The sequence below is a fragment of the Cucumis melo genome, chromosome 12 (genome assembly GCF_025177605.1).
Source record: "Cucumis melo cultivar AY chromosome 12, USDA_Cmelo_AY_1.0, whole genome shotgun sequence".
NCBI lineage: Eukaryota > Viridiplantae > Streptophyta > Magnoliopsida > Cucurbitales > Cucurbitaceae > Cucumis > Cucumis melo.
In genome coordinates this window covers 20,563,500-20,635,588 of record NC_066868.1, presented here as the reverse complement: position 1 = coordinate 20,635,588, position 72,089 = coordinate 20,563,500, and the positions used below count along the sequence as shown (strand labels likewise).

General features: G+C 35.2%; 4 protein-coding genes and 1 long non-coding RNA gene across 5 annotated transcripts; 4 read left to right on the top strand and 1 right to left on the bottom strand.

The window, feature by feature from the left end:
* Positions 1–21,064: 21,064 nt before the first annotated feature.
* Positions 21,065–27,502, top strand: LOC127144265 (uncharacterized). Its single transcript, XM_051079972.1, has 5 exons — positions 21,065–21,071; positions 21,172–21,248; positions 21,333–21,384; positions 26,314–27,338; positions 27,430–27,502. Exon 4 carries the CDS (start codon positions 26,324–26,326, stop codon positions 26,999–27,001), a length of 678 nt encoding a protein of 225 aa, XP_050935929.1. The 5' UTR covers positions 21,065–21,071; positions 21,172–21,248; positions 21,333–21,384; positions 26,314–26,323; the 3' UTR covers positions 27,002–27,338; positions 27,430–27,502.
* An 82-nt stretch (positions 27,503–27,584) lies between these two features.
* LOC127144266 (uncharacterized) lies at positions 27,585–28,191 on the top strand. The gene is made up of 2 exons (XR_007815870.1): positions 27,585–27,685; positions 27,767–28,191. It is a non-coding gene; the product is annotated as an uncharacterized LOC127144266 (long non-coding RNA).
* A 6,424-nt stretch (positions 28,192–34,615) lies between these two features.
* On the top strand, positions 34,616–38,031 carry LOC127144174 (uncharacterized). Its single transcript, XM_051079744.1, has 5 exons — positions 34,616–36,055; positions 36,151–36,668; positions 36,841–37,125; positions 37,197–37,302; positions 37,399–38,031. The coding sequence occupies exons 1-5, from the start codon at positions 34,616–34,618 to the stop codon at positions 38,029–38,031; spliced, it is 2,982 nt and encodes a 993-aa protein (XP_050935701.1).
* Positions 38,032–39,406: 1,375 nt separating this feature from the next.
* Positions 39,407–44,527, top strand: LOC127144173 (uncharacterized). The gene is made up of 5 exons (XM_051079743.1): positions 39,407–39,523; positions 41,127–41,405; positions 41,494–41,574; positions 41,658–41,919; positions 44,247–44,527. Exons 2-5 carry the CDS (start codon positions 41,319–41,321, stop codon positions 44,525–44,527), a joined length of 711 nt encoding a protein of 236 aa, XP_050935700.1. The 5' UTR covers positions 39,407–39,523; positions 41,127–41,318.
* A 9,079-nt stretch (positions 44,528–53,606) lies between these two features.
* LOC103488622 (ervatamin-B-like) lies at positions 53,607–55,117 on the bottom strand. Its single transcript, XM_008447444.2, has 4 exons — positions 54,661–55,117; positions 54,341–54,573; positions 54,095–54,235; positions 53,607–53,985 (listed from the first exon to the last, which is right to left on the bottom strand). The coding sequence occupies exons 1-4, from the start codon at positions 55,103–55,105 to the stop codon at positions 53,767–53,769; spliced, it is 1,038 nt and encodes a 345-aa protein (XP_008445666.2). The 5' UTR covers positions 55,106–55,117; the 3' UTR covers positions 53,607–53,766.
* Positions 55,118–72,089: the final 16,972 nt, after the last annotated feature.

Below are 72,089 nucleotides of genomic sequence, written 5' to 3'. Positions count from 1 at the left end.
GAAAATTTATTATTTTGTTGAATTTGTGTTTGTATTTTGTAATTTACTAATTTATTTTGAATTTTCTTTAATTGAATCGAAAACGAATTCAAATATTTTAGGAAATAAATCTTACAGGAAAACATTTTAGGTAAATATTTTAGAAAGAAACTAAAAGATTACATATTTTAAATATATCCTGACGCAGTACATACATAAAAAATATGATGCAAACGTCACGTCGAGGATGGTTATTGCCGACGAATGGATGACATCGAATATACAAACGTCGGAAGTCGTTATTTCCAACACATAGCTGACGTCGAAACTGTGGACGTCGGGGATGACTTGTTGCTGACGCATCAAAGACGTCGATAAAGATGACATCAAGAGAAGATTATTCTCGACGCCTTGTTGGTGACGCATCGGGAATCTGTTTCCAAATGCGTTTCTTTTGACGGTTGTCCCAACGTCACTTTCTATGTTGGAAATTTGGTTCCTGACGTATTTACCATTTGTGCCGACGTATTTATGCGTCGGGAGTCTCCCCACTTCTAATAGTGATTTATAACCTTCCCTAACATTCCTTTCTGTGGCCCTACACTGCACGATCACCTTTTTAATTCATTCCCTCATCATTGCTTGCTTGTGTATTTACTTTCATACCCTTCCTTTTATAAGTGTGAATAATATGAGGTATTGCAATACCCTTTGGTTCTAAGTTCACCTTGTCCTCAATGTGGAATGTAGAGAACTACTGGTGCATTTGATATACAGATTGCCACGTAGCTTCACTTTCGGGTAGCCCTTTCCATTTGATCAACCACTCCTTTACTCCCAACTTCTTACTCCAACAAATGCCATACACTGTTTATGCCGATAATTGCAACTCAAACTCTTCGGTAAGAATGGGATGTTGGTGTTGTACCTCTTGTTGTTTACCCAGCTTCAGCTTCAATTGAGATATGTGAAAGATATTGTGTATGACATCAAGAGGTAGCTACAATCCATAGTCTACTGCACCGATTTCTTCTATTATTATGTAGGGTTCCATAATATCTAGGTGCAAGTTTTCAGACCTTTTCCTAGCTAAGGAACGCTGCCTATATGGTCTCAATTCAAGTACACCTCTTCTCCCACCTTAAATTTGAGTTCCCTTCTCTTGAGGTCAGCCATTTTCTTCATTTGATTATAAGCCACACATAAATTTTCCTTCAAAGCATTAATAGCCAAGTCTATTTCCTTCAACAATGACTCAACTTCGTTGTTAGTGGCCTTTTTGTGTCTATAGAATAGCGAAGGAGGTAGTGAGTGGTCTACCATAGACTGTTTGGAAGGGTGTGGTTTTTATAAAAGCATGAAAAGTGGTACTACACCACAACTCAGCCCAAGGAATGAACTTGTCCCATTTGTGTGGCTGCTCATTACAAAAGCATCTCAAGTAAGTCTCTAGGCATCGATTCCTTGTTTTGGTATACATATCCATTTAACGATGAAAAGTCATGCTTCTTTTTAGGATAGTACCCATGATTGCAAACAATTCATTCCAGAAATTACTAAGGAAAATTTTATCCCTATCATTAATGATACATTTTGGTATGTCATATTACCTCACAACTTTATCAATAAAGATTGTAGTCATTTGTTTAGCTGAAAAATGATGTTTCATAGTAATAAAGTAGGCATATTTACTCAATCGATCAACTACTACTACTACAATGACATTAACTCCTATAGCCATAGGTAGCCCCTCCATAAAGTCCATAGACCAATCTTCTAAGATTCTATCAAGAATGGGGATAGGTTGTAGCACTCCCGCCAGTTTGGGTTCTTCATACTTGTTCCTTTAACATGTGTCACACTGTTCCACATACTTTTTAACATCTGCCTTTATTCCCTTCTAATGCAACTCTCCACTTGTTCTCTTGTAAATTCTCAAGAATCTGGAATGGCCCCATAAGATTGAGTCATGAAAAGTATGTAACAAATTAGGTATGATTGGAGATATTTTTAACAACACCACTCTTCCTTTATATAGCAGTAGTCTTCCATTCTCTCATTTATATTTTTTCTCTTCCTCTAAATTTTTCTTCAAGTTGTCAATAATTTTCTGCAGTTCCTCATCCTTTTCTACTCCCTTCCACACTACTTCCATATCCACAGTTCCAGGGGGAGACATAGTGTTTAATTTTTGTGTTTTTTCCATCATAGAGAGAGCATCCACAACTTTATTTTGTAACCTAGGTTGATTAAGTATCTTGAAGTCATAACCAAGGAGCTTTATTAGACGTTTTTTAAACTATGGTTGGACCTTCCTTTGTTCCAATAAAAACTTCAAAACCTTCTGGTCTGAAATGATGGTGAATTTTCTTCCTAAGAGATAATGCCTCCACTTTTTGTACAAAAAGTACCACAACCATAAGGTCTCTTTCATATATTGACCTAGTTTAAGCTCTTGGAGAACGTTTTTGACTAAAGAATGCAATGGGGTGACAATTTGGGATAACACAACCTCTAAGCCAATTCCAAACACATCTGTCTCTATAATAAAGGAAAGGGACCAGTCAGGTAGGGCTAGTACCAGAATAATAGTCATTGCAAATTTTAAACTTTTAAAAGCTTTATTAGCTGGTTAACTCCACTTAAACGAATTCTTTTGTAAAAGCTTGGTTAGAGGGGCAGCAATATATTGATTACCTTTTATAAATCTTCCATAGTAACCGGTTAGCCGTAAAAACCCTTTCAGCCCTGTTACATCTTTAAGTTGATGCCAATTCACCATGATTTTAATCCTTTCCTCATCAACATCTACCTTTTTCTTTGATATTTGATGACGTAAGTACTGAATCTGAGAATGTTCAATCACACACTTCTTTCTATTTGCAAAGAGCTGGTTATCTCTCAATACCGTAAATACCATCTCAAGGTGTTTTTCATGCTTAGATATATCGACACTATATACTAAGATATCTTCAAAGAAAACTAACACACAACGTAGCAGGAGCATTAGTTGTCTTTGTTTTGATTGTCCACTAGTCGTGCACAGTGCGTCGGGAACGGCGTCGGGAATAGGGAGTTTTCTCGACGCACTGTGCGGTATCGGGAAACCATTTAATGAGCGTCGGGAATTTCATTTTTCCCTACTCCTTTTCGGGGATTTCCCGACGCCGTGACATTGCGTCGGAAAATTCCCTTTTTAATCATTTCAGTTCTGTATTTTACAGAACTGAAACCGAGAGGAAAAAAGAGAGGAAGATAGGGAAAAAGAGAGGAAGAGATCGTCCAAGCCGAGAGGAGATCGAACCGTTCCGCTGCCATTTCACCGCCTCCCTCACCGTCATTCCGCCGCCGTCTGTCACTTTAGGTAAGTGAAAAATTACAATTTGTTTAGTTAAAAGTTATGTTTTAGGTTTTTTTTTTAGGAAAATTGTTTTAGGATTTTCTTTTGGAATAGATTTTTGTTTGTTAAATGTATTTTTGTATAGAATGTGTGTAATTGGTGGTTGAATTTAAATTTGAAGGGTTTAGGGTTTATGATTTATCGTTAATTTCAAAATTGAATTAGGACGGTTAATATAGTTAAATTAAAATTTGAATGGTTTAGGGTTATTTATAGTTAAATCAAAAATTGAATTGAGGAGGGAGTTTATAGTTAAATTGAAAATTGAATTGGGGGGACAGGGTATAGTTAACTTGAAAATTGAATTAGGGGGATGGGGTTTATAGATAAGTTAAAAATTGAATTGAGAGGGGGGTTTGTAGTTGAATTGAAAATTGAAATTGGAAGGGAGGGAGGAGGTTAATAGTTAAATTGAAAATTGAAATTGGAAGGGAGGGAGGGGGTTAATAGTTAAATTGAATTGGGGGGGGGGGGGGGGAGGGTTATAGTTAAATTGAAAATTGAATTGTTTTAGGGGGAGTTATGGTTGCATTCAAATTTGTAGGGGTTATGGTTGAATTCAAATTTGAATGAGGGGGTTATGGTTACATTCAAATTTGAAGGGGGGTTTATGTTTTGAATTGAAAATGTAATATATGTGTTAAGATATTTGTTTTGGCTATCCTGCAGTTATAGTAGCCTGTTTGTGTTGAATATTTTTATTGTTGATTTGAGATGGCTATCTTGCAGTTATGGTAGCTTTTTTGTTTTGAATTTGTTTATGTTTGGGATGACTATCCTGCAGATATGGTAGCCTTTTTTGTTTTGAATTTGCTGGTTTCAAGGGGTGGTAGCTTCAAGTATTTTGTTGTTAATAATTAGGTATGCGATCAGGTGTTGGGTAGACGACCAGACACTAAAAAGGCCTTGGTTGGGGACCCAAGCCGAAGGCCCACAGAACGGCGAGTGCAAGCAGTTCGTCGACATTTTGTTCGTAGTCCACAGTAAAAGAGATTGAATTACAAGCTAAACTTCATGAAGCTTTGGAACAGATTGAAGTACAACATAGAAATCACCAAGCATTAGCTTCACAAGTGGAAAGCATGAAAAAGATAATAGAAGAATTAACTCGTGCACAACAAGGACCACCACATGATCCCTAGCTTTGCGGTACGTATATGTCTCTATTATTCTTAAGTTTTTGCAATATATGATTATGTACTAAACTTAGTTATTTGTATATCATTTTTAGGATCGAAGGTGTAGAATGACGCGCATACGCACCTCGTTGGGAGACTTTTTCTTATGTTTATGTTTTTTCTATTTTAAGAACTATATTTTTTGTAGTGAACTTATTCGTATTATTAATTTTAATTTTATTTTTTAATTTTTTTTGTATATTTCTTAATTTATTTTAATTTATATTCAAGTTGTTTTAATTTAATCCAAAACATCGGAAAAAATATTTGAGCAATCCGAACATCGTTGTGAAAGTTTGAGCAAAATATTTTAAGGAAAAAAATAGAAATAAAATATTACAAATATATATATAAGAAGGAATTCCCGACGTAATGAAACTTCGGGAAAAAACGTCGGAAAAGACGAATTTCCAACATCGCAAGGTGCGTCGGCATAAGGTGCGTCGGGAAAGAGGTATTCTCGACGTCATCTTTGCCGACGCGTATATTGGCGTCACGGCATCGGGAAAGCCTCTCCCGACGCTTTCTCCAGACGTTATTCCCGACGTCGTGTTGTACGTCGGGATATCCTTTTCCTACGTACTTTTCATTTTTGCCGACGTTTTTTGGCGTCGGGAGTACCCTCATCTCTTGTAGTGGTCTGTCTGTTTTTGCGGTATCATGAGTTGGGCTTTTTATTTGTAAAGGTTGAAACAAGACACTCTTTGGGTAAAATAAAATAATTTGATTCTTTAAGGAGGGAAAAGATACCTTTCTTTTCAATTTGAAAAAAATGCTAAGTTGATCGTCATTACAAACCATATTTCCTCTTTTCTTTTCCATCATCCTTCTTGTCACCCTACTGTCCTTCGGAGTCTGATAGTGACTACTATCACTGTCACCATCATAATTCAAATTCTTCATTCAATTAGTTTTCTGATTTCTTTTCTAACAAGCTAAAAATCTGGTGACTCAAATGTTCGTCTTATTCCATGTTCCGACTTCTTGCTTAATTCCTTTTGGAGTAACGATGATGTTTCCAATGAATGTATATTGTTCGAATCTTGGGTTGAATTCATTGAAAGCTATAGAAACTTGCCTGGAGAATGGGCCATGTATGTAAGGATTTCTTTAAGTTAATTATCTCCCTTCAACATGTACAATAGTTTGTACAAAGAATCTATTGTCATCTCTATCAATGATGTTAATGGTAGCTTGAATGAAACCTGTGTAAAGTAAATTGAGCTTTATATTTGCACCAATGATGTCAAGCTTGTCTCTGGTTTCTTTGGCCACATTAATGAATCATCTACAAGCATCACCTATTTGTTTGAAAGTATAGTGATTTTATGCATGAAGAAGAGAATACATCTAAATCTCATTCGGCAACCATAGCTAGGGAGGACCTTTGGAGCCGCATTGATTTTGATTCAACTTTTCAAATTTGATGTAGTACTTTTTAACTATGCTCCAACCCTTATTACTACATAAAAGTTTCACCTGTTCAACATCAAGATAAGGCATGAGTCCAGTTGTTCGCTAAGTTTGTCTGTGATCTTTTTCCAATTATCATGAAAGCATCTTCTACTATATTAATAAATATTAACAACCACAACCAACTGTGTATCTATATTAATAAATATTAGTCATATATTTATTAATAAATATTAACTCAACATAACAAAAAAATCTAAATAAATATTAACCATAAGGAATTTATGCTCAAATTTTTCTTTTAATAAATTAGATAATCCAACCAAAATCTGTAACAATTGGTTTATTTTAATTTTTTTTTTTGTCTTTTCTTATGATAGAAGTGAGATTTTTTCCGACACTTAGCCCAACCTAATTGTTAAGATAGCCCATTAAGTCAGGCCCATTTAATATTTGTTTGCTTGATTTCTTTTGTTTCTCTCGGCCCAATGTATTAAGGCCCATTTGTGTGTTCTAGAATGAGGTGGTTACAAGAGAAATTATTTGATGTGTGTGAGTGTAGTGCTACTATAAGAAGTAGAGGGTCTGCCGACGTAGAGATGCATCCGAATAAGTCAGAGTTACGTTGGGAGAGGTTGTCGCCGCAAAAACGAATGTCTACAAGGGTGTCATGAGTGACGCATCGTAAGAGGCATTCTCAATGCAGAAACGAGAAGACGTCGACAAAGGATTAATATCGATGCATGATTTGCCAAAAATGATCAACATGTTGGCATTGTGGAACTACCGGCGTTTGATCAGGGCATCACAAATAGAGTATTATCGATGTCTTACCAACACGTCAGCAATAATGTATTATTGACGTCGTTAAGTATGTTAGAGTAGATGAAGTACCGACTCGGTGTTGGCATAAATACCATTTGTGACGCATAAGTTACATATGGAAAACCTTTTTATAATATTTTTTAAATTTATTATTATTTAATTTTTTATTTTTTGCTATCGAAATTGAATTTGATTTAAATTCATTCAAGTAGTAAAAAAAATTAATGTAAATTTAATAAAATACCAAATGAAATTTATATAAAATTAGTTCAAATATACAAAAAAATACACATTCATAGTTTAAAAATTACATGAATATAAAAACTAAAAATAGAAAACTAAAAACATAATCTAAGTACCGGTCAGAAAGTTTTCCCATGCCTTTGAACCTACAATAAAACGAAATTAAGTTTATATATATATCATTAATAATAAGAAATTAAAGAACGTAAAAGTCAAAAATTTCGTACCTCGATGAAATCATTTTCGTCATTTCTTCCCATTCGCCGAGTCTGTGCTTCATCGTGCGAGCGGTTTCTTCGTGCTTCCAATAATTTTCTTCTTCTACTACCTCAAGATGAGCTTTTAGCTCGTTAATGTCCTTGGCGTGCACCAGATCTCGCTCGAGGGATGTAGACGAAGACCTACGAGCAGAGTGTCGGACTTTGGCCTTGGTCCCAACCAAGACCTTTTGAGTAGCCCGGTTGTCTACTTAAAACTGTCTCACATATCTCATTCCCAGAGAGTGGTTGAGAACCCTTTCGGATAGGCTGGGACTGGAGTTCCAGTATTTGATTATATAATAAATTTTTTACTTATTAAGTAAAACATTGTAAATTAAATGTTATGTGAATTAAGACAAAGGACAGCTTAGAAACTTACATGCGTACTCGTAGCAACCAGCGAAATGAACCGGACACCATAAGCGTGTGTTTCTTTGAATAACTCCTCACGGTTGATCAGATGATCACCATGTTGTTTAGCAAACTCGTGCTTTGATTGAAAAAGTGACTATTTCATGGTTCTATCTTATGTAAACCTTTTACATAAAATGCCCTCTCTTTCATGCCTCTACATGAACGATTCAAGATTACATCGTTTGTATTATTTACAATGTGGGCCGCATCCATAGTATCTCTAAATAAAGCGACCATCCTTTAATCATATACTATAGACTATTTAGACTATTTACTTGAACTTAATCCATGTTTATGTCTCTACATAAAGTTAAAGTTTACTAAATAGTCTTGGGATCTATGTTTATTGGATTTAAGAATATAGTAACCAATTTCTCAATAACAACTTTATTGAAAAGAATATGATTACAAAGTACGAGTTTTAGGACATTAATTCCAACAAAAATACTGTTTGAGCCGTCTCCTGTTCGCACCTAGGCCATCTATTCGAGTTTGTTCGAGCCGCTACCTATTACACAGCCAAGTTTGTGCCATTTTGTAACTCGTTTCCTTTCGCGAGCCACCAAACTTATATATTTTGCCTTTTTCTACCTATTTTGAGTAAGTTTTGGTGAGTATTTTGGTTGGGTTTTAGGTATGCCCAACAAATATTAATTTTGGTCCTAAATAAAGTTTATCTTGGATTTTAATTTGAAACGTTTCTAAAAGGATTGATAGATTAAATTGGAAGAATTAAGCTGTGAAATATTCCCAATCAAGATTGAACTGGAATTCAACCTCAACTTTGGGTATGTTGATTTGAGATAATTTGTTAGGGCCTTTAGCCAACTATTAAATTATTGAATTTAGTTATGTTTCTCCATTTTTGTTTAGGGCCTATTTGTTGGGAAGCTTGAGTGTGACTGTTAGGAATAATTTTGGTTAAGCTAATCTCGAGGTAAGAGATTTTCCTATTAGACCATCGAACTAAAGTTAAGAGCTTGCATGCAATTTCTCCATTATGCATTCATGGAGCTAAGATGCAAAATAGAATTATGTTGATGACTGATATTTATGATTGATATTATTTTGATGATGATGACTGATTTACATTGATGATGATGCATGATATATTCATCACATGATTAAAGAGGTATGATTAATATTCATGCCATGTTTATGATGTTTATGATATGCTACATGCTATGGATGGGTGTTCTGTGAACTTTTTCTATTAGGATCGTACTCATATGAGTGTCCCTCGGGACACCATCTTTTTATGACTGTGTGATTCGACGGAACCACAAGTCTGTCATGATGTTATGTATATGAGTGGTCCGACAAGGTTACTTACAACTCGATTTTCTTAGGTGTTTTTTCAGGTTTGCTGAAGACCAGTTTTGTCCTCGGTGTTCCTTTGGGTTCACCAAAGACTAGATGTATTCCTACGGAATCATTAGATTGGTGTGTTAGAAAGCACCCTTGTTTAGTGGTGTACTTCTTTACAAGATCTTAATAAGAAGTTAACAGAGACCTAAGGGACTAGTAGTGGGTCTCTTACTAAGTATATGTTTGTACTCACCCTATCTATATTTAATTTTTCAAGCAGAGATAGAGATAGAGGTAGAGGAAAGCTGGCGAATGGCAAGAAGTGACCTTGACTTGACATAGGGAAACTTTTGTTTCTTCCGCTTTTACTTTTATAGTTTTGATTTTAGTATATATTATTTCATTTTATCAAAGTCATGAGTTATTTGTATGATTATTTTTCTTTAAAAATTAGATAGGGCCAGAACTAGGATTTATTTCTAGATTTTATTTCTACATATTTTTATTTATGATTTATAAATAAGTATTTGAGGTTTTCAATACAAGTTCAGTGTTATCTTCCATTTTGTTAAGAAAGTCTTTTTAATAGTAATGACCTCAGCTTAGTATAAGAGTTGGGTCATTACAAAAACTATAACAATTTTACTATAAAATTTAAATTACAAAAACATTTACTTATTCATGCAACAAATTTAATAATAATGACAATATACAATCTACACATACAATATATGCATACAAAAAACCAATCTACAAATCACAATCACAATTACAATATACATATATTTTTTTAGAAACGAAAAAAAAGAACCAAATACAATATTTTACTGTAGAGATGACGAAATAAGTGGACAATGATAGGAGGACAGTTGACGACAAATGTGCAACAAACGACGATCACTCTTCTCTTTTCTCTTTTCTTCTTCGTTTGGATCTGTTTGCTGTGAACACAAATAAAATGAGAGATCTCTCGACGCATCTCGAAAATATTTGGAGAACCCCCCAATTGCGATGCGGTCACTTAGGTGTCGTCATTTCTCCACGAACTACCCCACGTCGTCACTTATGGTGTCGTAAAAACGTTTTCAAAAGCAGTCAAAACGTCACATATCTTGCGATGCTACCTACCTTATGTCTGCAAAGTTCGACCTCTCACGACACCATGCATTTCTGCATTGTGGAAAGGTTGTCAGAATTTTTTAAATGTGCAACTTTTGCCGATAAAGTCAAAGCAACATCGTCGTTGCCTAACAATTATCGACATCATGCATGCAATGTCAACAGTTGTTGCGACAACTACGACGTGTACATGCATGACGTCGCGAAAAATACATATTATTATTTAAATGAAATGTTTTTGCGACGTCTCCTTGCACATTGTCATGGAAGCCTCATGCTCTGTCGACGTCATCCGTTCGACGTTGGTAGAGCTCCTCAATGCCGATCCTTCTTAACGGCATCACGAAAGGAGTCTTTTTACGATGCCTTTATCCCAACTCTTATTTCCGCATCAGGATTACTCTGATGTGTAGAGTTTTTTCCCTCTACTTCTATTTAAATATTTGAAGATTTAAAGAATATCAAATATAAAATGAGAAGCCAAAGCTTTCTCCTGCACCAAAATCAATTCTCTCCGACCTTTCCATACTTTATCTCCAATCCTTATAATTTTAACGGGATAATTTACTTTATTCGAGTTTACATGTCATTTGAATAATACCCATGCGAAGTACCATATATGCACCTATGTGTGTGGGTGTAATCTAATTACATGATATACGGTACTCAAAACTTGTGCTACACACGTTTCAGCGCCTTTACAATAATACAAGTGAGAGAAAATAATGAGACAGAGACCAATTATATATACAAGTGAGTGAAATTAATGATACAAAACACCAATAATAATGTTAGTGTCTTATCATTTGCCGATGAAAGTCCAATTAAAGACAACATCTTTTCGGCTGTAATTTTGGACAATACACGTGTCAAATCTATTTGTGATTCTTAACTTTAATCATAAACAAAACTACAATAATAATAACCATAACAACAGTAATAGAAAGTAAGAAAAAAACTGTCACGTCACAAATTCTAATCATACAAATACAAATTATTTTGAACCTTTTGACTTTGCACCCATGTATCCTTAAAAAGTTCGTGGCCCTCACCCAATTATTTCCATTTCCTTTTGTTTATCTTTTCTTGATCCCCACTTCTAATATCTTCCACTTTCTCTCTCTGTTCTGTAATAAAAAACACAAGCCTCACTCCCCACTTGCTACACTCAAAAACTCTCTTTTTTTTTCCATTTACCGTCTTCATCAAGATGAAGTTAATTTCAAATTTGTTGGCTTTTACCATTGTTTTTTCTATACAAAGCTTTCGAATATGGGAATGTTCAGCCAACCATAATCCCCATAATTTTATCCAATGCCTTCTTCTTCATTCTCCTAAGGGAGTTGAGTACTCCATTTCCAACCTAATTTACACTCCAACCAACAATTCTTTCACTAATATTTTGAAGTTTTCCATTAGAAATGTAGGATTGGCAACACCCACCACTCCGAAACACCTTCTCATCGCCACCCCCGTCCCATATTCAAATTTTTAAAACGAAATCCATTATTATGTTATTATATTTGCTATTCTTCAAAACTAGACATATGAATATTCAACTAAGGCATTACAAAAGTTTAAGAATACAAAAAAAGAATAAAAAAATAAAAAATCTGGTGGGTGATAAAAGTAGGTATGTATAAACTTAAATTCCTATCAAAGGAGTCTAAGCATAAATAAATTAATTATAGAGGTTCTAAGCTGGATTCATTTTTTTTAACGGTCCGAATAACCCAAAACAGGGAGGAAGAAGAACGAGAACGAGAAGAAAAACAGTGAATGCCTCATTCTTTTCTTTATTTCTTGGCAAAGCCAATGATCTACTCTCCATCATGCAAAACTGCTTCCCAGAGCTAGGATCTTCAAGAGAAGATTGCATAGAAAAGAATTGGATAGAATCTGTTCTCGTTTTAGGAGGCTTTACAATTGGAGAGTCCTTAGAAAAAGCTTTACTCAATAGAAGCACAACACCATTCTACATTGAAGCCTACAAAGTTAAATTAGATTAATTATGTGAAGGAACCGATTTCACAAACTGGCTTAAAAGGGATTTGGCAAATGTTAAGAACTACTACAAAGAGTGAATCAACTTCAATTGTGTTGCTTCCTTATCGAGGAAAAATGAGTGAAATTTCTGAGTCAGAAATTCCATATCCACATAGAGATGGTTATGGGTTTTAAATTGGTTACTTTGTTGTGTGGAAAGCAAGAGGAGTTAAGGCAGCTAATAGGCACTTTATTTGGAGTCGAGAGGTTTATGATAACATGACTCCTTTTAGTTCGAAGTTGTCGAGATCTGCATACGTTGACTATAGAAACCTTGGTATAGGACTGAATGATAATGAGTTTTGGGAAGGCACTAGTTACAAGGAAGCAAGCATTTGGGGACTTAAATATTTTTGGAATAATTTCAAAAGATTAGTTCAAGTGAAAACTAAGTTTGATCCTTATGTGAGTTCTTTAAGCATGAATAGAGTATACCCTCCTTTGTTCTTTAGTTATCATTAAATTGTGGTTGATTAATCCTTGGCCTAATTTAATACTATCATTAACCGATGACACATTGAAATTAATACTAATGATTAGGATACTCTTCGAAATTAACTAGAATTGTAAGTTAACTCAACAATTTGCTTTCAGAAAAATATACAATCTAGTGTCACCATATTATATATGAATTCAAGTGATAAACATACATCCACTGTCGCCCGATAATATGTTTTACTAAAATTAAAAGTAAATCAAAACATACATCCACAAAATATAGGATAGTGTCGTAACCCTACAAAAAAACGAACTTTGCACTTCTTCTAGTGGCAGTTTCATAAGTTTTGGGTCTTTTGGTCTAAATATTTCGTTAGGACTTCAAATTGGTCAATTTAGCATAGTACATTAGATGGATATTAAGACTGTCTTCCTAAACGGTGATTTATAAGAAGAGATATGGAACAACCTGAAAGTTTCATAGTTCATGGTTAAGAATTTGAAGCCTACTAAAACAAGTTGGGTTATTCATGATGCATAAAAACGTCGAAATAGGCTTAAAATAGGCTGGGAACACATTTCCCGACGTAGAACGAAACATCAGGAAGAGAGTTGAAAGAATTGTGTCGGGAGACTTGTTCTCGACGTGTTACCAACAGGGCATCAGGAATGCTTGTCTCTCAATGTCTTCCTTCCCACGTTATCAGGACGTCGTCCCGACACTTTTTGAAGTGCATCACGAGAGATTCCAGATTCTCGACGTCTTTGGTGCATCAGAAAATCGTTTAAATACATATATTTTTTAATTAGTTTTTTCCTAAAATATTCTAATACGATTTGTTCAATAGTAAATTACATAAAATAAACATTAAATTAGTAAAATATTATATAAAATATTAAATTGAAGTTCAATTTCATATGTATACTGTTCGAAAAGGTAGTACATCGACTAAAAAATAGTAAATGTTAAAAAAATACATAAAATTCCAAAAACTACGTAAGTCTCCTAACAAGCCGTGAATGCCATTCTACACCGATGGGATCTACAATGATATGAAAGTGTTTAAGTTTAGTACATATGCATATCATCACTGAATAATGTAATTTTAAAAACTTAAGAATGGAAACACATATACGTCATACCGTAAGGGGTCATGGTCCTCTTTGTGCCCGACTCATGTCTTCTATGAGCTTTCACATTTGTTCCACTTGTGAAGCCAACATCTTGATTCTTTCTCTATTCTTCAATCACTCATTTAGCTCCATCAAGCTCGAAACGTAATTGGAGCTTTGCCATGGATTCCGAACACGAGGTCAAGGAACTGCTAGCACTGGTCGTCTTGTGGGACTTGGGCTTGGATCCCCAACCAAGACCTTTTAAGTAGCTCGTTCTTTTACCCAAAATAGTTTCACATACCTCGTCCCTAGAGAGTGGCTGAGAACAAATTTCACAATTAAGTTAGTAAGACACAAATAAAAAGGACATAATTATAAGGACAGAACTATTGCTTGAACTTACTTGTGCATCCTTAGTGGCCTGCGATACAAACATGCCATCTCGAACGTGTGTTTACCTGAATAACTCCACACGATCGACTGACTCACCTCGTTGCTCAACGAGCTCGTGCTGTCATTGTAGAAACAACTTCGACTCACTTCTATGATTGTAAGAGTGCTTTTTTTTAGCAGCCTTATTTCTTCGTAATTGCTCCTACGTGAAAACAACTGTTTATTTCTTATACATATAAAAATTTAAAATAAATAATCATTACAAAATATAAAGCTCACATGGAATGCACGACTCATGTAGTGATCGCAGAGAAAGTGTCAATCTTTCATACATCCCACCAATATGTGCGATGGGTTGGCACGTGCCTCTTCAAGGTCGTTGTACTTTTTGAAGTGTTTGTGACAGTTGCCCCTGAACCCTTTAAAAAAGTGAGCATTTGATGCTCAACAAACCTATTCATTGCTTGATCATTGAAATCAAACATGAAAAAGTGCTACACATTACAAAATCCCACACATTAGCATCGTTACCTTAAATATGTTTAAAATAAAAAGAGAATTGTGTATTGCACGTGCCTGTAGGTCTCCCTTTACGACCTTGATGTATTCTCTTCCGACGTCTGCTCATCTAAGGCAGCAGACTGGAAATGTTTTCCTTATACACCCGCCAATGGCCTGGCTGAATTGAACATTGTGTAGCAAAATGAGCTTCTCCATGTTAGGGGCTATAGACATGGAAATCCTGCCATTGGTGAAGACGTACCTCTCCAATTCTAAGAGTCGAGCCTATGCACATCTCCTAGGTATCGGAGATGGTTAAATAGTTTCTACTAAATAAAAAACAAATTCATATGAGAACACAAGTTAAAATAATTATGAGTTAACTTATCGAGAGATTCACCTGAATTGTTATTTAGATCCTCACTGAACTTGAGGAACATCGCATCTATCTCCTTGGAATCGCTCGTGAAAGATGACATAGTAACTGTGGACATAGAAAACAAAAATCCATTACGCAAATATGAATACCTACTCAGATTGGAAATATAAACTAATTAAATATATTGGTACGTGGTTAGTCACTATCATTCGTTGTCGCTTGATCCGCTTTGATTTAACAATTGTTCATCCCCATCGTCTATGAAGTCGTTAATGACATGACGCACAACGGTTTTTCAACGATTATACGATCAACGTCAATCCTACACAGGGTGTTATCATCAATGTGTTCATCAACTCGATGGCGACAACAGTTTCGAGTACATTCAGTTGCTCATTCTCAATATCATCCACTTTGGGTACGTCCCATATACGCTTATTCTGAACCACTTTAATAACTTTCCAATTACTACCATTTTGTGGGTCTTCTAAATAAAATACTTAATATGTCTGCGTCGCAAGAATAACCAGTTCCTCGACAAAAAGATGTGTTGATAGCTTTGTACCCTAATTCCACATGTGTTCTTTGACTTTTGTTGTTGTTGATGTCATACCACCGATGCTTAAATAGCAAAACACTTTTTCTCATCGAATATTGAATGTGTAACACTTCGTCCAGAACACCGTTGAAATTGTTGTCGCCACTTCCACTGGCATTACTTTCATCAATTACCATCACTCTATTGTTTTGTGTAGTGTGCCAGGAATCACGTTCCGATATGTGAAATCTCACCCACCCATAATGCATCCATTATAATATCGAATGTCAAGTGATGGTCATATTACAAGTGAGAAGAATTCATGAGATATATTTTTAGTCTAACACAATTCTATAGACTGGATCCATGTGACATTAATAATATACATTTCACGTTCAAATATGTTAGTGCATACATGTTAGCTATCAAATGTGTGTACGCCATATACCTAATTTCGGGACCATTCAGAAAATTCTCGTTGATGTCTTTTGTACAAATCAGTAGCATTTTGAGCCTTCGACATACTAACCTCAAATGTTTCCTGACAGGGATGATTATGAGTATAATTTGTGTAAAAATAATGTATAACAAATACTCAACAACTATATACCTAAGAAATACGAAGGTAAGAAATGTTTACTTGCGATACTTCGATATTTCGCCTACATTGTTGAGGATGTACCAACGGAAGAGACGTTTCTCTTCTTGTGGCGAGTTCGAATACTTGACGAACCTAATGGTATCATCATTTCGTTCATCTTTATTGAATCGAGTCTCAATACCACTTAGGTAACACAAATAAAAGGTGCCTAATTCAGTGATCACATATGCTTATGCAATAGAGTCTTCAGGACGTGCTTTGTTCCAAACATATTATTTCAAAGTTTGTAGATTTCTTTCAATAGGATACATCAAACTATAAGAAATCAGACCAACAACCTTGGTTTCATATGGTAAGTGAACGACAAGGTGTACCATAACGTTGAAGAAGGCAAGTGAAAATATTCTTTCCAACTTATGAAGTATGATTATTGTTGGTGCGGTATGGCAACTTTAGTGTCGAGTGAATAAGGTTTAATTAAAATTTTTAACAAATAAGCCTAAATTAAACAATTAGATAAATTTTAAATTAAACAAAAAAAATTAACTAAAATCTAGGATCATATGTACGCACCCCGAAATTTCATAACTCTTTCAATTCTCAATCAATAGTTGGAGATAAACATTGATTTCTCTACCAGAAGATCTAGGATCGGGTATGAGCAATGACATGAAGACATTTGTCTCTTTCATGCATTTCCAAGGTGACAAATTGTAAGGAATTCACATGTGTAAGAGGTACTTATATGACCAAATAGATTAAACCCGTTTACAACTAACCCTAAATGCACGTTTCGTGGATCAGAAGCAAAATCAAGAAATTCACAATCAAAGTGCTTCCATCCCTCTGCATCAGCTAGATGTCTCAACACGTCATTTGATTCAACACGTTTATCCTTATGCAATCTCATGTCAATCGACCCTTCTTGTGAGACAAATAAGTGCTGAAATCTTGATACCAATGAAAAGTGGCGCAATACCTTAAGTGGAATTTTTTCCATCTATTTTGATTAACCTTGTACTATCTCACCACATGTAGGACAATGTTGTAAATCAGCAAACTCTATTCAGTACAATACACAGTCGTACTTGATACCAAGTCACAAAGTTTTCGTTTAGCTTCAAAAAGTGAACTAGGGATATTACTAATACACCATGGAAATGTTGCTCTTAAGAGTTTTAACAACATGTCAAAGAACTTGTGTAACGACCCAACTTTTTATACTAAGCTGAGGTCATTACTAAAAAGAAAATAACAAGAGACACTTTTTTGAAAGGAGGGAAACTAAATTTTTAGTAAAAACATAATGCTGAAACACTGATATATACACGCGGAAACAAAACTGAGTCCCAATATGGCATGTCACGGATTCTTCTCTGTCGCTCGCCAGCTTTCCTCTACCTTTACCTTCGTATGAAATATTAAAAATAGAAAGAGTGAGTATAAACATATACTTAGTAAGGGACCTACTACTAGTCCCGCTAGGTGTATGTTATCTTCCTATTAGAGTCCTGAAAAGTGGTACCCCTGAACTGGCATGTTCCCAAACACGTGCAATCTGTGATCCCATAGGAACATATCTAGTCTTCAGTAAACCTAAAGGAACACCTAGGACAAACTGGTCTTTAGTGTACCCGAAGGAAACACTAAGACTCTAAGACAATCGAGCTGCGAGCGATCCCGTCGAATCACTCGAATCATGTCTATGTCAATGTCAATGCCAGACTGGTGGTCCCGTCGGACTACGCAGTCCTAAAAATGTGGTGATCCTGAAGGACACCCACGTGGGTACGACTCTAATAGACAAAGTTAAAAGAACACCCTATGCATAACATGTATCATAACATAACATCACTATGAACATGGCATAACATAACAATCTAGCATAACGCAGTCGTCTTCATCAACATACTACCAGTCATAACATGACATCAGTCATCAACATCAATCATCAATACAATGATAGTCATTATCAATAACATCAAGTTATGCATTTTATCTACCATCAATGCATAATCATAATTACATGCGGTCTCTTAAATTCAGTTTGAAGGTCTAGTAGGAAAATCTCTTACCGGGAGATTTTAGCCAAACAAAGTACTCCCTAGCTGATAGTAAAAATTCTCCAATTAACTTGATCTTAGTCATAAAAGGAAAAACTCAGTATCTTAATTAATAAAAATTAGCAATTGACTAACATCTAAGAATTCTCCCAAATTAATTAACTTTCTAAAAATTGGGGTTGAAACCAATTCAACCTTGATTGGAAAAAATCTAAGATTTAAATCGTCAAAAATTAGCCACTTGAACCTTTAAAGAAACCTCGAATAGATCCAAAATTAAATTAACAAAATATTAGTTTAATGTCATTGGCTTACCAAGGTTACTGAGATGGAGGTTGAAAAATTCTCTTATCCTTGATGGAAAAATTCATCACTTTAAATCTTCAAGCTTTGCCAAAGAGACCAATCACAACTAAAATTGGTGAAGCGACAAAAACAAGGTTATCTTAGAGAAGAAGATAAATAAATTTTTTCGTTTTCCTTTTCTTTTCAACTTAAACATTTCAATGCTATTTATAGACCCAAATAATAACAATAATATTTATTATTATTATTTTTTGCTCACCAAAATCTACAATAAACACATATATTTATTTAAACTATAATTCTCTCTTTTAAATAAATATATATCTTTTTCGTCCAAACAAATCAACTATCTTTCTCCTCATGGATTATCTAGACAAAACCAACTTTTCCAAACAAATATAATTATATTCCATCATATAATTAACTTCATTTTTTCATATTAATTATTTAGATAAAACCAAATAATTAATATCATAATCTACACAAAATCTAAATAATTAATTAAATATATATATACTCAATTAAATCCAATTCCACCAAAACCAACTTTTCCCTCCAAAATCTCAAATTAACTTAGATCCTAAATTAATTTAATCAATCAAATCTTTTCCAATAAATCACTTATAACTTCCAACATGAATTATCTTAACCCGACCATAGCAACCCGACTCCAGAATCAATATTTAACCTTATGTAGAATACTTAATTATTTTCCACAATAATTAATTATTATTTATCTTTCTCCAAAATAATTAATTATCTTCCACAATAATTAATTATTATTTATCTTTCTCCAAAGTAATTAATTATTTTTCGTAATAATTAATTATTATTTATCTTTTTACAAATAATTATATTTTCCCAAAATATAACTATTTTATTTTTTCTCCCTTACTAAATATTCTTTCTCCAAAATAGAATTATCTTTTCATTAGATAATTATATTTCAACAAATATAATTATTTTTTTTCTTTAACATAATAATTATATATATATTTTCATATATACATATAGTTATGAAATCTCCAACAAACTTTCCACCCCACAATTTAATTAAATAACATCCATAATTATTTAATTTAATTCAACTACAACAACACTAAAAATCCACAAATTTACTTAATTCTCTTAACCTACCATTTAATCAAAAACTCAACATATACCAATGCTAAAACCTCTAATTAATTAAATATTCATCCAACAAATACTTAATTAATTTCAATTCTCACAGAAATAAAATAATTCTCATTAAATGAATTCAAAATAACGTCAAATAAATTAAATCTAATTCAATAAAATTAAGATAATTAACTCTTAAATTATCTTAATTTTTGGGGCATTACAACTTGTTACACCAATTGTTAAGTACATTAATGTACATCAACTTAACCAAAAAATTAAAGAAGGAAAGTCCTAAACAACTGGGCTACATCTCATTACATGCTTCATTTAAAATATGTTTGTAGTATCTTTTTCTATATCTACCTCAATATTCCTTGGCATTTCATCATCCAAACGACCTTCCTCTGTTTCCTCTTCCTGTTCAATCGGAGCTTGTAAATCATTAAGCATACCAAACATATCACCTTCTTCATGAAAGTGGTTATTGCAAGTTCCTTTATCAAAAGGGTTACTACTAGTTTCTTCATCAAAGTTTTCTGTACAACCATTATGTGTAGTAGGGGGATATTCCAATAGTAAGTACATGTCGTTCCACACCCTCTAATGAGTTCCAATTGAAGTTCATATATCTCTTGCATGAGATACCTTATTCATCTGTAATCATCGATGAGAAACTTGAAAACAACTAAAAACTGGGTCACTTCCTCTTTATACTCAATAGAAAACTTATTCGTAAGTTTCATCTAACCCTTGTCTATCCTTAAAAAATATAAATAGGTTTGATTAGAAGTAGTATATTCCTCCACTCACACCCGAAACTTACTCCCCTTAATAAACAATAATAACAATCTCCCTAACTTTTCTCTAAAGCTAAGTTTAATTTATAACGCCCCAAGACTTCGAGGTAATTTTTTAACATTATTCATTTTATAATTTTAAGATTTTCTTTTGGTGGGGTGCACGTTATTTATTTTTGTGAGAAAGAGAGAATAGAAAGAAAGGATGATAATAATATAATAATAACATAATATAGTATAATTATATTTTATTATATATTTTTATTATTATAAATTTTTTTAAAAAAAGGAACCCTCTCACGCTTGCCCTTCCTATCTCTTTCGTCTACTTCTTCTTTGTAAACCTAGTCGCACACCCCCCGATTTTCGATGTTCTCCTTCTGAAGCCGAAGCCGTCATCCCGAGCTGCTCCTCCTTCCATCCGTCGTTTCCTCCACGTGCGATGTTGGATCTGAAACAAAGCAGACGGTGTTCGCTCTGATAGGTCTTGTTAATAAAAGCTCCAGCCACTGGTCGTCGTCCCCTTCTGCGCGCCCAGTTCGCCGCTGCCCATCAAATTTTAGAACTCACGACCTTATACTCATCATTAGATTCAGTTCATGCATAGATTTTCTCTCATTGTAAGTCTTGTGGTAAGGACAAATTGTGGATTATTTGATCGTTATGCTTCATATCTTTTTTCGAGTTACAAGTGTTGGATTAATTAGTTAGTTTGTTTATTGATTCTTGAAGGTGTCGTTGGGTTATACTGCTCGAATACCTTAAGTTCCAACCAGTTTGGTTAGAGTTCGATTCTCCATTTTGCTTCAGTAAGTTGTAAAAATTTAGAATTGGGTGTTTTGGTTAAGTGACTTTGCTTATCATAGTATTTGAACCCTTATATCTACATTTAGATGGATTATTCATTGGACTTCGATTTAAGCAAGGAGTTTTAGCTATCTCGAGGTAAGAGATTTCCTACTATTGGACTCAATTTGAGATTTGAAACGTAATGACTGATATGGAGCTATATTATAGTGACTGCACTGGGTTGATTGTTATATGTTCGTATAGAAAGCATTACTAGTATACACTTTTGACTGATTGCATACAATCTAACTGTTATGTATAGTTTACTTTTATATTGATGAGTTATGCTATTGAAGAAGTATGGAGGTCTGGACTGTATATGTGGGTTGTATATACTGATGAACTGTGGTGTTGGCTGAATTTAGATGATTTGATTGCCAAGTGTAGTTACATAGTGATGATTTGTACAATTGACTGGATTTAGATAGTGTGATTGTAATGTGTGGTCTAGATATGAGTATATTGACGACTGTTATTGTTGCCTAAACTCAGACTGTTTACTGAACTTAGATTGTTGACTAAACTTAAACTATTGACTGAACTTCGACATTTGATTGGTTATGCGTTGAAATGGAACTATTAGTTTGAAAGGTACCTCTTAGATGTGACTGTCATGGACTGTTTAGGATGGATCGAGGGGTAACTATTAACTTTATCTAAGCGGTAATGTACATTGTTGGCATGGTGTCCTATGGGATCACCAAGTGTTATATATCCTTTGGGATCATTAGACTGATATGTGTATTCTTAAGGATTACTAGACTAATATGTGTATTCGACAAGATCACTAGATTGATATATGTATTCGACAGGATCACAAGACTGATCGATGTGTGCATCATGTGGAGTCAGCAGACTGTTATGTTGCAGGGTACCCCTTAATAGGAAGCTAACTGTTATTACCCCTAACGGGACCAGTAGTGGGTTTCTTATTGAGTATATCTTAGTAAGAATGCCAAATGGCGATGCCTTTTTCTTTATGCTTCCCCTAAACATCTTTAATTTTAACTGTTTTTAAGGATTGAAAATGAGTCATGTTAAGGATATTTATTAGTTTGTTTTGTTTTTTATGATTTCCTAGACGATGGTATGAATGTCTGAATTTGTCTTGAAATAGAAGACAATTTTGTTTTATGTTTGGATGTTTGATGATTTTTAAACCGGTTTTATAAATTTTATGTTTGAATGAAGTGTTTTAATAGTAAAGTAATGACCTCAGCTTAGTTTGAAAAGTTGGGTCGTTACATAAACTACAGAGGCTACCATAGTTGCAGGATAGCCGTTCCAAATCAACAACAAATGATTTCAAAACTACTAAGAAATAAACAACTAAATTTGAAGTAAATGCTACCATAACTACGTGATAGCCAAATCAAAGCTCATCCATAAATAACATAATTTTTAAAACAATAATAGCCCTCACCCTTATAAATTTTTCAATACGACTTCCCCCTCAAATCTTCAATTTCACCCCTTCTTCCTCAAATTTTCAACCCAAACCCCTCAAATTTTCAATGCAAACCCCCACCCCTTCTAAATTTCAATTCAACCCCTCGTTTAAAATTTCAATTCAACCCCTCCCCCCTCAAATTTTCAACCCACACATTCAAATTGTCAATTCCCCAAATCAATTTCTCAAATAACCACCCTTTAAATTTTCAACCCACATTCAAAATTTCAACTTCAACAACTAAAATCTATTCCTAAACAATACCCTAAAACTAATTCACCATTAAAATCCTAAACTAATTTTAAAAAAAACTCTAAATTAATTAACCTAATCTAACCTATGTAAAACTAACATTTAAGGATTTGAAACTTACTAAAATAGGGATGAGCGACGGCAGACGGCGACAGAGGCACGACGACATGATGGCGAGGGGCATAGTGGTGACAGAAGCTTTACGGTAGTCTCCCTTTTGTACTCCGATAGTCTCCTTTCTCTTTGTTTCTTCTCTTCCCTTTTTTTCTTTCGTTTCGGTTATGTAAATTACATAATTGAAGCCAGTTTTATATAAGAGAACTCCTTACTCACCATGAAAACATCGAAAGATCCCTCTGTTTCTCGACGCCATTAGTGATTCGTCGAGAATAGCTATAAACATTCCTGATGAATCACTAATGGCATCAGGAAACCCTAAAACCATTCCCGACGTCTTACATGGGATGTCAAAAATTGTGATCTGGCATAATTAATGATCGAACATTTCTAACGGTCCATGCACGACGTCAGAAATGGTTTTAACTATTCCCGATACATGACGAGTGACATCCAAAATAGGGGCATCCATTCCAAACGTCGTGCATGAGGCATCGGGAGAAAATATATATTTTATTTAATTGCTAACTATTTCCGACGCCTTACACTCAGACGTCAGTAATAGATTCTTGTTTCCCAATGACTGATTTACAGCATTGAGAAAAGTTAACAATAAAATAATGTATTCACCTTTTCCTGCTGTGTGCAAAACGACGTTGGAGAAAGGTGTCTATCCTGACGTGTTTTCTTCTGATGCCATTTTGTGTGTCGGAAACACCAGGATTTCTTATTGTGGTCTCTAAGCAAGATAAATCCTTCTATAGCCTAAAACAAGCTCCTAAGCAATAACGTGAAAAGTTTGATAATCTAATCATGTCTAAAGGATTCAAAGTAAACGAGAGTGATAAATGCATCTACTATAAATATGAGAATGACTTATATATGCACTATCCTATGCTTACATGTAGATGACATATTAATCTTCGGATCAAAGTTACACGTCATAAATGATGTAAAATCAATGTTGAATGCAAATTTTGACATGAAAGACTTAGAATAAGCTAATGTAATCACTACTAGAAAAAGACCCTTTCTTGACGGTTGATTTTTTCTTTTCTTGACGGTTTCTTGAAAAACCGTCAAGAAAGGGGCGGTTTAATGAAAAAACCGTCAAGAATTTTGATTAAAAGGTGGAGGGGAGGCAATTTATAGAATTTTTTACGGTTTTGAAACGTTAAGTAATATGCAATTTTTTCTTGATGTTTTGGAACCGTCAAGTTGTTTATTTTACATTCTTGACATTTTTAAAACGTCAAGAATTTTTATGAGTTCGATATTCTTGACGTTTTTTAAAACGTCAAATGTATATATTTATCCTTGACGTTTCAAAACTGTCAAGAAATGTCGATAAATTCTCGACGTTTTAAAACGTAAAAAATTTTCATTTTCAAATTTATTGATGTTTCTTGATGTTTTAAAAACGTCAAGAATGTTTTATAAAAAAAACCTATTTTTTTAAATATATTATTATTTTATTATTATTATTAAATTTCTTTTTGAAAAAAAAAACCCTAAAATATTTTATTCTCATCTCACAGCCGCACGACGCCTCCCTCATCTTCTTCTTCTTCTTCCTCATCCCACAGCCGCAAGCCACCTCAACCAACCGTGCTTCGACGACTGCAGCTTCGACGACCACCCACTGTAGCTTCGACCGTGCGTTGTAGTCGTTGACGACCGCAGCTTCGATCGACGACCACCCACCGTTTGTCGTCTGACGACAACCACCGCAGCTTCGACGACCACCCACCGCATCGGGTCATTCTTCTCCCCGTGTGTCGTCTGACGAAGCCTAACCGCTGCCACTGTAGTTCTTCAACCTCAGCCAACCCGAGCCAACCCGAGCCGAGATCTCTGTTGTCGAGCTACCTCCCAAGCCAAGCCGCTCGCGAGCCACCCTTCCTTGCAGCTACTGCCAGTGCTTGATAAGAGATAAAATGTGAACCTTGTAGTTGTTTCCTTAGCGATTTCAATATTATTGTTGGAATAAATTGTTGGATTGATTGGGTTCATGACCAATGATTTTTTACACTGCATTCATTAAATGATATCTATAAATCTACAATAGTACATTTATTTAATATCTCCACCTTGCAATTATTAGATAGAAAAACATACCACTCTAATGAATTCATGTGGCAGTTTTATATTCATTTTTAGGTGACTTTTATCCATTTCCAATAAGTCCATCATTGACATGTGCTCTAAACTTTTGCTAAAGAAAACTTTGTATACCTTTTTATTTCATTAAGGTCTCTCTCTCTATGTTTAATTGTAGAGAAGGGCCTTCATTTAAAGGGATAAAATAGTTGGTAATGAGGACCAATGACAATGTTACAAGTTGATATTAACAAAAATAACAAGGTTGAAAGTAACTTAAACCTTATAGTATCCCAAACTTTTTTTGTCACTTTTTTTTCCCTTTTTGCGTTGCCATCAAATTTTCTAAGTTGATTCAACCATCCATAGACTTGGGCAAGAAGATTGAGGGGATATGAAGTTTCTTGATGTTGGAGATTTAGTGTTCACTTTAACCCACTGTGTGTATTGGCCAATACGACTTTTTTATTGTATTATTTTCAATTAAGTTTATAGGGGAAATCATGGACCACCAAGCTTTTCTATTTGGGATATATTGAAGTTATCTTATATTGAAGTACTCACTAGAAACATTTAGGAATTGTTTTGGATGTACTTTATAGTTGATTTCATCCACTTAAAAAACCTAAAAAAACCAATCAAAAGAAGCACTTATAGTATGTATTTTGATATTCCTTTGTAAAGAAGGTAGAGTACCCATTTAGACTTTGTTTTAATAATTGCATTTGTTTGCATGCAAGTACTTATTCCTTTGTATTTTGATTGTTGGATTTTAATGTTATAGATTTGGTTATGGCCTATTGTAACTTGTATTCTTTTTGTTAGTAGGAGTTGCTAAAATCTTGTATTTCTTGTATTATTTCATATGAATTTCTTGTATTCTTTCATATATTATAATTCAAATTGATAACCATTTCTCAATAAATTCTCTTAGGACTTACACTTATGGATAGATCATGGATAGGAATTTATTTTCTTTATTTGGTTAGTTGGTGGAAACTTAGTCTTATTAAGCGAATGTTTGTTCAATATCCATATTTCTTTTCTCTTTTTATTATCTCAAAAAGACTTTTTGAACTAATTTAATTTACTTTATTTGTCAATAGATTTACAATTATGGATAAATCATGGATGCATAAAAGTAGATTATCCAAAGAATATGAGTTGGGCGTGGAAAATTTCATCAAATTTGGATTTTCGAATACAAGTACCTCTTACATTGGTTGTCCTTGGTTGAAATGTGAGAATTGTGAAAAGCATAGTAGAAAGGATGTTAGAGATCATTTATATGTTAATGGTATTGATGAAAGTTATAAAATTTGGTTTTGGCATGGTGAAACACTTACTAACTCATATTTCTATGGAGAATGTTCAAAGTTTGACACACATACATGTGAAGAGAATGATGTTGGAAGTGTAAAAGAAATGATTGAAGTTGCTCACGAGGAGTATTCAAAAGACCCAAATGGATTTGAGAAGTTGCTTATTGATGCCGAAAAACCATTGTATGAAGGATGTAAAAAGTACACCAAGTTGTCTACTCTAGTTAAATTGTATAATTTAAAAGTTAGATATGGATGGAGTGATATCAGTTTTTCAGAATTACTTAAAACTTTGAAGGAAATTCTGCCAACTACCAATGAACTCCCAAATTCATTGTACGAAGCAAAGAAAACATTAGGTGCATTAGGAATGGAATATGAAAAGATTCATGCATGTCCTAATAATTGTTGTCTCTATAGGAAAGAATTTGCTAATGCAACAGAATCTCCTGAATGTGGTCAATTGAGGTGAAAAAACGTTAAGGATAGAAATGAAGAGAGAAAGCAAATTCCCTCAAAAGTGATATGGTACTTCCCACCCATTCCACGATTCAAAAGGCTATTTAGAAGTATTGAATGTGCAGAAAACTTGATGGTGTCCAAACCCGACCAAGTAGTTCTTGCTCCTTTTAATCCCGGGTAAGTTTAGTTGGGGTATTTGTTGCATTGACAATAAAATAGTACTTACATTTTTGTATAATTAGGGGTCATTAGGCACTGCTTGCTATAAATGCGTATGAGGATACAGTGTTTTACCTTGACTCGCTAAGGACGACATCAAAAGCAACTACAAGATATGTAACCGACACGTAAGTTTAATCTTTTATATCATGTAGTGCTCATAATTCTAATGCATGTACAATATTCTAATATATGTGCAATCTTATCTTGGCAAAATAGAGCAATAACGATATTTCACTCGCAAAAGAACATTAATAAAAGCAGGAAACAAACTTTATGGCGAACAGTAAAGGCAAGTATAAATATTTAAATTCAATTGTATTTTGTAGATTACTAGCAATTAAGACTAGACCGTTATTCTAATTTATTGTTTTTATAGTGTCCACTACAAGTCGGGAGCACTACGTGTGGATACTATGTCATGAAGTATATGAGAGAAATTGTAAATAGGGAAAGCATTGTCATCTCGGATTCGGTACGTTATATATCAAACTATTTCTTTTGTACGTATAATAATTTTCATGAATACTAATTCATTTATTTTGCATGTCTACAGATTGATACACGAAAATCATACTCACAAGCCGAGTTAGATGAGGTGCGGGTTGAGTTGGTGGAGTTTTTGGGTTCGTACATGTGATCTAGGACTTATGGCGTCATCTCTGAAAAAGGAAATTAACTTTATTTTTTGTGGCTGATTTTTTGAAATGTTCATATGGAGGGGAGGGGTTGATTGATATACTTTTGCGACTTTGTAGAGGATTACAGTTTAGGTGAATTGTTGATAGGTGAACTATTCATATATGTAGGGGGTTGCCATTATGAAAGTTTATGTATTGGGGATGACATACTTTTGGGCTAGGTTAGTTAATTAGATGATGTTTAGTTCAATTCTTGGAAATCTGTTGAAATTGTTTATATATATATTGGTTTTGTAAATGATATATGAATATGATGCAAAGTTTTGGAAATGATATTGAATGGATGATGTTTAGTTGCCATTTGATGTATATTTGTCGTTTATATGTAGTTGAATTTTTGGACCAATGAGAGCATAATATAGGAAGAATAATATAAAATAAATTACAATTAAAAAAATGAAAAATTGCTTGACGGTTTTGAAATGTCATTAACAATACATTTCTTGATGGTTTGCAAATGTCATAAATAACAAAATTCTTGACGATTCTAAAATGTCATTAAAAAGCACTCTTGACGGTTTCCAAATGTCATGAAAAAGAGTACTCTTGACGGTTATTAAATGTCATGAAAAATTAACTCTTGACGGTTTGTAAATGTCATGAAAATTGAATACTTGACGGTTTTAAAATGTCATGAAAAATGCACTTTGACGGTTTTAAAATGTCATGAATAGTCGTATTCTTGACGATTTTTGGGCTTCATCATCTCATTCTTGACGGTTCAAAACGATCATAAAATTGTATCCTCTTGACGGTTCTCAACTGTCATGAAAAATTGAATACTTGACGGTTAAAAAGTGTCAACGATACCAATTCTTGACACTTTTTATAACCATCAAGAAAATGACCTTTCTTGACACTAGATTCAACGACGATTTTGAAACCGTCAAGAATACTCATTCTTGACAGTTTAAAACCGTCAAGAGAGTCAGTTTTTGTACTAATGAATTCTAGGAATTAAAATTACTGGAACTGAACAGGGATTTTTTTTAGATCAATCTCACTACATAGAAAAGATCATAAGGAAATACAACTACTTAGCTTTGATAGCAAACCAGCCTATGCACTACCAATTTTATGTTAAAACAATATATAATCAATTATAACAAAAGAAAAAGTGTCATGGATAAGTATATGTAGAAAGTGATTAAATGTTACTAAATATCTAATTAACAATAAAAAAAAATGTCGTCAACAAGGAAACATTACACAAAGAAACCAATTTGGTCCTAAACAATGACAATTACGTTGTGTCAAAGTCTAGTTAATAGTGACTGTTTCTAAATGTCATGATAACTTCATTAGCGACATCAAACAAATGTCATATAAGCAATTTTAACGATATTTTTCCAATGTGTCATTAATGACTCTATCTTTACAAGAGGCTTCAAGGATGCAAATTATGTGCCAAGAAAACTATTGGCGACAATTTTTGAATGTTGTTAAATCTCAATTTTCTAGTAGTGTGTTTTGATTTAAATTGTTTTCGGTAATTGAACCTCTTTTTTTTGTTTTAATTGTCCATATATTGAAATCGATGTTGAATTTGTTGATTGGAGTTGGAATTATTTTTTATTTTGATTTTTTTCTAATTGAAATTTGTTTTTGTTTTCATATCATTCGATCGGTGTTCATGTTTGAATGCTAAAGTGTAACGTCCTGAATTTTTTGAGGTAATTTTTATCATTTTGTGTGATTTTTCGAAAATTTAAAATTTTGGTGTAAATTCTCGGGTTCCTTCGAAGAGGGTAGAAAAAGAAATTTAGGGATATGAATTTCTTTAAATTTAATATCTTGTAAATTGATATATGAATAATATAATATTAATTATATTATTATTATTATTTATTATTATTATTATAATTTAATATTAATATTATTTTATTATTATTGAATATTATATTCATTATTTAATATTAATATTATTATTATTATTATTATTATTATTATTATTATTATTATTATTATTATTATTATTATTATTATTTAATATATATATATATATATATATATATATATAAAATAATATTTTTTAAAAAAAACAACCCTAGCCGCGCCTCCCCCCCGACTGCGTATTCTTCTTCCTCGTCTTCACGAACGCCGCCGTCTCTTCAGCCTTCTCTCTTCCGCACCCGCCAGTCGCCATCCCTTCTCTCCCTCTCCATCTCCCTCCCTGTGGTAGTACCGTCTCCATCTCCGTCGTCGGCAACCTCACCACTCCAGCGTTCGTCCGTCGTGGCCCCATCGATTTCCGATCTTCTTTCGGTCTCAGCAACCAAAGATCTGTCGGCTGCCTCTGTCTCTACCGCAAGTGGCATCCCCTCCTCCGTGTGCCGTCCGGTGCAACCCAGAAGGTCCAGGCTAAACCGCAAACCGTCGTCGCCATCGCTGTGTTAAATTTCGTCCGTCGTCGCGCGCAGCCAAGGTAGTCGTTCGCGTGTGTGCCGTGTGTTTCGAGTGAGCCGCGAGCCGAAGACTAAGCCGAGACGCGAGCCAAGCCGCGAGCCGAAGACCGAGCCGAGCCGCGAGCCGAGTCAAGCCGAGTTGAGTTGAGCCGCGAGCCGAGTCGTGAGCCGTGTCAAGGCGAGTTGAGCTGTGAGCCACGAGCCGCGAGCCGAGGGTGAGCCGAGCCAAGCCAAGCCGAGCCACCTAAGCCATTTTCTCCCTCCACTTCGGGTCACGATGAGTCTTTAGTAAGGACTATTTTGGTGAATTTCCTAATGTTGCTATAACCGTTTCGAGTTTGAATATTGGAGTAAGACTTGGTCCTACTTTTCGTTCCTTGAAGGTATTAGGGAGTTGACGCTCAAATTCTCGGGTTTCGTGGTAGGCTTATTTGGAGATAGCTTTCCTCTTCTCGGGTAAGTCAATGGATGTTGCTTAGGACCATTTAAAAATGACTTCTACTAGTATCATCGTTTAAAACCCTTGTGATTTCGTTTAGGTGGATCCGTTGAGCGTGGACTCGATCGAGGGGCATAACCAAGTATCAGGTAAGGGATTTCCTACTACTGGACCTCGGATCGAGGCTGGAAGCGTAGTAATCCACAGGGGATTACACATTAATAACTGTACTGAATGAATTGATGCATGTTTGACTATTAAGTATCGCTACTATGCTATTGTCTGATTAAAGGTAATGTGACCGCTAGTTGTAGCTTGTGTGCCATCGGGTGTAAGGAGTTGTTTACGGGTAGACACCGATGCCTGGATGTTCTGTATGTTGTAGTTATGTTAATGGGCTACGTTGTGAACTAGAATTGTATGTCGATGGACTTTAAAGTCTTAAGGTTAGGTATGTGGTAGTCTATTGTCTGGATATTGATCATGGAGTTATGTCGTGGAAAGACTATGAGTCCGATTCTGATTTGACTAGTTGACTGGATCTAAGGAAGATCACCATGGTATGTGAATTGGAAACGAATATAGCAACTGCAGATGTAGTTGTTTAAACCTATACTATCTGACTGGTGAAGCCTATGGCGAAATTGTAATATGAATGTTGTCAGAGTGTGACTGTTGTAGACGGTTCAGTATGTACTGAGGGGTAACGGTTAGCTTCATCTATGGGGTAGTTTACCTTACGGGTAGGTGTATCCTTCGGGATCACTAGACTGATATGTGCATCCTTCGGGATCACTAGACTGATATGTGCATCCTTCGGGATCACTACACTGATATGTGCATCCTTCGGGATCACTAGACTGATATGTGCATCATTCGGGATCACTAGACTGATAGGTGTATCCTTTGGGGTCACTAGATTGATTCGTGCATCCTTCGGGATCACGAGACTGATGCATGCGTTCTACAGAACCACTAGACTGTTTACGTAGGGTACCCCTGAATAGGAAGTTAACTGTTGTTCCCTAACGGGCCCGGTAGTACCACTACAACAAACCGGGCTTTTAATAGCCCTTGAAGATAGCCCAATTTAAATTGGGCTATTGAAAAGAAAAAATGAAAAAGAAAAAGAAAAATTATATTTTGCTTTGCACGCCCAAATTGAAATTTCACGCCCAAATCTCTTTTGCTCTGCGCGCGATAGGGTTTTTGTTTCAATCCATTTCTCATCTTTTTTACTGCCCTCTCGACGACGACGACGGTTTCATCTGTGTCTTCAATCGATTTCAACCGACGACGACGTTGCTTTCATCTGTGTCTGTTGTCTCTCTGTTCGTCGTCATTGTCTCTGCCCGTCGTCTCTCTATTGTCGATTATCGTCTCTGCTCGTCGTCTCTCTATTGTCGATTATCGTCATTGTCTCTACCCGTCATCATTAGCTTTGCAATGAACTGCTGCTGAAAAGGTATATATATCATTGCCTTAATGAGAACAGTTTGACATGAAATGTGTTAGAAGAAATTATTAATTTTACTTATTATTCTTTTCAATTGGAAGATACATAGGTAACTTTTCTTGGGTAACATGTCATTGTTCATATTGTTAAATGGTTTTCATAAATATGAGAATATGAAGTAATCCAATTGACATACTAAAATGTGAGGGACCAAAGATTTGTGATTAACGAAGGATGCCAAAAGAGAAAAAAAAAAGCAAAGAAAACTCTATTTGAAATATATTAGTAAAAAATTGAATTGAATTAAATTAAATTAGTTTAGAAGAAAAAGGAGAAATGGAAGGAAGACTGACCAAGTAAACGGTGGTGTTGCTGTCTATCTCTTATATCCTTATCTCTTACTTTACAACTCATTTAATCAGATTTTCAAGTCAGTTCCTAAGCTTTCAGTCTTCTGCATAATCAAAGGAGTTATTAGTTTGTTCTTTGTATTTCACCTCTTATGAACAATATTGAGTTCTGAATCTTAAACTGCTTATTCTGGTTTACAATCTTTGAAATTTTGCCATTCCTAGCCGAGTGCATTTAATGTCTCAGGAACGATTTAGACGGAATTCTAATGTCTGATTGAAGCATTTGATATCTATCTGCACAATTGTCATTTTAGCATCTTTTTCTGCAACTTTATTTCACGCCTTTTCTCATATCTGCTATAGAATGTGCTTGTTTTGTGAGCTTGTATACTTGCTTGAGGTCGTAGACGAATCAATTTCTGCTGTGTGATATATTATTTGGTTATAATACAGCTCCTGAGTTCTCCCTTTGTGGCATTTGAGTTCTTTGGCAATTGTTTACATTTTACAAGCATCCGTTTGCAGCTTGCATTTGAAACCAATGCTGAGAAGAACAAGAACCTTTGAAGATATCTCTATTTTCTCATATGCATGTTTTTATGAGCTTTACATAGATAATGTACACTTTTACGACTTTCTTAGCTGGCTGCTTCTGAAAGTCGAACTCATTCATTCGCCATTTATTTCCACTGTTCCTCTCCTATGTATGTTTGCTTGTTGTTCCCTCCGTTTTCTTATGCTTAAGGAAACTTTAAGATATGACAGTAAACAAGAATGTAACTTTTCTCGAGTCACCTTTGTTAGCTCTGGTATATCATTTATACATACAGTTATAGTCAGACCGTTGAGCTCAATATGTTATAAGATCAAAAAGGTGTGCTAAATGAGCCGAGGTGGGAGTTTCTTGATGAATGCTGCCTTCAGTTTTCTCAAGAAAAGGGAAAAAAAGCATGGAGTTTATTTCTCCTTTTTGTTATAATATGAAATCATTTCTGAGTTGGTTGTTCTTTGAATTTTGAAATGTTATGATTTCCTAAGTTGGTTGTTCTTAGAAGAAATCTGGATGTAATCAAAATTATCTGGAATAGAGACATATTTAGCTTAATTTTCTAGTATATTTTGATATTTTTTGGGTAATATCTCTTCTATCGTTGTTTCATTTAAGAAATATTTGTATAATTGTTTCACGTGGAAGATATTTGGACAAAATCATCCCCTAGCATTGGCTACTTGCATTTTTTGTTGGGAGCTGTTGAACAATATCGACATCTCTATGTTAATATTTTTCTTTTATGCAACCTGACTTGACTTATGTTTTGCATTTTTTGACTCAATTATCTCATTATCAGACTCAAATTAGTGCGGTTCAGATCAAACAAGTTGTTCTTTAACTTATTGTTATTTTACTAGTTCATTTTCTTTATTTGGTGGTTTCGCTAACTCTTTGAAAACAAAGAAAAAACAGTCTCGTTATTCGTCAGCAAAGACCAAAAATTAGAGTTTGATTGGGTTAAAATTTGTGTTGGATCAAGTTATAAAAGGACCTTGTCTTAACAGGATTACCTATATATCCTGACCAACCATGATTACCCAACCTAGTCAAGTAGTTTCTTAACAGGACTTTGCCTTGCCTTTTGCTTCCCATGCAAATGGGATTACCTTGTCTCAAAATAATCAAAATATTTATGTTGTGACGATTAATTAATAAGAGTACTATCTATGTTCCTTTTCATTTCTTCTTTGACTTCTTTTCATATTCTCTTTTCTCAAGCAGTGCTTGTTGACCAAGTCATTGACGATTGAATTGGTCATTCAATTAAATGCACCAACATCTCAAAAATGTTCAACAAAGATTGGGTACATTTAAATCGGTATGAAATTAACCAACTTTTAATATTGAGCTAACCTTTAATGCATATTTAACTAAATTAATTTTATTTAATAGTGCTACTAATGAATATATGGAAGGAGCATGGAATTTTCTGCAAGAAGTGAAGAAAAGGAAGCCAAATGCCAACAAATTTTTATGTCCATGTAAAGATTGTAGAAACATGGCACATTGTGATTTTCAAATCATATATGAGCACTTGGTCATTAAGGGAATGGACCCTACATATAACTTTTGGTACCATCATGGGGAAGTATGTGAAGGAGATGAAATGGAGAATGAAGTTGATGATAGTTTTATGTGTGAAGCAACAAACTTCTATGAGAGCACATATATGGGAAAAGAGGACATCATTCATGACAATTCTACATCAAGGAAGGAAAACAAATTTTCTCAAAAGGTGGAAGAGGCAAATACACCATTGTATGGTGGTTGTACGAAGTATACAAAGATGTCAGCAGTTGTAGCATTGTACAAACTGAAAACTTTTAATGGTTGGTCAGATACAAGCTTCACTAGCCTTTTGGGGCTTTTGCATGACATGCTCCCAATGGACAATGTTATTTCAAGATCCATTTATGAAGTTAGAAAATTATTTAAGGAATTTGATTTAGGTTACCAAAAAATTCATGCATGTGTTAAAGACTGTTGCCTATTTAGAAATGAGAATGAAAAGTTAGAAAGTTGTCCTCATTGTGCGAGTTCAAGATGGAAGATTGATGAACGAACAAACCAAATCAAACAAGGTGTGCCCGCCAAGGTATTGAGATACTTTCCTATCATTCCACGACTTAAACGTATGTTTAAAATAAATGAAGTTAGTGAAAGTTTACGGTGGCATTTGAGTCATAAAAGTACTGATGGAAAGATCAGACATCCTGTTGACTCTGTTGCATGGGAAATAATTGATAAAAAATGGCCTGAGTTTTCAATGGATCCACGTAATCTTAGGTTGGGCCTTGCTACAGACGGGTTTAACCCCTTCTCCAATTTAAGTAGTCGATATAGTTGTTGGCCGGTCATGCTTGTTACTTACAATCTTCCTCCTTGGTTATGCATGAAAAAAGAAAACATAATGTTGACACTGTTGATTCCTGGTCCCAGACAACCCGGAAATGATATTGATGTATATCTACAATCCCTTGTGGAAGATTTACAACAACTATGGAAAGGAATACAAGTTTATGATATTGTAGGCAACACACATTTTAATTTGAGATCAATTCTTATGTGGACTATAAATGATTTTCCAGCATATGGAAATCTTGCCGGATGCACTACAAAAGGTAAATATGCATGCCCAACATGTGGAGATAGTACTCGTTCTTATTGGTTGAAACATAGTAAAAAATTTGCATATATGGGTCATAGACGATTCTTGTCAAGGGCTCATCCATATCGAAGAAAAAAAGCATGGTTTGACGGTAGAATAGAAGAAGAGTTACCCCCCAAAATAGCTACAGGTAGTGCAATTTATGCCCAACTTCAAAATTTTAATAATTGTTGGGGAAAACGTGAAAAGAAAAAGAGCAAAAGTCATAAAGATTTGTCAAACCAAAGGTGGAAGAAGCGATCGATTTTCTTCGATCTACCATATTGGAAGGTAAACCAACTTGAAGTTTATGATATATCTTATTACATTTCAAATTAGTATGATTCGAACTATGTCATAAACTATTTGAAACTTTGATTGTCTAGGAATTACCAATACGACACAACTTGGATGTCATGCACGTGGAGAAGAATGTATGTGAGAGTATTATAGGTACATTATTAGATATAAATGGAAAGTCAAAAGATGGGGTTAATGCAAGAAAAGACTTACAACTTTTGAAAATTCGTTCTGACTTGTATCCTCAAGATTGTGGAGGAAGAACTTATCTACCTCCAGCTCCACATACATTGTCGAAGTCCGAGAAAAAAATATTTTGTTCAAGGTTGTACAAACTGAAGTTGCCTGACGGATACAGTTCAAACATTTCAAAGTGTGTATCATTAGATGAATGCAAAGTGATGGGGTTGAAGTCTCATGATTATCATGTGTTGATGCAACAACTTTTACCAGTGGTGCTTAGAGGCTTGCTCCCAAAAGGTCCAAGACATGCAATATACAGGCTATGCTCATATTTTAATAGACTTTGCCAACGTATAATTGATAGAGAGGTTATGTTGGATCTTGAAAAAGAAGTGGTGGACATTTTATGTCTTCTTGAAAGGTACTTTCCTCCGTCATTTTTTGACATAATGACACATTTGGTAATTCATTTGGGTCGCGAAGCCTGCATATGTGGACCGGTTCAATTTCGTTGGATGTACCCATTTGAAAGGTACATGTCTTTGGTCCATTCATAATTATGATTTTTCATGTATTAATAACATTTATTTTAGATACATGAAGGTATTGAAAGGTTATGTACGAAACAAAGCACGACCAGAAGGGTGCATTGCATCATGTTACTTAGCTGATGAATGTGTTGACTTTTCAAACAAGTATTTTAAACAATCAGTTGAGGTAGTGAATAGTCAACAACGTAATGAAGAATACCAAAACGATGTCATCTTAGAGGGTCGTCCTATATCTTCTGGAACTTCAATTGAACTATTCGATGATGTACTTGAAAATGCACATCGATATGTCTTATTCAACACATCAGAGGTGGAACCATTTATAGAGTGAGATATGACCCTAAACAATATTATTAATACTGTAATTTGAGTCTATGAATGATCGTTTATTTGGACAGGATTCATATGAATGAACTCATGGTTTTAGACAAGAGACTAGAAAAAGATTCCAATCTACTTTGGAAGATTCATACAGAACAATTTCCATTGTGGTTGAAGTCTAAGGTGATACTAACTAATTTGTAAACATCCTATCAAACACTGCATATATGAAACTGTAAGATACTTTAACTAACAGGTAGATATGTTTATTCTTATCAGATTGAATTAGATTCATCCGTTGAAGGTTACTCTGAGTTGTTAAAATGGCTTGCGAATGAACCACGAAAGAATGCAATGTCTTACACTGGATACATCATAAATGGGAAAAGATTTCACACAAAGAGTGTTGAAAAATCAACTCAAAACAATGGTGTTGCTGTAGATGCTACAACATTATGTCGATCTAGTGCCAAAGATAAATCTCAAGTTATGGATGTAGTTGCTTATTACGGAGTGTTACAAGAAATCATCTTGTTAGACTATTATGTCTACCAGCTTCCAATCTTCAAATGTGATTGGGCAAATGTTCGCAATGGAGTAAAAGTTGAGGAAGGATTCACTCTTGTTAACTTACATCAAAGTCAAAACAAGTTTGTACGAGAGCCTTTCATACTAGCCTCACAAGCCAAACAAGTGTTTTACGCTAGAGAAAATGACACTTCAAATTGGTATGTCGTATTAAAAGCACCACCAAGAGGGTTTCACGACTTGGAAATGTACGATGAGAATTATGATGATACTTTGGTTAGTAATGAAAACATAAGTAATGCAGTTGAAGATGTTGATGAAAGTGACGAGCTTACTTATGCAAGACAAGATTGTGAAGGTGTTTTCATTTCAGAAGTTGTTTGAGAAGTAGGTTGAGAAGTAATAGATTTTTGAAGAACCAAAGTGTTCTTATAACTTTTTGGTGTGCCCATCTCAATAGAGATATTGTGAATTAGACTTTTCTCTATATATCCTCTTCTTTTTTCTTCTTTCATTATAGCATTAGACTATTCGTTTTTGTGAAATGTGAATCATCAGACACAAGTATTATATTTTATGTACTCTCTTTCTGTTTTTCTTTTTATGTATTCTCATCTCACTTAAATGAATGTGCTTAACAATGGCTCTTTGTTCTTTATCTTTCAAGATACCATGTCTCTAAAAGTAAAAGGTAAGAAAAGGTCTACACGAAGGAAGCTTATTGGTGATAGTTTGCTTCTTCCAAATGAGGAAAACATGGAAAGTTCTCCCATTGATGTCCACCCCAATACTTTATCACCGAAGCCTACTGACAAGATAGTTGAAGGTAATCCTATATTAGACTCACCAGCTGCTCGAACAAGATTAGCAATTCGTAGGCAAGCAACAACTTCTAACGTGAATGGATTTGAAGAACCTCAATTGGAAACGACAACTTTGCCTAATGAGAAGGCAGTTGAAGATCATGTTGTCGATGAAGAACCTCCATTTGAAACGATGACTTTGCGAAAAAAGACAAGAGGACCTACAAAAATGAAGACAATAGTCGTTGAAAAACAATCAAGAGAGGACATTGTTTTCAATGAATATGGACAACCCATTGGTAATGAATCAGTAGGATTGGCTTCTTTTCTTGGACCACTAGTGAGGGAGGTTGTACCAGTGAATCTTGAGAATTGGCTAAAACTACCAACAAGATTGAAAGTAGTGTTATGGAAATCTATCCAGATATTAAGTTACTTTATTTTTCTCTAATAAGTTCATTACTTTATTAAGTTACATTATTTTTCATTTCTAACTCTTTTATACTTCAGTCAAGGTACAATGTGGAAGATTGGCAAAAAAAGTTTTTCTTCCAAAAGATGGGTAGATTATGGAGGGCTGGAAAATCTCGTTTAGTAAAACAAATTCGAGATGCCCCAACAAAGGATGCAATTTTGAAGCTTATGCCTGATAATTTACAATCTATAGATGATTGGATGGATTTTGTGAGTGAGAAGACTAGTGCAACCTTCAAGGTACGTAAATCTCTACTTCAAAACATATACACTTACATTTGAATTATTAATTTGTGTGAAGTTTGAATGTCTTTTATTTGAGTAGTTGAAAAGTGAAAAGTACAAAGCCATGAAGAAAAAACAACTCCCACATACATGTAGTAGAAAAGGGTATGCTCGCTTGGCCGAAGAGATGGTAAAGTTTGTTACTATACTTTAATTTTGCATTTGTATCGTATATGTGGTTTCATTGTATAAATCTCATTTTGTAGAGAAAAAGTAGTTCGGATCCATCTTTGGTCACAAGGGTTGCATTATGGACTAAAGCTCACAAAAGGAAGGATGGACAACCGGTGAATTCACAAGTTGCTGAGACACTTGTATGTCTTCTTTGCAATTTCTGTTCGTATTCTTAGACTTGATTATCGTTATTGAATCTTTTGGTATCTTAATTATATATGTTGTTGGGTCTTTCTGTGTGCAGGAATCTTTAGCTTTTCTAACGATTTTTGATATTCAACCAAAAATCATATGTATTCATATAAACTTTATTCAAATTTTCCACAAACAATCATAACTCTCAATACACATATACACTGTGATTTTCTAACAATGTCAAATAACAAATTCAAGAAAAAGTAATACTCAAAATATTATCTTCCAAACCATCCCATAAACATTTCAAAAACAGTAGAAATTCATTAAAGGAAGATGACCGGTCGTCTTCATAAAAAGAAATTAAAAGAGGAAAACAAGTGAGAGAAAAAAGAAAAAAACAAAAAAACAAAATCTTACCTATCAATACGATTCTGCAACTTCAACAAGAACTTTTCATTATCTTGTTCAGCAACATGGAGTAACATTTCAATCAAATTCTTCCTATCTTGAAACCCAAGCTTAAGAATATCATTGTTTCTAAATGAACACCCACCTATCTTGAAACCCAAGCTTAATGAAGATCTTGAAAATCCATCCACTACTATTGATCTAAAACTTCCATTGCTTCTAAATGAACACCCACCTATTCCCAAATCCATTCTTTCTCTTCTAATATATAAATTCTTCAACTTTTTTCATTCCAGATCAATTCAATTGTTAATTCATCAAAATGACATGAACCAGAAGTTTCGTTTCTTTTAATTTTTCGGGGTTTATTAAGGGGATGCTGCAGCTTTATAGGAAGAGAAGTATTGAAGATGAAGAGATTATCAAATGAAGTAAGTAGAGAAATCAGTCCAAGAGATTATCAAATAAGCAATAATGGATTTGACTAACTCAGAAAGTTGGCTGAAGAGAAGAAAACTCATAAACTTTAAAGGATGAAGAAAGAGAAAATAAATAAAAAAGACAGACTTTACATTCCAATTCCAGTTTCTTTCTTTCTCTCTTTCTTCAACTACGAAATCCAATCAATTTTTGGTCTTCCTTCACATTATTTTATTAAAAAAGACAGACTTTACATTCCAACTCATAAACTTTAAAGGATGAAGAAAGAGAAAATAAACCTTTTGTTTGCATATTGACGTGCAGATTTAGACATTTGTGTTCACCTATAATTATAGTTTATCCATCTAGTAATTAAATCCTCTTCTTGTTGTGAAAACATTCCTTTCTTCAAATCAGGTCTCAAGTAGTTTATCCATCTTAGCCTACAACTTTTCCCACATCTTTCCAAACCTACAACACACCACCAATCAAACAGTATTAAAGAATTGCTGAACATCACTTTGACTAAGTGTAATGTTAGATATGTGTTTATATATTGCTAGAAGTGTATATATATTATTACAAAACAATAGGTAAAAGTTACAAAACAGTAGGTAAAAGTTACAAAATAGCAAGCCAAAATACCTACAGTCCACTAAGAATTATGTTACAGTAGCTTACATCTTTAATAAAACAGCAGCTTAAAACAGTAGCTAAAAGTTACAGCAGCTTAGATCTTTAATAATTGTTAAGGTCTGTTTGTTTATATATTGCTAGGAGCGTATTGAACAAACTGAGGCTGAGACGACAGTTTCAACAACAAACGTGGTTGATGATGCTTTAAGTAAAGTTCTTGGCCCCGATCGTGGTCATGTAAGAGGATTTGGGTTTGGTGTGACTCGTTCAAAACTATCTCTTTTGTCTCACCAAGATCACAAGTATAAGGTTCTTGAAAAAGAATATTTGAAGATGAAGGAAGAAATGGTAGAAATGAAAACAATGAAAGATGAAATGATCGAAATGAAAGCACTTATGTTATCTTATTTAAAGAAACAGGTATTTCTTTTTTTCTTCTACTAACTTAGATTCTTTTTTTTCTCGTAGTAGTTAACTATATTTTTGGTTTCATATGTGATTATCATAGACTGAACCAAGTGAGGAACTTTCAAATGCTACTGCAAGTGTGCTTAAGCGACTAAATATTCCTCCAATGCCTTCTCCATCGGTAAATTTATTTGTAATAGGATGAAAATTGTTTATGATGTCATTATCTTCTTATTCTAGTATCTCATATTTGTCTTTTCACAGAGTATCAATAACAACAGTCAAACTAAGTGCAAGTTATTAGATTGGTATGGCTCGGGAGAGATTGTTGCTGAAGGAAGATGGTCTTCTAATGATCCAACTGCTATGGTCCATCATATTCCTATTGGTCCACATGCAATTAGAGTATGGATTGATGTAGCAAAGAAACCAAACGCATATTTGTGGAGGCCAACATCAGAAATGACATGTATTGAAGAAGCTTTGGGAAGTACAGTTGCATGGCCATCTGATAAAGCGATCATTAGTATGTTGTCTAATTCTAATATTTTTTGTCTACATTTTTTAAAGATTTTCTATACTTGTTTAATTAATATATGTTTTACAAATTTATGTAGGTGAATGAAATGGAGTCGTCTTCACCAGAGGACTAAAGATTGTACACTTATGACGAACTTTGCTTGTAGACTTATGATGAACTTTATTTGTATTTTGAAGGTTAATTTGTGCGGTTCATACATTATTTACTAATATGTGTATTTTGATTGGTAATGTGTATGGTTGGTACATTTAGAATGACTACATTGTTTGGTAATTTTAGTACATTATGAATGGTTTTATAGATTTTTGAGAAAAATGTTACCTATATTTTGATTGAAAACGATTAAATAGCATTATTACTGAAAATCATTGCTATAAATACTATACTGTCGAAAAAGGCTATTATAGTTAAAAATTATAGTTATAAACAATATACTATAGCATCGACAAAATGCTATTATACCTGAAAATTATAGTTATAAATACTATATTATAGCTTCGAAAAAAGGCTATTATAGCTGAAAATTATAGTCATAAATACTATATTATAGCATCGAAAAAAGGCTATTATAGCTGAAAATTATAGTTATAAATACTATACTATAGCGTCGAGAAAGCGCTATTACATATTAAAGATAGCACATTATTTAAGCTATATTAACTTATTATAGCTCTAACGAAAAACGCTATCAAATGTTTTTATAGCAACGTATATAAGCTATATCTTCAAACTCTACGATAGCACTAGTTATAGCTTCGAGAAAACGCTATAAAAAGACCCAGACTTTTAATAACATGGGCTGTCAGGACTCTCGAAAAACGGTATAAAAAGTCTATTATAGCGTTTTTCGTTAGCTATCATTTATGTTATTTCTTGTAGTGTGGATCCCTTACTGGGTAGATTTTATACTCACCATTTTTCCTCTTTAACTTTTCAGGTAAGGGTACAACGAGGGGCAGACCGACGAGGGGCAAGAAGGATGCGTGAAGGCCATATGGACGCGTCTGGTTTTCTTTATACTTCCGCTAATGTATTTTGTTACTCGTATTTTCATTGTCGGGTCGAGTCATGTTTAGAATATTTGGTTGTGATTTTGTTGTTGATGAGTTGAGTACTGTATTTTGGAACTCTCGTGATTTTGATTTAAAATAGGGTCCGAAACTGTTTTGTTGGTATTATTTCTAAAACGTTTTTTATGAATCGTGACCGGTCCTTTATGAGTTTATGTGTTATGTGGTCGAGTCTTGGTACTGAGTAGTGACCTCAGCTTAGTCCGAAAAGTTGGATCGTTACAGTTGGTATCAGAGCCTAAGTTTTAGGTTCTGTAGACTGACTTATGATGTGAGTCTGTGTTTTTGTGTCCTTATGGCTAAAACGATCCTTGCCACTCGTCAGGTACGCTCTCATGAAATTATATGTATAACTCTATATGCATTACCTTACCTAAGTTAAACTGCAAAGTTAATTATCACATATGACTAAAGGGATCATTAGTGGTTGTTAGGAAATGCCGCCAAGAAGAGGTGCACGTAGGGGTGGCCGAGGAGGCCGAGGAAGGGGAGCAAGACGTGTTCAACCTGAGGTGCAGCCTGTAGCCCAAGCCACTGACCTGGCTGCGTCAGTTACTCATGCGGACCTCGCTGCTATGGAGCAGAGGTTCAGGGATTTGATTATGCAGATGCGGGAGCAGCAGCAGCCTGCCCCGCCAGCTCCTGCTCCAGTTCCAGTTATGCCCCAAATCGTGCCGGATCAGTTGTTGGCAGAGGCCAAGCACTTGAGAGATTTCAGGAAGTATAATCCCACGACATTCGATGGGTCTTTGGAGGACCCCATTAGGGCTCAGCTGTGGTTATCTTCTTTGGAGACTATATTTCGGTATATGAAGTGCCCTGAGGATCAGAAGGTTCAATGCGCTGTTTTCATGTTGACCGACAGAGGTACTGCATGGTGGGAGACGACGGAGAGAATGCTAGGAGGTGATGTGGGTCAGATCACGTGGCAACAGTTCAAGGAGAGTTTCTATGCGAAATTCTTCTCTGCTAGTTTGAGAGATGCCAAGCGGCAAGAGTTCCTGAACTTGGAGCACGGCGAAATGACAGTAGAGCAGTATGATGCGGAGTTTGACATGTTATCCCACTTCGCTCCCGAGATGATAGCGACTGAGGTAGCCAGAGCTAATAAGTTTGTTAGAGGCCTTAGGCTAGACATCCAGGGTTTGGTTCGAGCCTTCCGACCCGCCACTCATGCCGATGCACTGCACTTGGCAGTGGATCTCAGTTTACAGGAGAGGGCTAACTCGTCCAAGGGTGCAGGTAGAGGTTTGACCTTCGGGCAGAAAAGGAAGGCTCAGCCGCAGCCTATTTCAGTGCCACAGCGGAACTTCAGATTAGGTGGTGAGTTTTGCCGCTTCCAGCAGAAACCTTTTGAGGCAGGGGAAGCTGCTAGAGGGAAGCCGCCAGAGGGAAGCCGTTGTGTACCACTTGTGGGAAGCATCATCTGGGCCTTTGTTTATTTGGGACCAGAACTTGCTTTAAGTAGGCAAGAGGGGTACACAGCTGACAGATGCCCAATGAGGCTTACCGGGAATGCATAGAATCAGGGAGCAGGTGCTCCACATCAGGGTAAAGTCTTAGCTACCAACAAGATCGAGGCTGAGAGGGCAGGCACGGTGGTGACAGGTATGCTTCCAGTATTGGGGAATTACGCCTTAGTTTTGTTTTATTTGGGTTCGTCACATTCTTTTATCTCTTCTGCATTTGGGTTGCATGCCCGCTTAGAGGTAGAGCCCCTACACCATGTTTTATCAGTGTCTACTCCTTCTGGGAAGTGTATATTGTCAAAGGAAAAGGTGAAAGCATGCCAGATTGAGATAGCAGGCCATATGATTGATATAACGCTGTTAGTCCTGGACATGCTCGACTTTGATGTAATTCTGGGTATGGATTGGTTGGCCGCTAACCATGGCAGCATAGATTGTTCCCGTAAGGTGGTAGCGTTTAACCCTCTCTCGATGGCCAGTTTTAAATTTAAGGGAGAAGGGTCAAGGTCGTTGCCTCAGGTAATCTCAGCCATGAGGGCCAGCAAACTGCTCAGTCAGGGTACTTGGAGTATCTTAGCGAGCGTGGTGGATACTATAGAGGTCGATGTATCCTTGTCATCAGAACCAGTGGTGAGGAACTATCCGGATGTTTTTCCTGAAGAACTTCCAGGGTTACCAACTCATAGAGAGGTTGAGTTTTCCATAGAGTTGGAGTCGGGCACGGTTCCTATATTCAGAGCCCCGTACAGAATGGCCCCAGCAGAGTTGAAAGAACTGAAAGTGCTGTTACAGGAATTGCCTGATAAGGGCTTCATTCGACCGAGTGTGTCACCTTGGGGTGCGCCAGTTTTATTTGTTAAGAAGAAGGATGGATCAATGCGCCTATGCATTGACTATAGGGAGTTGAACAAGGTAACCGTTAAGAACAGATATCCCTTGCCCAGGATTGACGACTTGTTTGACCAGTTACAGGGAGCTACAATGTTCTCAAAGATTGATCTTCGGTCGGGATATCATCAGCTGAGGATTAAGGATGGTGATGTACCGAAGACGACCTTTCGTTCCAGATTACGGACACTATGAGTTTATTGTGATGTCTTTTGGTTTGACGAATGCTCCGGCAGTGTTTATGGACTTGATGAACAGAGTGTTTAGGGAGTTCCTAGACACTTTTTTTATCGTGTTTATTGATGATATCTTGATATATTCCAAGATGGAGGCCGAGCATGAGGAGCATTTACATATGGTTCTACAAACCCTTCGGGATAATAAATGGTATGCAAAGTTCTCGAAATGCGAGTTTTGGCTAAAGAAGGTGTCCTTTCTAGGCCATGTGGTTTCTAAGGCTGGAGTTTCTGTGGATCCAGCTAAGATAAAGGCAGTCACCAGTTGGACCCGACCTTCCACAGTCAGTGAGGTTCGTAGCTTTTTGGGTTTAGCAGGTTATTATCGGCAGTTTGTGGAGCACTTTTCTCGTATAGCTACTCTTCTTACTCAGTTGACCAGGAAAGGAGCTCCTTTTGTTTGGAGCAAGGCATGTGAGGACAGTTTCCAGAACCTTAAACAGAAGCTAGTTACTGCACCGGTTCTTACTGTACCTGATGGTTCTGGCAGTTTTGTGATTTATAGTGATGCTTCCAAGAAGGGTTTGGGTTGTGTATTGATGCAACAAGGTAAGGTAGTCGCTTATGCTTCTCGTCAGTTGAAGAGTCGTGAGCAGAATTACCCTACACATGATTTAGAGTTGGCAGCAGTGGTTTTTGCATTGAAAATATGGAGGCATTACTTATATGGTGAAAAGATAAAGATCTTCACGGATCATAAGAGCTTGAAATACTTCTTTACTCAGAAGGAATTGAATATGAGACAACGAATATGGCTTGAGTTTGTGATGGATTACGATTGTGAGATACTGTATCATCCAGGCAAGGCAAATGTGGTAGCTGATGCTCTTAGTAGAAAGGTATCACATTCAGCATCACTTATTACCCGACAGGCCCCATTGCATCAAGATCTTGAGAGGGCTGAGATTGCAGTGTCAGTAGGGGCAGTCTCTATGCAGTTAGCCCAGTTGACGGTACAGCCGACTTTGAGGCAAAAGATCATTGATGCTCAGAGTAACGATCCTTATTTGGTTGAGAAGCATGGCCTAGCAGAGATAGGGCAAGCTGTTGAGTTCTCCATATCCTCTGATGGTGGACTTTTGTTTGAGAGGCGCCTCTGTGTGCCGTCAGATAGTGCGGTTAAGACAAAATTATTATCTGAGGCTCACAGTTCCCCATTTTCCATGCACCCGGATAGTACGAAGATGTATCAGGACCTAAAGCGGGTTTATTGGTGGCGTAATATGAAGAGAGAGGTGGCGAAATTTGTTAGTAAATGCTTGGTGTGTCAGCAGGTTAAGGCACCAAGGCAGAAACCAGCGGGTTTATTACAACCCTTGAGTGTACCGGAATGGAAGTGGGAAAACGTGTCCATGGATTTCATTATAGGACTGCCAAGAACTCTGAGGGGTTTTACAGTGATTTGGGTTGTGGTTGACATACTTACCAAATCAGCGCACTTCGTTCTGGGTAAATCCACCTACGCCGCTAGTAAGTGGGCACAGCTGTACATGTCTGAGATAGTGAGATTACATGGAGTGCCAGTGTCGATTGTTTCTGATAGAGATGCCGGTTTCACTTCCAAATTCTGGAAGGGTTTGCAGACTGCTATGAGCACGAGGTTAGACTTTAGTACAACTTTCCATCCACAGACTAACGGTCAGACTGAGCGTTTGAACCAAGTTTTAGAGGATATGTTGCGAGCGTGTGCATTGGAATTTCCAGGTAGTTGGGACTCCCACTTGCATTTGATGGAATTTGCTTATAATAACAGTTTTCAGGCTACTATTGGCATGGCACCATTTGAGGCCTTGTAGGTTAATGTTGTAGATCCCCGGTTTGCTGGGGTGAGGTGGGTGAGCATAGATTGATGGGTCCCGAGTTAGTTCAGTCTACTAACGAAGCGATACAGAAGATTAGATCACGTATGTAGATCGCACAGAGTAGGTAGAAGAGCTATGCTGATGTGAGACGGAAAGATCTTGAGTTTGATGTGGGGGACAAGGTGTTCTTGAAGGTAGCACCTATGAAAGGTGTCTTACGATTTGAAAGGAGAGGAAAGCTGAGTCCCCGTTTTGTTGGGCCATTTGAGATTCTGGAGCGGATTGGCCATGTAGCTTATCGCTTGGCGTTGCCACCATCACTCTCGACAGTTCATGATGTGTTTCATGTTTGTATGTTGAGGAAGTACGTGCTAGATCCATCCCACGTAGTGGATTACGAACCACTAGAGATTGATGAAAACTTGAGCTATACAGAACAACCCGTTGAGGTGCTGGCTAGGGAGGTGAAAATGTTGAGGAATAGAGAAATTCCTTTGGTTAAAGTCTTATGGCGGAATCACCCGGTGGAAGAGGCTACATGGGAGCGAGAAGATGACATGAGGTCCCGTTATCCCGAACTGTTCGAGGAATAAAACTTTCGAGGACGAAAGTTCCCTAAGGAGGGAAGAATGTAACGCCCCGAATTTTCGAGGTAAATTTTATTATTTTGTGTGATTTTTTCGGAAATTTAAAATGTTGGTGTAAATTCTTGATTTCCTTTGAAGAGGGTAGAAAAAGAAATTTAAGGATACGAATTTCTTTAAATTTAATGTTTTGTAAATGGATATAATAATAATATAATATTAATTATATTATTATTATTTATTATTATTATTATTACTATTGTTTAATATTAATATTATTATTATTATTATTATTATTATTATTATTATTATTATTTATTATTATTATAATCATTATCTAATATTAATATGATTATTATTAATTAATATTATTATTATTATTAATATTTAATATATATATATATATATATAATAAGATTTTTTTAAAAAAAAGAACAACCCTAGGACCGTGCGCGTTTCCCCCCCTAGTCGACTTCATTTTCCTTCTTCTTCCTTCGTCTGCACCCGACAAACGTCACTGCCGTCACGCCATTCCTCTTCCGTCACGCACGCCTCCACCTCCGTCCCCGTCTTCGCCTCTGTCTCCGTCCGCTGTCCCCGTCCTCTGTCCCCGTCTCCATCTCCGTCGGTTCACAGCTCCACCGTTCGTTCTCCTCGGCCCCATCCATTCCCGATATCCTTTCGGCCTCACGCAACCACAGATCCACCCCGCCTCTGTCCCTACCGCAGGTGACATTCCCCTTCTTCGTGTGCCGTTCGGTGCAGCCCAGAAGACCCGGGCTAAGCTGCAGACCGTATCGTCGTCGTCGCGTTAAGTTTTCGTCTGTTGTCGCGTGCAGCCAAAGTAGCCGTTCGCGTGTGCACCGGGTGTCTCGAGCGAGCCAAAGACTAAGTCGAGCCGCAAGCCGAGTTGAGTCGAGCCGTGAGCCGAGCCGCAAGCCGAGTTGAGCCGAGCCGCGAGTCAAGCCGGTTTCTTTTTTATTGATAGATGATGTTTGATCTATATGATTATATATATATATAGATTAAGAGCCGCAAGCCATGCATGTTTCTATAATGATTATATATATTTCATTGAATATAATTTATATTAGCGTTTCTTTTTTACAGATATATGATGAGCAAGAATAAAAAAGGTTCGAGTCTATATTCATTTTGATCTATCTCCATCATCCACATATATCTAGCATGATCTATATCGCATAGAAAGAGGTTTTAATCTATATTCATTTCGATCAATCTACATCTATCACTATCTATCCCACATACAAACATGTCTGTTTCTATACTGATTGTATATATTTCACTCAATATAATTTATATTAGTGTTCTTTTTTACAAATAAGGTGTAAAGCAAAGGCAGAAGAAAGAAAAATAAAGAAAGAAAAAGGAATAAAGGTAACAAACTAGAATGTGAATATCTGTATATATAGCGTTGTATATTTGTGTATCTTTTTCTTTATAGTGCTCTGCATTTGTAAATTTTTTTAAACTTACCTTTGTTTGAAACATACTATATATTATGTCATTCAACAAGTGAAACACTATCCAAATGACATCATTATGGAAGTTGAACAAGAAAACCTTAGAATTACTATATACTACAGTTTAGAAACATTGAATCAGATCAAGTCAAAAATGGACAAAATAATTCTCTCTTAAGTTTTGACAAATAGTCCTTTTGGCCAGTTCCTTAGCATTAAAATGGCTAAAATACAAACACAATTTCTGAATTTCCTATTAAGAAAACAATGCCATAAAAAAAAACTAATGTCCTTGCTTTCAACTTTAATGGACATAAGAAGAATTTGGGTTGAAAGACTTTTGTTTTGTGACTAGACTAAAAGGTCACAAATTCTCTGAGTGAAATCTAGGAGAAAGAAAAGAAAATGGTCTGAAAAATGCACTTTTCCATCATGATGACTTTATAACAAGAAGAGATATAGAAAGAACTTTCAAAGCGTTGTGCAACGAGGAAGACTCATTGAAAGAAAAACTAGTTAACCTTTATATCTTAGAGACATTTTTAATTCCCAAGTAGCAACACAACCACATAAATCTCCTACATCTAGACATATTGGATAATGAAGAAATCTTTAAAGGCTATCTATAGGGAAGGTTATCATACATCCTAACATATCATGTAACGACCCAAACTTTTAAATTAAGTGAAGGTCATTACTTAAAAGATAAACATCAAAAGACACTTTCTTAAAAAGAGGATAACAAAAATCTTTATAAAATTAATATCAAGAAGTTCACAAAAACATAAGATTGTCAAAATTAACAAAAATAATTTGAAAACGTGACCTACGGGTTCTAACAATTTTAAAGAACTAAAAACAAATAAATAGGACAAAATCTTAAGTAAAATGGTTAAAATTTAAAACACTGAAAAACATATAAATAGATGCGAAAGTTAATTGTGTCCTCATATGGCATGCCACATATCACTTTCTATCGCTCGCCAGCTTCTCAAGTTCTCTACCTTAACCTGAAATATTAAACATAGGAAAGAGTGAGTATATAAATATATTCAGTAAGGGACCCACTACTAGTCCAACTAGGTGATCTGTTAACTTTTCGTTAGAAACATAATCATAATGTCGTGTGTCCAATGGAACACATCTAAGTGAGTGAGAATATACGAACACCCCTAAATCATGCGAGTGATCCCATGGGAACACCCCTAGTCGTGCGAGTGATCGCAGGTACACACTTCATAAACATATATGTAATACGTAGGTATACCCCTAATATTGCAAGTGGTCCCGTCGGAACACCCTTAGTCATGCGAGTGACCCAGTATACACAATATAACTGTCCCTAACCATGCATATGATCCGTAGGTACACCCATAAATCGTGCAAGTGATCCCGTAGGAGCATCCCTAGTCATGTGAGTGACTCCATAGATATGATCACAATACAGGTGGGGTAAAAAGCTCAACAGACAAAGTTAACAGATACATCACAATCCAAAGTATGTAACATCATCATAAACGTCATAACATGACATAAATATTAATCATAACGTCCTTATTCATGTGATTAATATCTCATGTATCATAAACATAATAAACATACCAGTCATCATAGTCAATCATAATATCAGTCATCATCATCAACATAATATCAATCATCATCTATGGAATTGCATTATGCATCTTAGCTACCATCAATGCATAATCGTAAATACATGCAGTCTCTTAAATTTAGTTCGAAGGTCCAATAGTAGAATCTCTTAATTTTTTGGTTATTACTTGAACAAGGTGACAGTCATATAGTGAAACATTTGTGATTTCTCAAATTAAATGATTACTTTGTTATTGTTGTAAGTTTGTTATTGTTGTAAGTTTGATTCTAAGATATTTGTTAAGAATTACTTCTTTTAACCTTCACTCTTTAAGATTTAAAGAATTATTGAAATATATATATCTATATCAATTATTCATTAAAATTTTGATATTAGGAGGATGCTCTATTTTGTATGTTATGGTTATATAATTTCTATTTCAAATATTATTATTTTAAGAGGGGGATGCGGGTGAGTTTGTTTAGAAGGTGGTGGTGAGCACAATGACAGTGGTTGGTGACGAGCACAATGGTGGAGGTGATGATTATTCGGAGAAGAAAGGGAAAGAGTGAGATGCGATTGAGAGGAGAAGAAGAAATTGGGAGAAACAATCGTGCACATTGAGAAAGAGTAAAATATTGAGAGAAAGAGTTATTTTTTTAACAAAATAAAAAAATAGAATTAAAATTAAAAAAGAGCATTGATGTCGGTTTTGAAAAGGGAGGACGTTCAATGTCTGTTTTAAATCGACACTAAAGCTCCCTCTTTAATGTCGGTTTAAAACCGACATTAAACGTTCTCCTTTCCAAAACCGACATTAGTGCTCATTTTTTACTTTTTCAAACCGACATTAAAACTCAGATTTCTTCTAGTGTTAAATGTTTCTACTTGCCTTTACTGTTCGCCGTAAAGTTTGTTTCCGACTTTTATTAATGCTCTTTTATGACTGAAACATCGTTGTTGCTCTATTTTGCTAAGATAAGATTGCACAAATTTTAAAATATTGTACGCACATTAGAATCAACAGTACCACATGACATAGAAGATTAACTTACATGTCGGTTACATATCTTGTAGTTGATTTTGATGTTGTCCTTAGGAGTCAAGGTAAAACACTATATCATCGTACGTATTAATGGCAAGCAATGCCCAATGACCCTTACTTATACAAAATATAAGTACTATTTTATTGTCAATGCAACTATGATAAAATAACTTTACTTGCGCAGGATTAAAAGGAGCAAGCTAGAACTATTTGGTTTGCTTTTGAGACAATCAATCTACTACACATGTTTCAAATTCGAGATTCTTGTGAGTTATGTCCAGAAGAGATGCGGGACAGATTTAGAAAGAAGTACTGCACACATTTTCCTTCGAACCAAGAATAGATGAATACAAGCACCTACAAAATATTATAAACTCGTAAACGAAAGATACATAAATTTAGATGCAAGGAAAGGAAATTGACCTACGTCCTATAGGCCACCAATGTAAACGTTTTGACTTCGTTCATGTTACAAAAGTCAATAATGTCCTCTCAGAGCACAAACTCTTTCGACTGATTCCAAAGAAATGACCAATTTTGTAATTTCTCTAAACCCTAAACCCTAATACAATTCATTTACCTAAGATTGCAATTGATATAAACCATGATAAGAAAATGAAAGAAAAGAGGTTTAATTTTCAAAAACAAAAAACCAAAATTGAAATTGTTATCAAACGGATGTAAATTATATGATTAGGGCTCGAAGAGGCATTTTAGGTTTTATTTTACAAAATATTTATTTATTTCAAGCTATCATGTCATTTGAATACAGGCCATCTTGTTTACTTTTCCAATTTAAAGTTCCTTTTTTTTATTATTATTTTTTGGTTTTGTTTTGTTCGAAATGGATTATTTACTTGAGATATAAATTCAACACCTAACACAATTTGATTGAATTTGTGATTGAATAATATTTTAGTACACTTTTGACAAATATTTGGTTACAATAATGTATAATTATTTTCACTTTTCATTGGAAATCCACCATTTTACTTAAAACAACTATTATGTAACTTAAATTTAAATTTAACACCAAAAATCAAATCCTCTAATTAATTAAATGTTTATCCATCAGATATTTAACTAATTTTCAATTTCTCCAAAATCAATTCCTTCTCCATCAAATAACTAACATCTAATGATTCCAACATAATTAAATAAAATTAAGATAGTTAAATTAAAATTACATTAAATTTTTTTTTTTGTTATTACATGAACAAGGTGACAGTCATATTAAGATTTAATTCTTTAACCTTCATTCTTTAAGAATTAAAGATTTATTGAGATATATATCTATATCAATTATTCTTTAAAATTTTGATATTAGGGGTGCTCTAATTTGTATGTTATGGTTTATAATTTTTATTTTAAATATTATTATTTTAAAATTAAATTCTATCTGAAATAGGTTTAGCAAGTTGGTATGAGTGATTTTATTTGTTTTATTAGTGTCTATATTATGAGTAAATGAAAATATATGACAGACAACCCAAATGGAAAGAATAAGAAAACTAATGTCTTTATTTATTTATATAGGAATTGGTACACGGAGGAAAAAGCATAATGAAATCTGCAATTATTTTCAAAAATAGCCAATGAAGAAAAACCTAGCCCTAGCAAGCTACCCAACTTTAATAAGAGGCTAAATCAAAAGAAAGTAAATCTAGTACTTGACAGGATAGGCAGGTTGAATTGCCATTCCACATACACCTTGTGGGTTTCGTGCTCCTCGTTGCATCTTCATATAACCATTTATTCCCCATTGAGTTCCATATTGGTTCCTTATTATCCAATAATCTCCATCTTCATCGGTTCCGTACCCAACTACCACTACCGTGTGGTCAATATTAAACCCACAAAAGTCTTGTTCCGTAAACAATCCCTGCAAATAATTATCAAAGTTTAATATTTCTTTTAATTGAAGATAATTGATGACTTACATGTTGCACCAAATTATAATTAAGTTGTAGCAAAATTAACTACATACTTGCCTGCCCGTAAAATTTAAAATCACTTCCACCTGACGCTATAGCCACTGCTACCGGTTGATGTGCCACTGCTTTCATTAAAGCATGCTCGTTGTTTCTAGGTACATTCTCGTACCCATCAATTGTCACTCTCTCATTATAACCCTGTTAATCAAATATCAAACACAATACACATAATTATATCATGAATAATTTAATTATATAATAAATTTAGATAGTTTAATTAGAATTATATTGGTTTAAACTCACTCCTCTTCTACGACAATATCCATCTCCTTCATAATATGGATAGTTATCCTCAACTGTGATTCCACCGTTTTCCATCATGAACTCAAATGCAGAGTTATAGAATCCTCCACGACAACCACCATCTCTATAATCACAATCCACCACCTCTTGCTCTGACAGAGATACTAACTCATTTGTTTTTATTTGGTGAATAGATTCTACGGCAGCCACAGCTGCAAACGCCCAACAACTTCCTGCCAAACACAAAATTATTAACATAGTTATTAGTTAGAAGGCTTTTAGACATTATAAAGAATTATAAATTAAATCAATTTAATTACCACATCTGCCTTGATTTTTTATGGCATTCACGGCTCCTTTTTTCCTCCAGTCGATTGAAGATGGAATTTCCTTTGCATGTTCATACATAAATGATCCACCGACAGTCTTGGCATGTAAATGTTTGTAGTAAGTAATATTGGAACTATGTATGCTACTAAACTCATCATCGGACATATCCGCAAATTGGTTAAGTCGTAATTTTAATGATCTTCCCATTTGGTTCACTTTGAACACATGTTTTGCATTATCTTTGAACACCTTGAAGCGTTTGTGCATCTCATTTGCATTCCTCGAGATTCTATGGTGGCTACTCCATCTCTTGTAGAGTTGCATTAGGCTTTTTTCAGATGCAAAATCCTTTCTTTCCAACTTAAAGCTCTCACATAGGTGAGACATGAAAGCAATCAAAACAAGGGCAACAATAAAAAATTTCATGACAGTCATGGTGGGAAGATTTGAGCAATAGGATGAATTGATTTTTTCCCATGTTTAAGCCAAATTATATAGGTGTTTTACTCAACAGAATAATCACCCTCTTCCCCTTAAAATGGGTGTGGTTATAGAATTTTTTGGATATTTAGTTAAAGATGAGCTTTTTCTTGATTATAGGATACTTAGTTAAGATCTACTAATTAATATGTTTTTAATGGTTTAATGGATGATTATTTTACTTCCTTATTTTAAAAAAGATTTAATATGGGTTTTCTTAAAACAATTATCCTAATTAAAATATCTTTTTAAAAACAATTGCTTATATATATTTTTTAAAAAAATATTATCCTAATCAATATATTTTTTATGTTGAGATTTTCATATGTTAAATGCTATTTAAATATTAACTACATGAATTTTAGATTTACAAAAAAAATAAAAATAAAAAAAGGTTCAAAGTGAAAAAAATAGTGACATATTTGTTTTTATTTCATTTAGTTAATAACTCACAAATATTTATCCATGGCAACTACAAAGGTACACAAAAAGTATAGAGGGAAGTAATTTTATGAAAGATTTTAGTAGGTGAATTTTAAGTTTGCATTATTTGTATAATTTTACAATTTGTACGATCTCAACAACAATGGTCAATAAGTCAAATTAAACCTTTTAAGTTTTATATATAGTTTTGGTTGTTCCCGTTACTCTCTCAAGTGTCAAATTCTAAAAGTTACATGTAAGCAATGATAATAGTTATTTTTAGTTTAGATCATATTTTGATTCTTAAAAATGGAATATTATTTTATTTTGATGTTTATATTTTTAAAAATGTCAATTTTAATCTTAGAAATTTTAAACCATGCTTAATTTGGTTTATGTTATATTAAAATTTTGTTAGAGCTTTTTAACAAAATGTTAGGGGTTTGCTTATTATTTTTGGAGGTCTAGGGCTGCCAAATAATTTAACCAGACTAAAGAAGTTATTTAAGTATACACTTCATTCATAATATTCACCATATTTGTTTTACTCCATTTTTATTCTTTTAAAATTTGCTTTAAAATAATCCACATGCACGAGACTATATTATATTCGAACCGTTCAAAATATAATTTTTAAAAAAATCTAAACGTTTCAATTTAATTTCCTTGTCCAGTCAACCTTATATTAAATTTAACACATTTATCTTCTGCTTTTAAAATGATAAAAATAACTAAGTATACATAGTTCAATTTGGAGAAAACAAATATACACAAATAAATATATTTGCAAAAATAACATTCAAATTTACTTGCAATATAATGCAACTGTTATTAAACGTCTATAAAAAAACTAAAACAACATAGTAAGCACATCCCATGTTTAATTTATCCTTAAAATGTATCAATTTAAGATTTATTAAAGAAAGCAAAAAATGTCCATAGTTTTGGGTGGGATTTTAGGCCATAGAAAATAGAAATTAAAGTTTTTAGTGGTCGTTCCAACGAATCTTTCTTCAATATTGATTGTGCCTTGATATGTAGGAATATTCGGCTTGATGTTTCACTTTTCAATCATCAATCTTATTGATTCTGATAATTTAGAAATATATTTTACAAGAATTTAGAAAGACAGAGATAAAATAAATTTGTTACAAAGACAATCAGAAAGCTAAAAAAACAAATTCCATACTTTTGGTCTTCCTGGGTTGGTCTTTAGTGAATAACTTGACAATGGCAAAGTTATTTGTGAGAATTATGGAAAATAATATTAAAGAGGCCTTTAATGTTGTTTTTAAACCAACATTAAAGGCCTTTAATAACACTAGCAAAGATGTTGGTTGCCAACCGACATTAAAGGTCATAATTCTTCTAGTGTTTATATGGCGAGAAACTGTAGATCTACAGTACATGGACCATAAGAGCGTGAAGTACTTCTTCACTTAGAATAAGTTAAACATGAGACAAAGAAGGTGGCTTGAGTTAGTTAAGGACTATGTTTGTCATATCTTGTATCGTCCAACGAAGCTAGCTGAAGCTCTTGGCGAGAAGGTATATCCTAGTCAACAACACATGTTCTTTGGTATCGAGACTTTGAGAGAGCTAAGATTGCAATTTCAATAATGGAAGTACTCCACAGTTGCCTCAGTTGTCAATGCAACCACTACAAAAATAGACTCTCTTGATGTTTTAAAACTGTCAAGAATAAGATTTTAAAATCGTCATTGAAGCTAGTGTCAAGAAAGTTGAAGTTCTTGACGGTTGATAAAAGCGTCTAGATTAGTGAATGTTGACATTTTATAAACGTCAAGTATACAAATTTTAATGACAGTTTAAAATGGTCAAGAGTATAAGTGTTCGTGACAATTTGTCAAGAGTATGAGTACTCATGACATTTAAAAATCGTGAAGAATATAAGTGTTTATGACATTTAAAAACCGTCAAGAGTATGAGTTTTCATGACATTTAATAACCATCAAGAAATTGATTTGTTTATGAACATTGAAAAATCGTCAAGAATGTACTTGTTTATGACATTTTAAAATGATCAAGAATAAATTTAAATAACAAGGCTTACGACCGTATTAAATCTTAAAGGACAACATTATTCAAACACTACCTATTTGCCCCTAAGCACCCAAAGTTTTTGTAAAGATTATTTGAGTTGTTAAATTGGTCTACTGTTATTTCGATGAATGACGTTAGTTTCAAAGTGTGTCTTTTCCAATTTTTCACCCCATTAAGATAGATTATTTGCGACTGTTTTATCCTAATTCAACTTTGTATGCAAGGTTCTCGAGAGAAAACAAGTCATTGGAGTCCACACTGATTAACCAACAAACAAGTCAAGCCAAAGACCGATACTTTGACTCGATTAACTATGATGTAATTTAGTGTTGTGATCGTTATATGATTCTTAACACGTAAAGAGGAATAATTTTTCTCAAAAAACTCGCACTAATTTTCTAGTTTTACCATTGACTCTATATAATAAATATTTAGAAATTAGCAACCTTTGTTAGGATATCAATATTATTAAGCAAAACTAACTAATAACGTACTCCACTTATGAATAATAGTTTGAAAACAATTTATTAGAAAATCAACAAAGATTCAAAGGCAATTAAATTTAATAATGATGATGTGATACAATCATTTCTCTGACTTCTATGACAAATAAATTATGACATACTAGTTATTTTGGGACCCGTCTTGGACATAACTATGAATTATTGGAAACATATATAACAGGTACAAGTAGGACAAAATGTAATCACAACACATGTAATCAAATAACAATAACAATGACTCAGCTTAGACGAACAATAACAATGATTGTAGATTCCTTATGTAAAATGATGGGTAGGGTGTGCGATGGGGGAGATGGGTTGTCAAAATTTCTTTGACTCAGCTTAGACGAAGAAGCACGTACATTTTTCGATAGTATTCCCAAGCTAAATGGTGGAGCCAAGTCAGGTACTCTCTTGGGCTTCAGCCATGAGAAACGAATATGCCGTTCTGGATGCTTTGTGATGTTGCCCCTTAATTAATTTTCTGAAGGAAGAGTTCGTAAGTGGTTCGACATTATTCCCAAGCTGAAAGGTGGAGCTAAGTCAAGTACTCTCTTGGGTCTCGGCCAAATCCAAGAGAAGCAAATATGGCTTTTTGGATGGTTTACAATGTTCTCCCCCAGTTCATTTTCTGACGGAGGACTAAGCACGTCTTCAGTTAGTATTCCCAGGTTAAAAGGTGGGGCTAAGTCTAGTACTCTTTTGGGTTTCGGCCATGAGATCTCTCTGGGTGCTCAATACTGTCGTCAGTCAATTGGTTTTCTACAACATAGTTGTCTTCACTGACGATAGAGTAACTCCTTGCATCTATTTGGTGTGTTTCAAAGTGCAATCCAAGGAGTATGAGAGCACAGGCTCCAAAAAACACATTGGAGCTAATAGACATCATTTTGTTGTATCTCTATCCATCTTCTTCTATCGACTCCTTTTTATAAACACTTTGTCTCTTAATTGAAATTAAGTTAACATTTCAAATTAAACCTAAAAATAGCATTTTAGATTACCCAAACAACACCCGTTTGGTTTGTTAGAAATCTTTTGGGTGAGAAGACTTTATAATAAAACAAACATTCTAAACTTAACATTTTGGCTTTGAAGCATGCAAGCGATGATTTCGAAGTTTTCCAACGCAAGGTGTTGACTCCACTTTTATTTAATGTGTTCAAATTTAAAACATGCAAATGGTGAAACAATCTTGGTTTGTTTGATGTCGATTGCCAATCGACATCTTTGCTAGTTTTATTAAAGGTCTTAAATGTCAATTCAAAACCGACATTAAAAGCCTTCAATGTCGGTTATAAACCAACATCTTTGTTGGTGCTATAGAAGACCTTTAATGTCGGTTGGCCTTTGATGTCGTTTAAAACCGACATTAAAGATGTCTTTGATGTCGTTTTTGAACCGACATTAAGATGCCTTTAATGTTGTTTTTAAACCAACATTAAAGATGCCTTTAATGTCCGTTTAAAACCGACATTAAAGTCATCTTTAATGTCAGTTTAAAAACAACATCAATGCTTGTTTCTAGGTCCGTTTTTTAAAATTTATTTTTATTAAATTGTTTCATTATTGTCCATTTTTTTTGTAACGCTCCAAATTTTTTAAGGTATGTTCTCAACATATTTACTTTACGTTATGGATTTTTTTTTTTTTTTTTTTTTACTTTTTAAGGGTGTTATATTGTGTGAGTTTGGTAACAAAAAGGAAAAGAAAAGAGAAAGGAAAATATTTTTCTAAGGGTATAATGTAATAATAATAATAATATAATATAATAATAATAATAATAATAATAATAATAATAATAATAATATTATTATTATTATTATTATTATTATTATTATTATATTTATTATTAGTATTATTATTATTATTATTTTATAAAAACCAAAAAAAAAAAAATCCCTCTTCCTCACTCCAAGCTTCAGGATGAAGTTAACACCCTTGAAAGTACCTTTGCTATTACGAAAGAAGCGATTGAGGCTCTGACTATGATTCGCAGGAGCATGAAAGCTGCACGAGAAGATTTTAAGAACTTCAAGTAGAAGCTTTGATTTATGCCCCTTTTGTCCCCTTTTCTTTTGCTGCAATCCTTGTAAATGTAAAAAAAATAAAATAAAATAAGTTCAATGATAATGCAAAAGATTTTTTTTTTATTTTAGTATTGCTACATTTATATTTATTTTGCAATTCTTCCATATGAGATAACAATGAAACATGAGTTTTTTTTTTTTTTTTACGTGTGACTGAACTTAAAGTGAACTTTAAGCTGCCTACGGACCCTTTTTATAACATAGGGATCAAGTCATAACGTAGTTCAATTGATTTTTTTTATTGGACAATGACGTTAAGCATAAAATTTCTTGAGAAACTTGCCATTGATTGGGCCAATTTTTAAACCACCTCGATCAACAATCTTGTATGCGTCATTTGTGTAAACTTCTTTGACAATGTAAGGTCCATCCCATTTAGGTGTCAACTTATTTCCTGTATGGCTCATTATGATGATCGGTCTTCTTACAGCAAGTACTAGATCACTAACCTGAAAGGAGCGAGGTTTAACGTGCTTATCAAAAGCTTTAGACATTCTTGCTTGGTAACATTCCAATGCTTGTTGAGCTTCTAATCGCTTTTCATTAAGTGCTTCTAACTCTTGAAGACGTAACTTGACATTGTCTACAGTAGTCAACCCCTCTTGCACTGTCATTCTTAATGATTGATTTCTCTTTCGAGTGGAAGGATAGCCTCTTCACTGTAAACAAGCGAATATGGTGTAACCCCTGTAGGAGTGCGATGAAGGGTTCAATAAGCCCACAATGCTTCACCGGTTCTTTCTTGTCAATCCCTCTTCGACTTGGAGATAATTTTCTTCAGAAGATTGCATAACGTTTTATTGAATGCTTCTGCTAGGCCATTTGCAGTTGCGTTGTACATAGATGACTTGTATTGCTTGAACTTGAATTTTTCACATAATTTGTCTATCATGCTATTGGAGAATTGCCTTTCATTATTTGTCATGATCCGGTGAGGAATACTGTATCGATAGATCTGTGGTTACGAATAAAGTTCGCCACGTTCTCTTTCTTAGCCTCTTTCAAGGGAATGGCCTCAGCCCACTTTAAGAAATAATCTGTTGCTGCAAGGATATAAGAATGTCCTGCTGATGATTTTGGTGTAATAAAGCCAACCAGATCAAGTCCCCAAGCCTCGAACGACCAAGAAACCACAATTGAATGTAGCGGCTCTGGAGATCGATGTGTGAAGTTTGCATGGTATTGACAAGTTTCACACTTTTTTGCATAGTCCATTGAATCTTGAACCATCTTATGCCAATAATAGCCAATTCTTCTTAACTGAAATTAAAGATTTGGTCCCCATTGATGTGCTCTACAGATGTCTGCATGCACTTCCTTTAAAGCTTTTATTGACTCTTTTTATGCAAGGCAGCAAAGGAAGAGTCCTTCAAAAGAATGATGATATAAGGTTCCCTTTTAATAAATGAAGTGTGCAGCCTTCTTCGTACCTCAGTTTTATGACGAGAATCCTTTGGAAGGATTCCATGTTTAAGATACTCTCTGATAGTTTGACGCCAATCTTCTTTGTCAATCAAATGGGATGTTGTTACATTCGCTTCTTGACATTCAGAAAAGATTGAAAGCATAATCCATCGTTTGTTGTTACATTCGCTTCTTGACATTCAGAAAAGATTGAAAGCATAATCATCGTTGACAAAGTGGTATATTCAGAGCTATGTCATTCGGCATTGTCAAGACAGTGATCAAATTTGCCAAGGCATCTGCTATCTTGTTTTCTTTTCTAGGGACATGCTCCAGCATCACACTGTCAAACCTTTCCATCAATTGTCAAGCATAAGTGAAGTATGGCTTCAAGTCTTCATGTTTCACATCATACTAAAGCGAAAGTTGGTTAATTATCAACTTTAAATCACAGTAAATTTCTATGAATGATACTCCAATCCCTAATGCCATTTGAAGGTCAATTATCAAAGCGTGATATTCAACCACATTGTTTGAGCACAGTGCAAGTGCAAAGCTATAAGGCAACATATCTTTCTTAGGAGAAATGTGGATGATGCCTGCCCCCGTGCCACTTCTTCGTGTTGTGTCATCAAAATACATAGTCCAAGGTTCCATAACTTTCGTGAAGAAAACTTCATCGTTTGGCAAGTCTTCACATAACAATCAATTTGAAAAAATTGGGTGGTCTGCTAGAAAGTCTACCGACGCTTGTCCTTTTATCGCCTTTTGGGGAATATAGACGATGTCGTATTGCTGGAGTAGAATCGCCATTTGGCTAAGCGTCAAAAGATAATTGGTCTAGACAGAACATACTTTATAGGGTCCGCCTTTGCTACTAGATTGACTGTGAACACCTGCATATAATGCCTCAACTTATCCATAGCAAAGAAAAGTGCAAGACACATTTTCTCAATGGAAGAGTAGTTAACTTTAGCCCCAACTAAGGTTCTGCTTAGATAGTAGAGAGCATGTTCCTTTCCTTTCTCCTCCTCTTGCACCAACAATGCACCTAGAGACCTTTCCTATGCAGTAATGTACTATATTAATGACTTACTAGGTACTGGAGCTCCTAATGCTGTGGGATTAAGCAAGTATTTCCTTATGCTATCAAAACCATTCTGACAAGCCTCATCCCATACAAAATTTTCTCCTTTTCTCATCAACTTTTGAAAAGGTTGGCACCGACCGGCCAACTTGGAGATGAACCTTCAAATGTAAGCCAATTGTCCCTAAATACTTTTTAGGTCATGCAAACTCTTTGGCCTTGGCATCTTCTGAATGACTTCAATCTTTGGTCTATCTTAATCCCTCGTTGCCTTATAATGAAGCTAAGAAACTTTCTTAAAGTCACAGCGAACGCGCATTTGAGAGGGTTCATCCTTAGCTAATATTTTCGCAAGCGGTCGAACACAACTTTTAGATCCTTTAAATGGTCTTGTCGTCTCTTGGATTGACCACAAGGACATCACATAGCACTCGACATACTTATGTAGCATATCATCAAACACTTTTTGCATAGCACGTTGATAAGTGGCACCAGCATTTTTCAATCCAAAGGGCATCACCTTGTAAAAGTATATTCCCTTTGAAGTTTTGAAAGTTGACATTTCTTCATTTGAAAGAGCCATTCGTATTTGGTTATATCGAGACGACTCATCCATAAAGAACAGCACCTCATGTCCAGTAGTTGCATCAACCATGATTTCTGTGATGGGCAAAGGAAAATCATCTTTAGGGCAATGCATTATTCAAGTCACAAAAGTCTACACAAACCCGAAGTTGTTCGTTCTTTTTTCTGACAGGGACAATGTTTGTTATCCACGTTGGATATTTGACTTTACGAATGAATCCTACTTCAATCAACTTGTTGACTTCAACCTCGATCTGGGAAATAAGTGAAGGGATGAAAATCCTTTATAGCGGAAGAATTACAGAGACCCAATTTTAATTGAAACTTTAAAAAATACCAATACATTGACAAAAATTACAAAACTAGTTTTTTATGGTTAAACATGTTTTGAAAAAAATACAGAGAAGAAGAACTTACTCTCGTTGACGACTTTGAATCTACCAAACACCAACTTGATGCACCACCACTTGGAAACCTTCCTATTCTCTGATTGAGATGGTTTATGGGAACCAAATTGGATTGAGGAAATTTTTCTTTACAAAGAAAAATTTTCAGAGAGAACGAGAGAGCAACTCAGTTTTCGTATAACTCACCCCTCAAAATTTTTGTTACACAAAAATTCCCTCTTCTTCATACGGAAGAAGTGAGAAGTTGAGAGAATATATGGGAACGTGGGAAAACCACCCACGTTCTTTATTAATTTAATAAATAAATATTAAATTAATATATATTAAAATAATTAATTAATTAAATTAAATAATTAATTAACTAAATTAAATAATTAATCAAATCATATTTAATTAATATTTCATTTAAATCATATTTAAATGAATATCTCTCACATAACCTATAGTTTAATTTAATTAATTTAATTAAATCAAATTAAACTAAACTATTAATTAACTCTCCAATTAATTAATTTCTAAACTAAATACCTTATATTTAATTTAATCCAAAATTTGAATCATATTCAAATATAAATTTCTCTCATAAGCTAACTAGTTTTAATATGTATCACATACACATTAAATTTTAACATATAGTTTTAATATGAATCTAATTCACATTAAAATAATATTTGAACTCATTAAAATATTTTATTCTCTCATAATTTAATTTTGAATCATATCCAAAATTAAATTTATATAATAAAGTCCAATTAAAAAATAAACATTATATTATAATATATCAATATACATTATATTAATTCCCAAATTAAATTTGAACATTTCAAATTATAACCAATATAAATAAATCTCATTACTCTTTGTGAGCTAGGAAGGGGACCTAATAGACGTACAGATCAGAAACTACAACGATATGAGATTAATTAGCTAAACTCATTAACCACATTAATCAATATCCGTTAACTGTGTGTACACTCCACTAAAGTCTCACAACTGAACTCTTCTCACTGTAGATATATTTCTGTGTCCACGGATATAGACCAATACCAGTAAGTTAGTCCTTCACAAGTGTTCGTAACACCAGTTGGGTCAAATTACCGTTTTACCCCTGGGTTACTTCTAGTGCCTAAATACCAGTGCTCCTCTACTGAACAACCTGTTTATGGTCCAACCACTAAACAGAAACTCCTCTCGTGCCATAGAGAGGGTAGGACCCTTTGTTCAAGTCCCAGAGACACCATTTAAGGAAACACTTATCTACTTACCTTAAAGGTGGGTAGGATTGAATTCCATCTTGTGTGATTATGTTCCTAGCTCTCCACTCGGTCTTGTCCCCAAAATGATAAGCATATTGAGTCGGCAATTTGGCCACTCTTACCCATACAAATCAAAGGACAATCCCTTGCAAACAGGAGTTCATAATACACTGAGGATTAAGACTAAGTTACATAGGTCATTCTAATGAAATAGAAATCCAGTTAGTTAACAGAGTTACATCTATGATTACTATTTCGTGGTCCAGTCTTATGCAAACACATTGCATAGGATACCCTCACTTGCATGTCGCATACATGAACGCATTAGATCAATGTGTTTGTATCAAATACAAAATGAGTCGTATCCATAGTGTTAACAGGATAAGGTATCGAACCTTAACCCTATACTATAGACCCTTTAAGCTAATCTTGAACATTGATCTCCGTATGTCTCCACATATTGTTCAAGACTCATTAAACAACTTAGGATGTTAGTTTATTGGATTTAGGTTATTAAGACAAAACTAATAATATAATCAATAACACTTATTGAAATTATAATAATAAAACACTTTATTAATAACGGTCAATTGATTATATTTACTATCTACGAGTTTTAGGATATAAAACCCAACAATAAGCTCTGGTCGAAAACATCGTTGCAGTTGCTTATTGGTGGATACCCTGGTTTAATTACGAGATGGTGGACTTCTACTTTTGGATCAAGTTCTGGCATCTCCTTGTATGATCAAGCAAAAATGTCTTTATACTCTGTGAGCAAACTCATGTACTTACCCTCCTCTTCACTAGAGAGAGATGCACTAATGAAAGTTGGGTGTGGTTCCTCTATTATACCAAGGTTTACCGCTTTTGGCTCATCTATGGTAGATTGGCCACCATCCTCTAAACTCTGTGGGGCATCTTTCGTGTCTTCTTCAGGGGTTTCAATCTCTAATTCCTCAAGAATGGTGATGTGATGACATGAGGTTCACTTTCTCTTTGTTCTCAGTCTTTTTTTTCAGGATTAGTTAGTATAACATCATATCTTTTCACCTTCAAGGAACCTTGATTTGTATTAAGAGTAACAAAAGTTTTTCTTTTCATTCGAGAGGGAACATTACTACGAATTTCTCTCTCTCCCTTTAACTCACGAGGAAACTCCTTACCATGGTAATTATTGACGTCTATATGCTTAATTTGGCACCAAACTAACATGCGAGATGTTGGTTTCTTCTTCTTTGTACCTATGCTAGAACCAATCTTGACACGTGGACCTCCATCCCCAATAAGATTAAAAATTGAAGCACAGGGTGTTTGTACATTTTTCTTTTTAGCCACACTTAGCATTTCAAAGGCTGATGGTCTTGTAGCTGTCGAGGCCTGACATGTGCTTTTCTCTTTTTTAAAGGTTTTAGTTAGCCTTTGAAAGGTCGATCGTTAGTTAAGGCTAGATGTTGACTAGTGACCTTTTCTTTCTGTCTCTGTCCTGCTTAGTCTTTCAAATTTTGGGACGAATGCAACATGCGGTCTAATTCGATCAAATGCTAAGGTTATTTGACTGTCACCTTCTTTTTCTTCCATACTATCAACCTCCTCTATAGTTATATGATTTCTGTTAACAACGTTTTCCTTCCATTTTCTAGTTATACGGATTGGCTATGTTGACTTGTATCTGAGTCCTTTTTTTTTACATGGGTTTAGCATGTCCTTCCTGTAACAGCTTCTTTTGGATTGAGGAGAGCTCAGGTTGTTCGTGAATTTTTAAGCTTTTAAACTCAGTATGAGTTGTAAAGTCATAATTAACCTACTTTCGCCATCAATTTGTAAGCTTTGGGGTCAAACCCGTTATTCGTCTGCCTTTGAGGCAAGCTTGCTTCCGTCAGGTCTATCTTTATTTCTTGCTTAATTATTTTGGTAAACGGTGTACGTAGCGAAGCTTTCTTTTAGAACTTCATTGTCACCAACTTTCAAGCCTTGGGGGACTCTACAAATGGTGATTCACCTTTCTTGCGTCTCGACAGGGAGATATAGCACAAAATCGATGGGTTTGAAGTGTTTTCATCCATCAATATCATACTTTTTGTGGTGCTCGTGGATGCCTCACCCTTTCCAGAGTTAAAGATTTATGTACTTTTATGTGGTTCCTTGCTTGCAAGTGATTTCAGCTGTAAATTATCTTCCCTGTTTACAAGAGGAATTTCTACAGGCATGGCTTCTAGGCTATTGTCATTCTTTAAATAAAACTTTGCAACTGAAAATTAAGACTCAGCCTCTGAGAACGGGTTAGAGTCGACCTCAATCTTCATTACACCGTCTTGATAAAATTTAAAGCACTGATGTAGTGTCGAAGTTACTACTCCGTTTCCATGAATCCAAGAACGATAGAGTAATAACTTATAAGTGGTCCTCGAGTCTATAACATGAAACAATGTACTAGCCTTTAGGTTACCAATTATGAGTTCTAAGCGTATCATACCTATTACTCTTTGGTTGCCCTGGTTAAAACCTTGAATTACTAGTTTACTATTTGAGAATTCATCTATCAAGATGCCTAATTGCCTCATAGTCGACTTCATTATGTTGACAACTGATCCATTATCGATGAGAATTTGGTCGACTCTCTGTTCTCGAACATATCCAGAAACATACAACGGTCTATTATGAAGTTTAGATCCCAACAATAAATCCTCATCTGAAAAGTCTATAGACATGCAATAAGGAGTACTCTCATATGTCCCAGTTGGAGCACTCGAACTTGATGCTGCTGAATTCAAAAATGCATTAATAAGGATGGTTTTGGTTTCTTGAGGAAGTGATAACAAATCATCCACATTGAACCTCGATAGGTCTTTTGTCACTCCTTCCTCCTTTAGTGATCTTGGCGGGATGCTTTCTTCCTTCATTGCATTAATAAAATGACATGCAACAACTCCTAAGTTTTCATCTGATGATCACAAAGGAATCTTGTTAGAAAGAAGTCTGCCAAGGTTACTAAGTGTGAGGTCGAGGGAAATCCTTGTCTTCCTCGTGCATGAGTTTAGGCTTTCGAGTCTTCTTCTTTATCTTATTCTTTTGAGCCTTATTCCTTCTTCTATAATTTTTGTAGAGGCGAGACTCTTTGGGTCGGAGTCGACTTTCTTTTCATTCAGTGGGTCACAACGATCCACCCTTCATCGTCTTCTTCGGCTGCAACTTCCTGATGGAATTGGACCACTACAAGCTCAAAGGTCCCAAACTGGACCAAGCTTTCCCTTTGCTCAAAAATCAATGTTGGCGAAAAGAGCCTCTAACATTATCATTACTGCAGCATGGTTTGTTTGAGCTAACTCCTCTAGGTCTAACTCAATCTTTTTCTCACAAGCTAACCTTAGAATTAGCTCTTTCAACACAAAACATTTCTCTACTGGATGATTAATGACCCGATGATACTTGCAGTAGTTGGGATCATCCACCTTTCCTGCTTGCTTAGGTCGCTTACATTTCGGCAGTTGGATCAGCTTCTTCTTCAATAGTTGCTCTAGCACGTCAGCAATATCTGAATCGAAAAATGGGTAAAATTTTTCCTGTCTTTCTTTTAAAGTCAGACATTGGCTCTTGCTTCGAACATCGTTCTTTATAACTCGTCCTTCTTTTCTTTTAGAGAACTTCAGTCGAGTCATGTTTACGACCATGGATTCCTTCACGGTGCTCTTCTCTAACTTTTTAGCACCCTTCATCTCCTTCTTATCTTTTCTTACTTCAGGAACAGGAAAATCTTTAGTTCCTCTACTGGCGATGCTCAATTCCATATCATGAGCCCAAGTTGTTAACTCTTCAGAAGTGTGTGGCTTTATTCCTTGTAGAATGTAGAGGAGTCCCTAATGCACGTCTTGGATGCACATTTCTACAGCTGATAGTTTGATGAGTATCTTTGCAATCAAGACTTAGAGCTCTCCATCGATTTATGTAATCAATGACTGGCTCTCCCTTCCATTGCTTGATGTTTGTAAGCTCCATCATACTCACGGTATGTCTGGTGCTATAGAAACGGTTGAGGAAATCTTTTTCTAATTGTTCAAAGTTGTCAATGACTTATGGCTCCAGATCGATGTACCACTCGAAAGCATTTCCTTTCAAGCTTGAAACAAACTGCCTGACAATCTGGTCTCTTATTGATCCTGCATCCTCACATGTTTCGACGAACTGGCAATATGCTGCTTTAGGTTGCCCTTTCCATCGAATTGCTGGAATTTTGAAGGTTGGCAGTCAAGCGACATTCTCAAGTTGTCGATTCTCTTGGTGTACGACTAAGAGTACATGAAAGAAGTTTGCGGCAGTCCTCCATACTGAGATTTAATGGGATTCGCGATCATATTCTGTAGTTTTGAACTGTGAGAGAAGCAACATAAACTGATTGTTGTTGTGGTTGGTTTTCCTACACCACATTCTTCCCTTTATCAGTAGCTTTGACAACAGGAGTTTGACTTGACTCAGCAGTTTCATGAGTTCGCATCTGCTCTCTCAAAGCTGTGATTTCATTGTCTCGTACCTCCACAACCTTCATGAGGAAGTTAAGTTTCCTTTTCATCTCTGCCATTGCAACCTCGACCGTTATATCAACCATCATGACAGACATCACGTCAAGGTGTGCTTCCTTCTTTGACTTGCTAGAGGCAAAATCAAAATTATCATACAAAGGATTTTCTTTGAGAACAATCCCAAGTTTAAGAGACTCCATCAATCGCTTAAGAATGCTCTAAGCGATGTCAGAACCTTGATTCTACTCCTGAATGATTCCCTTAGAACGACTGCAGGTGATGGGTCCTGTGTAAACGTCGCTTGCAATAGAAGATTTGGATGCAACCTTATTTGATGCCATTGATTTTCTTGTAGATTTGGATGACAAGAGAGAGATGAGAAGTAGAGATGTCCCACCGAATGTGCCAATTTGTTCACATGAGATTTCTGAAGAAATTTGATTCGTGGAGTTGAACTTGTGTTGATGTTGTATTTATGTTAATTTCATGCGATGTGGTTTGATCTCTAGAATTTGATTCTCTTATTCTCTCTCGGCTGGATGCTTACGCTTGATTTCAAGAAGCGGAGCACGTGATGTTCTTGAGCATGATGAGAGCTTGGGAACCTTCTAGCTTTGGGAGAAGTCTCTCTAGACCTTCTAGGTCCGCATGAGTAACTGGCGCAGCCGGGTCAGTGGCTTGGGCTACAGGCTGCACCTCAGGTTGAACACGTCCTGCTCCCCTTCCTCGGCCTCCTCGGCCACCCCTACGTGCACCTCTCCTTGGCGGCATTTCCCTAACAAGCACCAATGATCCCTTTAGTCATAAGTGATAATTAACTTTGCAGTTTAACTTAGGTAAGGTAATGCATATAGAGTTATACATATAATTTCATGAGAGCGTACCTGACGAGTGGCAAGGATTGTTTTAGCCATAAGGACACAAAACACAGACTCACATCATAAGTCAGTCTACAGAACCTAAAACTTAGGCTCTGATACCAACTGTAACGACCCAACTTTCCGGACTAAGCTCAGGTCACTACTCAGTACTAAGACTCGACCACAAAACACAAAAAAACTCATAAAGGACCGGTTACGATTCATTAAAAACGTTAGAAATATTACAAAAGCAGCTTCGGGCCCTATTTAAATCACAGTCACGAGAGTTTCAAATACAATACTCAAGTCATCAAACTCAAATCAAAAAACCAAATATCCTAACAAAATATATCAGCGGAAGCATAAAGAAAACCAGACGCGTCCATATGGCCTTCACGCATCCTTTCTGCCTCTCGTCGGTCTGCCCCTCGCTGTACCCTTACCTGACAAGTTAAAGAAGAGAAAGGGTGAGTATAAATATACCCAGTAAGGGACCCACTACTGGGCCCGTTAGGGAACAACAGTTAACTTCTCATTCAAGGGTACCCTACATAACAGTCTAGTGGTTCCGTAGAACGCACATATCAGTCTCGTGATCCCGAAGGATGCATGTATCAGTCTATTGATCCCGAAAGATACACCTATCAGTCTAGTGATCCCGAGGGATGCACATATCAGTCTAGTGCTTCCGAAGGATGCACATATCAGTCTAGTGCTCCCGAAGGATGCACATATCAGTCTAGTGCTCTCGAAGGATGCACATATCAGTCTAGTGCTCTCGAACGATGCACATATCAGTCTAGTGCTCCCGAAAGATACACCTATCCGTAAGGTACACTACCCCATAGATGAAGCCAACCGTTACCCCTCAGTCCATACTAAACCGTCTACAACAGTCATACCCCAACAACATTCATATTACAATTTCGCCATAGGCTTCGCCAGTCAGATAGTATAGGTTTAAACAACTACATCCTCAGTTGCTATATGCGTTTCCAATTCACACACCATTGTGATATCCCTAGATCCAGTCAACTAGTCAATCAAAATCGGACTCACCGTCCTTCCACGACCAAACTCCATGATCAATGCCCAGACAAAAGACTACTACGTACCTAACCGTAAAACTTTAAGGTCCATCGACATACCATCCTAATCCATAACGTAGCCTATTAACATAACTACAATATACCGAACATCCGGCATCGGTGTCTATCCGTAAACAACTCCTTACACCAGATGGCACACAAGCTACAGCTAGCGGTCACGTTACTCTTACATCAGACAAGAGCATAGCAACGATACTTGCAAGTCAAACATACATACATTTATTCAGTACAGTTACTAACGTGTAATCCCCTGTGGATTACTACGTTTCCAGCCTCGATCCGAGGTCCAGTAGTAGGAAAACCCTTACCTGATACTTGGTTATGCCCCTCGATCGAGTCCACACTCAACAGATCCACCTAAACGAAAACACAAGGGTTTAAACGATGACACCAGTAAAAGTCACCTTTTTAAATCATTCGAAACAACAACGTTGGCTTACCCGAGTAAAGGGAGCTATTCCCAAATGAACTTGCCGGGGGACCCAAGAACTGAAGCGTCAAACCCTTATTACCTTCAAGGAACGAAAGATAGGACCCAGTCTTACTCCAATATTCATACTTGAAACGGTCATGGCAACATTGGGTAAATTACCAAAATGATCCTTACCGAAGACTCACCGTGACTCGAAGTGGA

Coding starts and splice junctions, on each gene's coding strand:
- LOC127144265 (XM_051079972.1), top strand. CDS start 26,324: ATGGATAAATCATGGATGCATAAAAGTAGATTATCCAAAGAATATGAG.
- LOC127144173 (XM_051079743.1), top strand. CDS start 41,319: ATGAAGGAAGAAATGGTAGAAATGAAAACAATGAAAGATGAAATGATC. Junction 41,575..41,657: donor CTCCAATGCCTTCTCCATCG/GTAAATTTATTT, acceptor GTCTTTTCACAG/AGTATCAATAACAACAGTCA. Junction 41,920..44,246: donor ATCTGATAAAGCGATCATTA/GTATGTTGTCTA, acceptor CCAAGGGTGCAG/GTAGAGGTTTGACCTTCGGG.
- LOC127144174 (XM_051079744.1), top strand. CDS start 34,616: ATGGCACATTGTGATTTTCAAATCATATATGAGCACTTGGTCATTAAG. Junction 36,669..36,840: donor ATTTTATGTCTTCTTGAAAG/GTACTTTCCTCC, acceptor CATTTATTTTAG/ATACATGAAGGTATTGAAAG. Junction 37,303..37,398: donor CATTGTGGTTGAAGTCTAAG/GTGATACTAACT, acceptor TATTCTTATCAG/ATTGAATTAGATTCATCCGT.
- LOC103488622 (XM_008447444.2), bottom strand. CDS start 55,105: ATGACTGTCATGAAATTTTTTATTGTTGCCCTTGTTTTGATTGCTTTC. Junction 54,574..54,660: donor AAAAAATCAAGGCAGATGTG/GTAATTAAATTG, acceptor TGTGTTTGGCAG/GAAGTTGTTGGGCGTTTGCA. Junction 54,236..54,340: donor GATATTGTCGTAGAAGAGGA/GTGAGTTTAAAC, acceptor TTTGATTAACAG/GGTTATAATGAGAGAGTGAC.